Source organism: Anser cygnoides, chromosome 3 (genome assembly GCF_040182565.1).
Source record: "Anser cygnoides isolate HZ-2024a breed goose chromosome 3, Taihu_goose_T2T_genome, whole genome shotgun sequence".
Lineage (NCBI taxonomy): Eukaryota > Metazoa > Chordata > Aves > Anseriformes > Anatidae > Anser > Anser cygnoides.
The window spans coordinates 78,215,958-78,288,046 of record NC_089875.1 but is presented as its reverse complement, the minus strand read 5'-3'; the positions used below and the strand labels follow the sequence as shown (position 1 = coordinate 78,288,046).

The 72,089-nt window shown below is 37.7% G+C and overlaps 1 protein-coding gene across 1 annotated transcript; it reads right to left on the bottom strand.

Moving 5' to 3' along the window:
• Positions 1 to 25,384: 25,384 nt before the first annotated feature.
• On the bottom strand, positions 25,385 to 56,303 carry MCHR2 (melanin concentrating hormone receptor 2). Its single transcript, XM_048066669.2, is given in 7 exon segments — positions 25,385 to 26,709; positions 27,663 to 27,782; positions 29,868 to 29,979; positions 29,982 to 30,061; positions 41,294 to 41,503; positions 49,090 to 49,296; positions 55,615 to 56,303. Coding segments are annotated over 6 exon segments (1,029 nt in total). The 5' UTR covers positions 49,272 to 49,296; positions 55,615 to 56,303; the 3' UTR covers positions 25,385 to 26,384.
• Between the last annotated feature and the right edge of the window lie 15,786 nt (positions 56,304 to 72,089).

Below are 72,089 nucleotides of genomic sequence, written 5' to 3'. Positions count from 1 at the left end.
GACCATTAAGTTAAGGGAAGTTGTTCTACAACACGGCCGCAGAAGTCCTACAATTCTCTGCACAGTGCTAAAAAAGTTGAGCCACCACAAATCTTTGCATCTCATAGAAATCCAAGAGAAACAGGTTGACATATTTTGGCAAATCAATGTTGGCTGTGGAGGCAGGTTTATTTGCTTCTGGCTTGTAAGATATATGTACGAAAGCTCAAATAGTTTAAAGTGTGGACTGAGAGAACCAGTCAATCCAAGATATAGGGCTCCATTCGAGGGTTTCTGGGTAAATTTTAATAGTCTGCGATATGCAAGAGTTTAGACTAGATCAGTAAGTTTTTAGTTCTGGCCTTGAATCTAACTGTAAATCACTAACTGATGTGCATAAACCTTAACATGCAGTGATTTCTCCAGTGGCTGAATATTTAGGCTTTGTCTCCTGTCGATCTTCAGCTTCACTGCTGGTACGACCACCAAGGGAGCTGATTTGTGCCAAATGCCAGAATTGTTGTGAGCATGCACCTGGGCAATAACAGAAATAAGGCCAAAAATATTTAGAACTTTTCAGCAGATTGGAGCGTAGTTTCTCTCAGTTGTTTTCATTGTCTCTTTCACAGCAGAAAACTATATATATATATTTTTTTTTTTTTCTATGACAAACATTTAAACAACTCTTGAGTTCTCAGCAATATAGAGACTAACGTCACTCCTGGATTCTCTTTCCTCTGAGTCTTACTCAGAACTGCAATGTTTTGCCATGTAATATTTTGTCCATTTGTGAAGGAGTCTACTGCATACAGATTCAACAGGATATCCTCCTAATAAAATTTTGCTCCCTTTTTCTATTTTGGCATTAAAATGACAATTTAACAAATGTATCAAAGAAAAAATGCTGAAGCTAAGCAAGAAAAGTATCAAGAGAAGACACTGGACAGAACTCTACCTCAAAAGAGTATACCTGCCTCATTCCAAATTCTGCTCTTGATCTGATACGCGTACACACACACGCATATATTATAAATCACTTGGGGAAACTGGTGTGCTTCTTTCTGTCTCACACACACACATGTGCATATGCCCTTTCATAAGTAATGAGACAGAAGTCTCTTCCAGTCCTGCCTGAGAACTCCTGGTGTTTCCATGATACCAATGTAAAGAAAACAGAGCTGTATGAAAAAATGTTCCCATAAAAGACTTTGGTGTTTTGACGTTTTGTTTCAATGTGGTTTTAAGGTCTCCTAGTGTTCCAGAAGTGCTGTTCACCTAATTCTAGAGGAAGCTGATGAAGGCTGGACTACGTACATGCCTATTCTGCTCAACACACATAAAAGCCCAGCAGATCTTTTCTTTTACACTTTCTAGTCCACAAGACTTATGACAAAACAGTGAATTATTGTCCTTAGTGAAAGCAGAGCTCTACAATGATCTGTAGAAGTTATTGCTAGTCTAATGGTAGATACGATTGTTCTCATTCCCCATGTAGCCATTTGCAGAGAAAAATAGATACCTTCACTGGTGTTCACAGAAAAGTAAAATAAGTAATTATATGAAGCTGCTGACAGGATGATTCACATTGAGCTGGTAGAAAAAATTACCATTTTCAGGTAAACTGTACTGCTTCCGCATGGTCTGCTAGTGAAAGTCTCCAATCTGCTTGCTTCACCGTGACAGGCTCTAAAGTCCAGCAGTTCAGGAGTTGCTTCAGAAGAGGAACAGCAGTTCAGGCAGTTGAAGAGAGATGCACAACAACAAGAATTATGCTTACCAGCTGTCCTCTGCTTAGAAGTACACAGTAGACCAAACTCTATTGTTTGCTTCCTCAGAGCTTAACTGATACAGAGTATTTATCTCCATTTAAATATATCAGATAAGAACCATTTATCTGATTTTTTTTCAGAAGATTTAGATATTTATTTATAAAATTAGTCTTTAAATTGAAATAATTTATTTGAAATGCCAGATTTATGCTGAAGCACAATTATTTTTTTCATACAGCAAAATGTTTTGTACGATTTCAGTAGTTAATAGGCACATGATGAGACTGAGACTATTGAAGCAACAGCCCTACAGGCATAATGAGAGTTGTCTATCTGAAATCAGTGGGATAACTTCTGTTTTCTAAGTGAACAGCTAGTGAGGAGTCTGACCCAGAATCCATTAAAATTCTGGGTGAGCATTATATTGATTTTTGAGTAAATCCTTAAGTACTTTGCTAAATGGGAGGGCTCAGTACCTATAATCTGGTTTGCAACTCATGACATTACTACTTGCTACTATTAAATTCTTACTCGTCATCATGTTCCACTACTGATAACTCATTGGGAGATCATTATTGCCATTCTCTATCTTTTCTTTTTTTTTTATCCTATCTCACTCATGCATTGCAAAATGTTCATTGTGTGATTTTCCTATTGAGTCTGCAGTCCAACTTGCTTTATTGAGAAGTGAGCCTTGCCAAAAGCTTGTCTGTACATGAAAAATTGCTTCCATAGAGTTTGAAATAATTACCAGCTGTGTCTTCTGAAATTCACACAGGCTACTATTTATCATTATTCAAACTGGACTTTGGATTCTTGTACTTTGTGTTTTTATACCAAATTTATCTATTCTTCTGAGACTTTAAAAGTGCAGTTTCTTTTAAAAGTCATTGGACTTCGTGAAAATGATGAAAATCAAATGACCTTTTTCATGTGAGTTTAATTTATTTGAGTTTCCTGATCAAAAACTACTGGTCTGGATACATACTTGTGGCATACAAATTCATTTAAACTTTTTGTATCCTCGAGTTACAGAACACAGTAGGGAACATTCTCCAATATTCAACAGAAAGCTTCTAATACAACGTTCTTATTTTTACATATGTATTAAAAGTTATGCATGTTACATATGAAATGAAGCAGCTAGTTTGCCTTATTTATGCATACTGATGTGCATTCAATGTTAAATACAAACATTGGTTGCAATGTTTACCAGATAAAATAATGGACAAAAATTTCTCATGTGTACACGTTAGGACAGCTCCTTGCTATTTCTGAATCATCAGTTGATACTCAGTCCCCAGACAGCTTGCACCTCCAATCTTTAAAGAACATTTTTGCTCTAAGTCATCACACAGTGATTTATAGTCATAAATACATACACATATATATAGCCTCCCTTAGCTAATAAGCAGAAAACAATTGTGGAAGTAATCAAAAGTTATACATTATGAAATATAGAAAGTCGATAAGGGAAGCTGCAAAGCTCAGGAAACATGGTTGGCAAGGTTCCCAGGAGTAAAAGGATGGGGATATGAGTTGAAAGAGCCATGGAAGGTGGAACAAAGTTCTGTAGTTCATTAGAAGAGATAAGGGACATTCTCAAGAATTAATTATTCCCTCTTAGAACTTGTGTTAAAAAGCTTAAACTACTAATCCTGGGAAGTGTACCTTTATGTCTTCCATGAGTTTCCAGGGACACTAATAGATGGAGTAAAGTAGTATATAATAATATCAATAGTAATAATAGTCTAATAAAAGTGGCAAGTATAGCAAAAGAGACCCACGGATAACAGACAATTTTAAGGGGATGACACATATTGTAAGGATTTAGTTTTCTCCTCTTCTGGTACTTTTGTAATCACAGCAGGAAAGGAGATGTATGTATTGGGCTCTGATGTTTTATGGAGCTATATAAAGGCAGTGAATCCCAGCTACTAACAACAACAGTTTGAAAAACAGATAGATTTTCTTTTTCTCATAACTAACTTTGTAGTACTTAAAAGCAAGAACACATCCAGATTTGCATCCTTTGTTTACATTGTGTTTCTTTACCTTATTCTGTTAGCATCTGCTTTTTCCTTTAAAATCTTTCCTTTAAAGCCAGTTACCAAAAGAGATAGGAAGATTTCACCACTGCACAGCAGCGCAACAGCAACTTTAAGCGTGTTAAAAAGGGAAGGTGTTCCAGTTCCTTCAAAGTATGGATGTGAATGAAGATCTAAGATTGAAAGCCTTTTGCATGGTTCTGAATGTCTGAGATAAGTTTGTCTAGTTAAAAATAACTGAAACATAATTAAAGAGGGATGTTTGCAGCAGATGTCTGCATTTCAGATGCCACTGGGGACCCTATGAAAATAGATGGTCAAAACATTTTTTTTTCCAGTTTCAAATGAAACCCTGCTAGCTTTTCATTCAACTTTTCCAGTTTCCCCTCCCTCCTACCCCCCCCCCCTTTTTTTTTTCTATATATGAAACCAACAGGGTATTTCTGTCTATTCTTTTGAAAACTGAAAATTATTTGTAATGTTTTTATTTAAACATCCTCCTCTCTTCTTCCTGCAGAAAGTGATAATAATTGGGACTTTTTTTTTTGTCTAAAAAGTTACAATTCCCCACAGCCATTTAGAAAGTGAATTTGCACTAAAAATAACAGATATGTAACAATCATTTTTATATCATAAAAATAAAAATAGAGCTAATTCACAGGTATAAAACTAAACCAAAGCAAGACCTAAAAGAATATGTGCCTATGAGATGCAGATAGCACTAAAATATTACACTCGTTTCCTGGTGCCAGAGAAAATCTTTACTGCTTTGATTTTACTTAGCAGCATGAAGAACTATAAGAAAGAATCACTGCCATAAAATTGGCAAGCTTTTTGTCAGATGTATAACAAAGAACAAGGTATGTTCCACACCTGTAATTTTCAGCCATAGAGATTTTAATCATATGAGATTTAATTGTTTTGGCTTCTAGAAAAAAGAGTTTGCAAGTCTACTCAGTTAAGGCTGCTATGCAGGCTTGTATAATAAATCCTTCAAATTTTCTGCACTGACCCAGGTCAGTGGTTTGCTCTTTGAAGCTGAAGATGCCTTCAATGCAGGTGTTCAAAAAATTGTTTGTAAAGAGATGTCTGTTTTAGAGCGAGCAGCATGCATTATTACTAGGAATTTGTGCTTTATGGCAATACAAATTCAACGAAAGGCATGCCACCAACTTTTAAGCACGTTGGAACAGAAGTTGCAGTAGGTCCTGAAATTCCTTCAGGGAGACATTATTCCTCAGCATTAACTGTGTTTTACCATTTATTTTACCTAGATCCCAGTTTGATTGCATTTGAAAATTGAAAGGATGTTGTAACATCTCTGTGTGATGCATTGTTTTAATGAGTGACTAAGGAGGCTTCCAGACAAAGTATCACAAATCATGCCAGCATCATTTAAGAAATTATGATCCCCCAATTTACCTTCCTTTGCAGAGGGAGAAGAAGCAGATATGTGCCAATGTTTAATGCTCCATGGGTCTCAGCCTGATAGTGATGAAAATGTAATGAATACTGAGAAGCGTGGCATCAAAGGAGTGAGCACAGATCTGTTTTTTGCTGATTCTTCAAGGGTTGAGGGGAAAACTTCTGGCAGAAGGGTGGTAGACACCACACTGGAGTGTCTTCTTTAATTAACTTGACTTGACAGGTGGCACAGCTTTAGCTGCCAAAGAAAATATCCACAAATCAGGGTATATAAAGTTTCAATTACTATAAGCAGAATCTCTCATTTGGCTGCAGAGTTTTGGCACATGGACTTCCCACAGCTTTCACAAAACTAGTGCTGGGGACTTCACTGGGAGGAGGAAAACCCCCAGATTGTTATTGATTTTTTTTATTTAATGGTTTATACTTTCTCATGTCAGATCACAGTCCTCTGTAGGAAGAATTTTGATCTCTTTTTACTTTTAGAGTTTTATTTTTTTTTCTTTTCTTGTTTAATTGACTCATCAGAAAAGAAAACAGAAATCATCTTGCTAACTTCCACTGTCTTGCATGTGATTGTCACATGTTGTGTACGACATTTTTGTTAATATATATCACAGTCATATAATAAATGACTGTCTCACAGGGTCTGGTAGCTATTGCATGGATTATGAGCTCCACTTCTGATCTCATATGGGTAGGAATTTTCAGGCATAATGTTTTAGTCTTTGAAAATGCTGATTCAACAAAACTAAAAAAGATCTTGCAGGAACTTAATGAAGGGATAAGAGATATCTCAGAGAAACTTTTTAGATGTGCTGTTCCTGTTGGAAAGAAATTGCATCTTTCAGATGTTCCCTTCCTGAGCAGAGGCCCTATTATTCTTTGTATTGCTTTTGGCAATTTACTTTTGCTAATTATTTCAACATTTATGAAATCTTAATATATTCAGTCCTCAGTTGGCTAACCTTGAACAACTAATTTTACTGTTTTCTAGAAAAATTCAGGCAACTTTGGGTAATTTTAGACCACTAAGTGAATTAGCTATAGACAGATAAAATCCAAAGCTAATAACTTCATAATTTAGTAACTTAAGCATATTGAACTGAAAAATCAGAGATATCAAACTAAGGGAACCAAACTGTAAAAAACAGATCATGAATCTTTCTATATATAAAAATGGAGTACGGACTTCAATATTTCAAAGAAAGGTAGTATATGTTTATGAATGATTACTGTTTTGTTTATTAGATATTAACTTTTTTTTTTTTTTTAAAGGTAACTTAGGGAAAATAAAGAAAACCAATTTTTATTATTTCATGGGTATTGATGTTTTGCCTTTTTATTGTGCCTGAATGGAGCATGTATAATATGTTACTTCAGAAACCGTGTATTCTAAACAAGTGAAGACTCCCCATGTTCAGAAGCCAGTGGAAGTCCTATAGGTCCTTAACTTGCTGTTAAAAACCTTATTTTTAAATTACATGTGGTTCTATACTTTGTACAGGAATGAGTTTTACCCTTTATAAGCAGTTTTAAAGTGAGTGGAAAGTCATTTTGTGTATGAAATCATAATATAATAAATGCATGAGAAAGCATGAAACTAAGATGCATATTAAGATAAAAGTGTAATATTAATTTTCCCTAAACTTTGGTAGAATACAGTATGCCTTTATGTTAAATATTAAAAAAATATAGAATATATATAAACATTTATGCGGATTCTTTTTTGCTATAACCTTTGTATAGCAGTCTGTATTTTGTATTCACATGTGGCTGAAGGGAAGAATGTATCCTGTTTAAAATGCTTAGAGAGTGAAAAATATTGAGTATTAAAATAATAATTACTTTGTCAGAGCTTAGCAGAATTGGGACATCATGCATCACATGAGATTTAATGGCAGACACTGGAACAATTGGTCAATTAAAAGTAATCCCATACTTATGTTGTTTGTAGACACTAACAGAGCGTTTCAGGGAAGTTAGTCAGAGAATGTACTGTTTTTGCTTGCATTTTAAACAGATCTTTAAGCTGAGAGAGTTTACAGTAACAGTGATTTTAGAATGATGTCATAAGCTGTGTGAACTTGAATACATCTGTTAAGGACTGGATGCCTATACCAAGAAAAATTAGCTGTCTGGGTTTCTTCTTGTCCCTACACCCCTGCATGTCAGTGACATATTGAGAATGCAGCTCCCAGTATGAACACAGCTTGCTCTCAGTCCATGTCCTGGAGCAAGTCAGCGAGATGTCTCTGAGTAAAAAGACAGGCTAGGGACAGGGTAGTCCTGTTCTGGAGAACAGTATGGGCTGTGTGATTCCCTTCATCTTTTCCTGCATTATCCCCAAAGCCTCCCTCACACACCCCATGCTCAGACATGCCATGTCCAAACACGTGGAACATGTCACTGTTATTATCCTGCATGAATATCAGTGTGGTGTGCAGCCTCTGTGTTACTTAAGGCACACCTGCCAACATAAAGCATGCTATGGAAGAAGAATGAGTGCCACACATGCTCAAGGGGCACATGGGTGATGTGCTGCACAGTGTGAGCACAGCTACTCAGCTCAAAAGGGCATGGTGGACTTGAGCAATGCAGGCACCAGCTTCTCTTCTGCACCTAACTGGGGGCCAGTGCTTGGTACCAGGGGGGTGATTCTGGCATAACCTGAATGAATTTCTCCCATAGAAGTCTGCAGCACTATCACTCCACTGGGAATTACACTCATCCATGCAAAGTCAGAAAAAACATAGCCAGATAAATATTTTACCAATTTCTGTCCTCATATTTTTTCGAGAGGGGCAAAGATTGTTCAGATAAAATTGTCATTCTGTTAAAGTAATTGGCAAAGCCATCATTACTTTTATATGTTGAATGAAAACGACTTCACTTGTATAAACTTGTTCTGCTTTGTATCTATCTGTCTTCTAGTGTCACTGCTAATATTTCAGACATTTATGATTTTCAGATAGAATTGTATTAATTCTGATAAAGAAGCCAAACTGGGCCCTGAAAAAACGAAGATTCTGGCTCTTCTCTTTACTCATTGCTTTAGAACTAGTTCTTGTGGAAGATAAACTATGTGAGGAAAAACACAGTGCGCTATTGTTAATTTGTTCTTTTATCACCAGAAGATTAGTATAACACTTCTTTTTATTTGTCATTTTTAAACATATTATTAAAACCCTCTAGATGCATACACACACAAAAATAAACAAAAAAAATTGGGCTTTCAATTTTTAAATTTGGGATATAATTTAGGACATTTTTCTCAGTCATGTTTTTCCAAATTTAATAGTTTTTCTTTTTGTTAAACTACATTTATTTATTTATTTATTTATTTATTAGAATACAGAGCAGACTGGATATGTTCTTAAGACAACATGATATTAAATGACTCTGCAACTTAACATTTTTTTTGGAATTCCTGTACACTTCTAACATGAGCATTTTAAACAATAGGAAAGGTCTGAGACCAGATTCCTTTATAAAATTAGTCTTTTTTTTTTTTTTTAAAGTATTCTTAACCATATCCTGGGGTGCATCAAGCATGTCATTGCTAGCTGGTCGAGGGAAGGGGTTGTACTGCTCTGCTCTGCCCTGCTGTGGCCTCACTTTGAGTACTGTGTGCAGTTTTGGGCACCACAGTATAAAAAGGATGTAGAGCTATTAGAGAGTATCCAAAGGAGGGCTACAAAGATCGTGAAGGGCCTACAGCGTAAGACCTATGAGGAGCAGCTGAGGTCCCTTGGTTTGCTCAGCCCAGAGCAGAGCAGGCCGAGGGGAGGCCTCATGGCGGCCTGCAGCTCCCTCACGAGGGGAGCGGAGGGGCAGGCGCTGAGCTCTGCTCTCTGGGGACAGCGCCAGGACCCGAGGGAACGGCATGGAGCTGGGACAGGGGAGGGTCAGGCTGGGTGTTAGGGAAAGGTTCTGCATCCAGAGGGTGGTCGGGCACTGGGACAGGCACCCAATGGCAGTGGTCACGGCACCGAGCCTGCTGGAGTTCAAGAAGTGTTTGGACAATACTCTTAGACACATGGCCTGGTTTTTGGGTGGTCCTGTGTGGAGCTGGAGTTGGACTCAGTGATCCTTGTGGATCCCTTCCAACACGGGGTATTCTGTGATTCCATGATTCTAACACACTTATGAGATTAAAAAAAAAAAAAAAGGATTTCCGAAGGCAATATTTTAACTACTTTTGGATAGCCCAGACTGCATGCAGGCAATTTGGATGGAAATCCTTCCTTTCTTTGTTATGGGTCTTGGTAAATTCTATTGTTTCAGCCTTTAGCCATTCACTGTTTTTTGGGTAGGGTGGAGGTGGCAGTATGGTTGCAGGCCTTCATAACTTTTTGAATGAACATAGCTGTAGGCTGCATTCTCTTGCTTGGTAGTATGGAGAGCATTTATCACTAAACAAAAACACTGGGTGTTACTTAACCACACGTATACTTTAACTTACAAGATATCTGCATATATTACAGTGCTTTTATTCTAGGACAAGTGCAAACAAACAAAAAAGCTAACAGCAAAAAATATCTCTTCAGGACAAGATTAATCTCATCTAAAATTAGGAGCATGTAGGAATGATTACTGTAAAAGTCTTGACTTATCTTTGGTTTTCCCCATCATATTTCAAACTTTCTCCCATGCAAGAAATGATTTATATTTCTTTACTGTGAGGTCAAGTACTGATGGTTTTAATGTTACCAATGCCTGTAATCTCCATTTGTCCAGAAAGCAAGAGAACATATTCAAGAATGAATAAAATCTTTCACAGCTAGTTTCTGCTTCTTCCTGACGTCTTGTGCCATATAATTCTCTGTATTCATCAATGTAGAGCCAAAAGGTATTTTAGATAATCTATTCTAACCTGTTATTTCATGTCATTCAATTTATCCTAGTCACTCCTGCATTGAGCATAGTAACTTGTATTTATATACATTGATAAGATTCACACCCTGATCCTTCTCTTCTGCAGGCTGAGCAGTCCTAACTCAGCTTCACCTCATATGAGAAATACTTCAGTCCTTTAACCAGCTTAGCGGACTTTCACTAGACTCTCTCCATTATGTCTATATCTCTCTTATCTATATCTATATCTCTATCTATATCTCTGGAGCCCAGAACTGGACAGAGCACTCTAAGTGTGGAGTAGAGGGGAAGGATTACCTCCCTTGACCTGCTGGCAATACTGATGTGTATGGCAAACATGATTGTTTAAACTGCTTGCATATTTAGGAAGCATAGTTTTATCCTAATTAAAAAAAAAAGTGTTGCAAGACCCATGATGTCAACTTTAACATTAAGCCCATCTGCCACTCTTAGTGAGAATGATGGGAATTCTGCCAGACTGAGATTAAAACAGAGATGATTTTAAGGATAAGTGCAAAAACACTTTGTAGTGATTCATTGAACTGTTAAATATATACTTACTTTCTGGGAGAAGGTGTTGCTGACATGAAATCTCAGTCTTGCTCAGTGATCTGCATATTCCAAGGGTATATGCCAAATCCATGCTGTATCAATATTATGCTTTAAAAAGCAGGCAGAGAGATCTGTACCCCTTTTCCTCTCCAAGAAGAGAATTTTGGAGAGTAGTCTCAAGAAATCCCTTGTTGGCACTTGTCCTTTGATATCTTCCTGGTAAAGGTGGAATGTTTGTGTCTGTGAAGAAGAGTCATACAGCTCATTCATAATGCTGTATCCCCTTCAAGTGCCCCCTATGGTGGTTTGTCTGTGTCAGAATACAATGTAATAGTCTGATTCACTGACATAAGCATTTCCTCACCAATATGCTCAGTAGGCAGACATTTTGAAGAAAATATCTGAAAAGTTACAGGATCTAATCCGATAAAGCATACACTGATGCTTGATGATAGCTACCCATATACAAGTTGGGGAACGACTGGCTAGGTAGCAGCTCTTCCACTGAGATTTTGATGTTTGCCAAATATGCATCAGCAACATTATGCTGTTCTGAAGCGAGCTGACATCATTCTCCAGTGCATAAACAAGAGTGTAACTTGCAAGGCATCAGAAATAATTCTTTCATTGCTCTCAGCAATGGAGACTGCAGTCCAAGAAAAATCTGAGCCAAATGGAAAGAGTCCTGAGGAAATCAGAATCAACAGAAGCCTAGAAAAATGTAATTATATGGTGTTCAGCCAAAGAAGCAAAGCCCAAGGGGAAACATGAGAGCAGTTTTCAATTACGTAACACTGTTGTAAAGACAAAGGGAATAATCTGTTTTCCATGTTCGAGAATGAGGTGACAAGAAGTAATGTTTTTAAATTGTAGCAGATTAGATATTAGGAATATGAAGTAGCAGTAAGGATAATGAAGTAGTAAATGAGGTTGCTTAAGAAGTTGTAGATTATTACTACATGGCTCCTAACCAATACCTGTCAGGCGTGACATAAGCTTTTACATTTTCCTGAGGAGAGTGGGTGTGTTGATGTCTCAAGAACTCTTTTGAAGCCTGTATGTCTGTCATTCTGTGAATCTGTGATGTTTCTGAAAACAAAAGTCACATGTTCTTATGTTCTTAGATTTTTCTCACTTCCGTTTCTTTCTTTTCGTTCCTCACCCCTTCCCCCCCCCCCCCAAAATTAATCGTCCTCATCTTCATGATGAGGCGAAACATGTTGCATGGATCTTCCAGAATTATATTCATTAGTATACAAGAAACTTTGAGTAAGAGGGGAAGCAACATAAGGGGTGTAATAAATATACAGCAGTTGACACAGCTCAGAGAGCTCTAGCTAATTGGTAAGTAGTGGACTTTAAATGTTCATATTCATGCTGTGGAAGACTCCAGGCAGGATTTCACACCCAGTTTGTCTTCAGTAGATATCTGTGTTGTCAGTCAACCTGACGGATCACTGAAGTGCCACTCAGTCAAAAAAAATGAAGTCAGGTCTTGTATGCCGTAATGCTTGGGTTACTGTGATCACTGGAAAGAGAATCAAGCTTTCTATGTGCAGTGCCAAATATCTAAAAAGCATTATAAATAAAGAAGCATTGTTTGTTAGAAGGCAAAAAAGAAATCTGTGATTGCCCTCCAAAATGGCAGCTGAGGACTCAGTGTACGGCATGTGTTCCAGCAGGGGTGAAGACCTTTGAAACATGATTTAACACATAATGATTTGCACTTTGAGTGCGGTGGCTGTCACCAATATGAGTGTTGGTACAGGTGACTGATTCAGGTAGGGTAACAAAGTCTAACAGAACTAAATACACTGGTCCCAGCAAAGAGACTAGTACCAATTGATATAGCTAGTAATGAAATCCAAGAGGACCGGGAAGAGTTTAGAACAGTGTTGGTGCCAGGAAAATAACAACTGAATTTGGCAATAGTGCAACAGTCCTCGTATGTTGAAGAAGACAAATGTCACACAATTCCATTATGTGCAGAATGTGTATAACCCCAAGGTTTTTTTTTTTCACTGAAGAACAAAAACAAATGCTAAAACTTTGCAGTTCCCTTGCCAGTCCAAAGAGTATTAGCTTGGAACATAAAGCTCACGTCAGTTTTCTTATCGATAAGCACTGTGTCAAGGTGTTTATCTGGTGTTTATACATCTGGTGAATGTAACAACTTAGGGCTTGTTAAAAGCATAATTGCACCACTGTCACAGTATTTGCAGTATTAATGTTCTCAAATAGCTGCTGTAAGCATATGGTAGAGACTTGATGATTGTTTAATTCTGTCCATAGAACAGTTCTCATATATTTTTTGTGGTGATAGCCATGCTGGTATCGTAGGCAGAAATGATTTTGGTTGTGCAGATTCTGTTCCCACATGAGTATTGGTTGGAAGAATGTGCTTCAATGTGCTTATTATAGTGTGTAGGAAGTCCTAGACTGAAAACTAGAATAACATTTAAACAGACAACTTTGTTTTTGAAATGCTTCTTGGTCACAGTGTTATAGACACAAGTCACAGTAATTTCTTCCAAGTGTTTTGTTCCCACTCCATTTTTATAACAACTTATGGAAGTATATAACTAAACTTACCACTAGAAGAGAGGAATTTGTTACCTACTTCACCTTCCTATTAAGCTGTCAGCAGAGACAAATGGTTAATTTATTTTTAAAAGTTTCATTTTCAAAACAAATTTCTGTATCTAAAAAATTATATTACTCTTAAAGTTAATGTTTTGGCCCTGAGGGTATGAATATGAAGCAAATATGCTGTTTTGCTGCAGTTGATTTCAGAGCAGTCTTTCTAGGTTATGACTGTTTGGCATGTAACCCTTCCCTTAGGCTGTGAAAAAATTCCTCTGTAACCTTGTCAAACTAAGCTGAAAGCAAACAGTTTAAATATATAGCAGGTAACAATTTGCTTCTTTTGCTTTGTTTTTTTTTTTTTTTTTAAAATATTTTTCTATAAAATAATGATTTCAGGTCTTTAAAAATACGACAAATGATATTTGGCCAGCTCTTCAGTGCAAAACTCATGCTAACTGAGGTCTTGACATCAAAATTCTTGCTTTTAATATACTTTCAGTGCTTCACAATTATTTTTTTCCCTCATACTTGTGTCTCTGAAATGCTGATCTGTTCTGCAAAATAATTTTTCAAAAACTGAGTTCTTCCAGAAGAAGTGATCATGATTGAATAGTGTTTAGGTCTACCACTTGAGAGCTCTACTTCCATAGAGCACTGTTTGGTTGAGGTTGAGGGGCGTTATTAATGTCATAAAACTGGGCCAGACAGCACAGTGTCAAAATTTGTGCATCCTATCTAAAACTATTTAATCACTATGGAAAAACATCGCTATGCAGTTATAACCAGGCAAGGTGAGATTTAATTACAAGTTTTCTTTAAAAAAAGAAAGTGCCAGCAAAAGTTATTTTTATTTCAGAAAGGATGCTCAGCGTTTCTATTTCTTTCCAAGAGGTATCTGCTCATGAGCCTCTGTACTCACATAGAACACGAGAGACAAGAATTGAAATTCTTGTGCTTGAGATCTGTCAAACTTCCCTCAAAGGAAATGTCCTAAGCATGAAGCGTTAGGTGAGAGGAGGAGAAAATAGAGCTTCAGAATTAATCACATCAGAGAGAAAGAAAATGAACACAAGCACCAAATCTGGTAGCTTTAGAACAGCTTAGGGCTGAGGTATTTCTAAATCCATCTAAGACAAAATGGATTGACAGTCCCAGAAATCCATGCTAGAATCTAAGATTCCCCTTCCAATACAGGTTCCAAAACACCTGGCCCCACATTTCTTTTTGTTGGATGGTAGCTTTAACTGTTCCATACAAGTGGAATATCCAGTTGGAATTACTGAGTCAGCAGCTTCCTTGGCTTTCTTTTTTTGCATGGAAGTTTCCAAACATCTCTTCTGTACATGCCCATTAGTGCTTAATTCCTAGGCAAGCTGAGCCGTACAGAACTTGCCTGGTGTCCTGTCACCCCAGCAACGTTTAGGGCACTCTCCTGGCACACTGGACATGACCCATGTACTCCTGTCAATGGATTGCCATTAAAGAGGAATTTAAAGAAAATTAAAGTCAACTAGGAGCTAAGGCACACCACAGGAAGAGGAAACTATAGTTTGGGTTCCCTCAGACAGAGAAAAACTGTTTTTCACCTCCTAACAGGTGAGCATCTTTAAGAGTGTTCTAGTGAGTAATAGCATCAATATTTTAAAGGGAGAGAATGACCATTGATAAATGTTGTGCAAAAACCTTTGAATATTTTCAAAATGAGATCTTCAGATATTTTACACAGAAATATGCCTAAATATGCTGCTTAGATGAGAGCCAAGTTATTTGCCCTTAAGTATAAAATAGTTCTGGGCAAATGATTTTAGGAGTTTGGGAACTTAGCATAAAAAATAAAGGTGTGTTATATGATCATGCATGTCCTGGTTCTGATAGAAACTGTCTATACATTTTCAGGATGATACTGTTGAAGCTAAGTGCCTAAATTCTACATTAGATCTCCCTGTATCTCATCTATCATTAGTGCTCTCAGCTCCATGTTTTTACAACAGCATTGAAAATTGAATGAAGAAGGAAAAATTCACAAAATTATCTGAATAATGGAGAAAACTACAATGAGACAGTCAAGGCACTTGTTCTTGGATTATTCAAACAGCATGTGAAGAAGCGATTTGATTCTGGCAGTGTCACAGAAAGGTGACGAAGTCCAATTGCTAGACTGTGGAATCAGAGGCATGCAAATGACATACTTTCGGTACTTAAAGTAACTATTGATTAGAGAATATACAGAGGAATTGTATTTGCTATCTCTTGATATCTACATATCAAAGCTGTTTACCTTTTGGAAAGACATGCTTTAGCTGAACATAACTTAACATTTTGTCAAATACAAGGTACAGAGGAAACTGGAAGTAACGAAAAAATGATCTAATGGTCCATTCTGGTTTTATATTTTAAGAATCCCAAATCTCCCCTTTGTTTTATTCATTCCATATTGAAAAAGCTTTAAAGTCATACAAGACAGAGAATTAAGAGCAGCATAAATTCATTGGCAAAAGCCATGTATAATAGTTTTGGGCACTCACCAAGCTGATACGAGGTAAATCTCTTTTCACTCTGACAGCATAATATTTAGTGAAGTGATATTCTGTTCCCAGTATCTCACTGATACCTCACTGAGTGTGGCTCCAGGATCTGGGAATTTAGGTTAACCTTGAACACAGCTCAGAGCACTGGGAAAATAAGAAAAGTTTGTCCTTGTATTCATTCTGATATCTAATATGCTGCTAATTAGATAAACATCAATTAACCTCATTATAATTCTGCAGGGTCTGCTATACAGATGGTGCAGTTGTGAAGATGACACTGCAGTGCGGATCTCAAATTCATTTTTCTACCACTAAACAACAGGTATAAAATGAACAATGATAGTCCAGCAGATCAAACCTAGTTAAAGAGTGAGCTGCAATAAAACTTTGAAAGTAGAATAACCATCCTCTATGCTCAGTCTGGGCTTGGATGTTATGATCTAAATCCTGCAACTCTTGCTGAGAACATTGATGGAGGTGGTTTGGGCTATGAATAGAACAGATGGCTCCCAAGACATCAATGAAAAAAAAAAACCTCAGGAAAGTTGCTGCACATACGTCTGGAGTCTTGGCTCTCCACTTATCGCCAGTGGCTTCTTTCCTTTCCCCTCATCTGCTGGAAGTCCAACGCCGAAGTGCTAATGCTGATGTCTGGCCAGCCCCCGCCCCTGCCCCCTCTTTTGCATACCCTGATCTCAGAGCTGCTTTTGCTTGCTTGCACAACAGAGTCTTCCTTGAAGACTGTCAAGTGCCTTTGAGACCTCTTTTGTAATTCCACCCTCTCTTTCTCACCTTAACGATAATTGTTTGATGCATTAGTTGTTCTGGAGGTGAATCACTTGAATGACTCAAGACTTGTCTTTCCTTCATAAACTCTGTGGTCAGCCTGCACATTGCTGTTGTGTCTGTCACAGTGTTGTCTTGATAGCAAGGCCCCTTATACAGGAAAATTGACTCATTTTCCAGTACAGTTAACCATCACTCCAAGCAGCATAATCCAGGAAGCCAGAAAGGTTTTCGTTTGCTGCAACAACTCGTGTCTATGAGGGAGTTTTGTCAGCTCAGTTATCTCACTTGTCCAGATGGTCAAGCTGTGCAGTGGGGTCCTGAACAGTCGTATACAGTACCTGGTTCAGGTTGCCAGAAGTCTTTACTCTTAAAAAGCCCCTTTGCAAGGGCTTAATCTGCCCTTGCAAAATTGGGCTTGCTTTAAATTTCTTGACCTCTTTTTTTTTTTTTTTTTTCAGCATCTCATGGAATATTTCTGAAGTGTAAATATTTGTCCAGACTGAATGGTCAGGATGCAAGAGCAATTCTCCTGGGTTCAAATTGCAAACAACTACTTTTGTCAGTCTTGCAGTTTTACAGAGAAAAGATGCCCTGGCCATATATCATCAAATCTCTTCCTGTTGCAAGTCAAGTTGAAATACTCAGATCTAATTGATTTATGAAAATCTTGTTCTGCAAATTTGGCTGTAGATTTCAGGAGTAACAGTGAAAACTCACAAACCATGATAGCAAATGGACACCATGAAAAATGGATATGACAGCAAATGCATAAGGCAGAACATGACTGTTAACAAGGATGAATATGTATCAACCTTCTCTTTCAGCTGGTGGGCTTTGCCCAAGGCATTCTTATAGCAGAAGCTAGCCCCAGACCTGAGCAGTTTTTTAATGACTGCTCATTAAGTGAGGTGAAATATAGCAGTGTGCCATCCAACATGCAGCATTCTTTGCAACTGCAAGACAGGTGTCCCTTGAAGCTAAAAGTGCAAAGGGAAGCCTGAATGAGTTTTTTTATATACTATATAACCCACTGCCAGTAAATATGCTTTTCCTTTTAAAAATCTTAGAGGTTTATCACAACAATTGGTTCCAATCTAAATGCTCACTTCAAACAGTCATTAAAATCATTACCAGTCTTTTCCAATATTTACTTTCCCGTATTTTTAGGAACACTGAGGTAAGACTTCTGATCCTCCACATTGCACATTAGCTATGACAACACTTGTTCCATCTGCCACTGAAAACAGTTTGCTTTTCACAAGGTCTGAATTAGTGTTAGGATTTCTTTCCTCTTTACCAGCTTACACTTTTCAACCGGTTGCATATATTAGCCCTAATTACATTTTTAAAGTTTCTTTGCGCAATTTGCTTTACCTCATAAATCTGTGACACTGCACCACATTTGGCCCATGGCACAAACAACTCGGCTCCCTTCACAGGAGTCTAGATGCTGGGCCTGACCAGCAGCACCTGCCTGAGGAGGGAGCCCTGCAGAACTGCGGGCTCTGGCACACTTTAAGCAGCTCCACTGAAGTTGTATATTTTAGAGTAAGCATATGCTTAAACACTTGTTTTTGGAATTGTCCTGGAAAGTTCAAATACCTTGGAAGGCCAAGTCCAGAGCATTTCAGTTTACACCACATAGGCGAAGGGGCACAGCTATGGGGCAGCAGAAGGCACAAGCAGCTGCAGACCTTGGTCTTGGTCCTTGGAGGCACTTTGTCCTTTCTATAGGGTGCCTGGGTGGAAAAGGGAGAGAAATGAGCCTTCTCCTTAATCTGGCTGTCAGAAACAAAGGGGCACAGATAACACTGTCATTGCCACCAGTGCAGTGGTGAGAAGGGTCCCCGAAGTGTGATTTGGCCCTAAAAATATTTACAAAGCTCCTTTTCTCACCAAGCAATGAGTAAACATAATGCTGGATCCTGGGAAGTGTTCAAGAGACAAAGTTATGCTTATATTTCCTCTCAAAGAGCAGCAGAGAAGTGATGGGAGATTTGTTTCCAACTAAATAAACGTTTCAGTATTCAATGTATTGGTAATACACTGCACTAGTCTATTAAATCAAGATATCTTTACAGGTCAGACAGAGCGATGAATGTGTCTTCTTATATTCACTGCTGTGATCATGCAATGGAAAGGAGACAAAGTACAGAAATATCTGACTTTTGCAATCTCAGTGTGCCTAACATCAAGCCTCCAGAAAATGTGAGATGGTTTTCAGGTATGTCGTTTTCCTGAACCTATTGCTTATCATATAATATAATATTTTCTCATTAAGCTTATATTCCTGGTCTGCACAGAGCTATTATTTTATTTTATTTTATTTTATTTTATTTTATTTTATTTTATTTTATTTTATTTTATGTATTTTATTTTTAATTATTTTTTTCTAAGTCCTGACCCACAGTGTTCACTTAGGTATCATCATCATAATAAATTCTAGAGTAAATGATTAGCTCTTTAAAGTAAAGATATTCTTAAGTAGATATCCACTTAAAAGAGCCTGCATATTACTAGCTATTCAGGTAGAAAGGATTTGCATGTGCTCTTACTTCTGTTACATTTACATGCACCTAAATTGATCCAAGGTTGTAATAATATACAGATTTTTTCTTTAATTTAATTCCTAAATGTGCATTTTGTTCAATCCATTTTATCAATTTTAAACAGTTCTTTTGTGCTACACAGAACATGAGCTCATTCAAACTACCAGATTTTGTATCAGCTTCGGAGCTATTGATCTTTTTTATGTGAAGTTTGAAATGCATTTCATAAAGTGCTATACAATATATTAAGATGCACTTTTCCAAAATTAATTTCAATCCCAGTCTTATGGATGAAGTATTTCAAGTAGATAATAAGTCAGTTTTTGCTTTGTGACTAGATCTTTGTAGGACAAAATTTGATTTTAAAAAGCTTGAATCATAGTAGCAATGTATGATCATAACTGCCTATTTAATATAAATTGTATTGCATTGTATTGTATTGTATTCTGATCTGAGTTCAGAGTCATCAAGATAACATTTGAATGCTTTGTAATAGTACCGTAAATGGCACAATTGTTATTTAGTACATATGGGTAGTCTGTACATGTTTCACTCAGACTTTAGGTGTGATTCATCTAATCAAATGTCACATTTGTGATGCACGTGTCTAATCATAACTGGCCCCTTAGACTCGTTTTGTAATCAGTGGAAGAAGTAAATGGGTATGATTCATCTCATTCTAATACAGATGTCTACAATAACTCATATGAATTGTCCCAGACATAGATTTTTCCCTCCATATCTCTAAAGGTTAGCAGGAGAATGACAAAACCTTGTTGCCCATTTTGCCACAAATCTTCTGCTATAGTATGGTAAACTACATTCCGCTGAAGCATGAAATAACAAATGCTGGCTTGATTCAAAACCCAGTGCTACTTTTCTGTACCAGAAATATCAGTGTGAGCAAACTGATTTCCCAGTGTTACTGACTTTGAGTAGTAGTTTGAACAAACCTTTTGATATAAATAGGATCACTCAAGCAGTACAGTATGAATGGGCTTATGATCAGGTATTATATCAGGTTACTCATAAAATGATTCTCAGCTGCAGCTGGAAATAAGCTACATACCTGCGCTCGTTATTGCTAAAGGGTTTAGTCACCCTTTTATGAGGTTCATGCAGCAGTTCAAGCCTCTGCAGTGTAAGGGTGGTCACAAACTAAGGACGGCTTCCCCATAGACCCAAGGGAATCTCAGGTATTGAATTACAAATTCAGGTTTCCTTTGGAGAAACTAGGTGTTTAAATAGTGTTTAAACATAAAGTACAAGAGACAGACTCCCTTGCTCAATCTTTAGAGCCTGTCACAGCAGACTTTCTACCTGCCAGAAGACTGGAATTGCACCAAGGTTTTCACAGACTCATTGAGTAGTTTTGTCACCAGACTGTTCATTGTTGTTGCTTACAGCTCTCACTCACAGCAGATTTCATTACAAGCTGTTTCTTTTCCAAGAAACAGATGGTATTTTTCAGCAGAAAAATAATTAGTAAAATTTTTGAACCTGTTATGCTGTAAAATGGGAACTTTTCACTTGATTGGAGTCTTGAGCTGACTCACTGAAAATACATTACGTTTTTGAAATATATTCATCTATGTTGAGTTTTGGAGATAATGACTGATAACTTATAGGGATGTACCCTGAGATTTTGCTATGTGAAGGATCTTGCACTGGAGAAAATGAATGCACAATTTATAATAGCAATCTTCCTTAAGAATGCCAGCATAAACTGTCATTTAAGCTCACAATATGTAGATCTGCAAAGAATTCCTAAAATTGCATGGTGCTCCATTTCTATTTATTTCAATGTAGCTCTGTTAAGTGGCCAGTTAACTTCCTAGTGGTGTATAAAATGTACTGTCATTTTAAGATTTACTTTAAAAAGCTTGTATTTCAGAATTCCCTATGAAATATTGAAACTTAGAGAAAGGATTAATAGAACATTTTAATTTGTGCTTTGTGCTGGAGGTAGTTGGGTAAATTCACAGTTACCCTGTAATTTGTAAAAACATTAAAACAAACAAACAAACAAAACAACATTAAAAGTGTTCCAGCTAGAACAGAAAAGTCACGAATTTTGCCTAATATGCTCCATTAGAGAGTTGGCTGCTAAAATAATGCAGAAGGCCAAAAGACACAGTAAATATGTCTGACAAGTACATAATCCATGTTGCTACAGCTGGGCTAGAGCTGGTACTCAAGTTAGTCCAATTATCTCTACTGGTAGCAAAACTCAAAGTCAAGGACATGCAAGGAAATACCTAGAAGTGTGCAGGTTTCTTCAAAACTTCATGTGCAGTAAAATAAAGTAAAACTTTATTTATTCAGCAATTAAGTTTTATCTTCTAAAATAAGATGGGAAAATGGCAAGGCTAAATATTTAATTAATGTAATTGCAGATTTATAAGGATTAGTCCTTAAAATCCAGATCCTTGCACATTTCTTTTACAGCAGAATCCTGAACAAGATTTCATTGGAAAAAAAAAAAAAAAGTAAGTGCATCTCTCTTTCTGCTTGTATAGCTCTAATTCCAAAGCAGGTCTATCACTATTTCAGTAGTGTTTTTTTTTTGTTTGTTTTTTATTTTTTCCAAACCACACAAATCAGAAGGTGTAGAAAACAGTGGTGAAAAAGCCAGACCCACCCCTCCTCTCAATTTTCTTTATACCACTAATGCTTAGTGAATTTTTAGACTTTACATATAAACTTTAGAGAAAATGGCATATTTCCCAGGAATGCAATTGTCAGTTCTCTCTCCAGCTAAAAGTAAGGATTTAATTTAATTTTTCTTGTTTGTGAGCCTTATTTATTTAAATAGAGCAGATTATGAGACTATTCAAGTTACTTTTGTTCTCTTTTGCTGTTGGTCTAATGAATGGCAGCAGTTAAAAGCATCAGAAATGAAAAAAATGGAAAAAAATCCTCCTCAACTTTAAATGAATCCATTTGTTGTTAATTATTTTCTCTCTGTGTTTTCCTTCTTCCTTAGTGAAAACACTTTCAAGAAGACCATGTTCTGATTCTTCAAACACTGAAGAACTGCATTTTCTTCCTTTCTTTGTGTTACCTTCTCTTTCTTGTCCTCTGCCACTATTCTTGAATGGACAAAAGGGAGAAAGGGGTGGATTCTAAGGGCTGAAGCTACAAAAGGTCTGAACAGGATAAGAAGGCATTTCTCTCCGCTCCCTTCCCAGAGCCCAGGGAGGTGGGCCAGCCACAGGCAGCTGGCACACCCCCAATTCCCTGCCCAGCCTGACCAAGTTCTTCTGTCCAGCTCCATGTTCCCAGCCCAGAAACCCCTCACGGGGAATGGCTGTCTGTCCGGGACACTTAGTACTGTGGGTCTTCACTTGTGCTGCCCATTTTCAAATTTTTCCTCTCCCTTCCTCTCAGTAACTCCTTTAATTTCTTGATGATTAATCCTATACAAAATTATCTTGCTCTGTTTCTCTTCATGGTTCATACGTAAAAGAATTAGGAAATCTGGGCTCACAAGCAAGACTTCCATTTTGATCCTGTATCTTAAGCCAGACAAATGGCTTGAAATCTGGTCAGAAGAATCTTTGCTGAAATTTCAGCTTTATCTGACTAATTTGCTGTAGTGATGGGTGCAGGTTTAAGTGTCTTCAATCCTCCCACTTAGCTTGGAGCTTCGGAGCTGGCCAAAGCCCTTCCAAATCTCAAACCATGAGGGAGACAAAGCAGTACATCATATCACAAAGCCAAGATAATACTTCATTGTCTTCAAGAAGTGATTTACAAAAAGCTAAGGAAATAACTCTGATATTCTCATTTCTCTACAGGAGAGCAGAAGATAGGCCTGTCAAAGTGTTCAAGCATGCTCCTAAATCCAGATGAATTGAATAGGTAGAAACAGGTGCATAAGTATTTTGCTGAATCAAAGCTGCAACTACAGTATATTTAGAAAAGATAATGTTTGCAATATAGAAAGATCTGTTTTTTTTCTAAAATGACTGTGTCCACAGGAAGGTAAAGGACATCTCTATATGGTCTCTAACGTGATTTATTAAACACTGAGAATATTCCCTGGCAGAGCTTGTTGCACTGCTCAAGGAGACAAGGAAGTGTGGAGACATTGTTTTACAAATCTCATGTGGAAAGAATTCTTTAAAATGAAAACCTCATTGAAACAAAATGTCAGAAATACTTATGATAAAAGGAAGAAACCATTACTTTCGTCTTAAAGACCTCATAAAAATACTTTTAATAAGGCTTTTGTTATTTTTTCCTTTTCAGTACAAATGGCCTAAGCAAAGCACGAGAATGCTAATCTTCTTATCCCTCCTGTTACATAGGGTATTTTATGAAAAAAAACATATCGATGAAGTTTAGAGCTTGAACTAAGACTGGAGCCAGTGGCCCAGACAATTCTGTTATGCTATTACTTTCAGAGGTGCTTCTTTTCAGTTTGTATGGTAGGGCACCAATTACAAGATATTTTTATTCTCTCATATCTGTTCAAACAGAAAAAAATATTATTTTTTAATTTGGCACCAGGAGCAGGTCTGGGTCATTGTTAGCAACATGATAAAGGCTCAACAGTAAAAAAAAAATAAATCTGTATAAGGACAAAACTAAAACTTCTTAGAGTATCAGGAATGTTCTCTGGTGTGCATCTTTCAGGTCTTGGTGATTAATTCCAATTGCATCCTTTGAAATAGGAAAGTACGATGGCAACCAGCCGGCCTCTCAAAACCAAAATGCATTAGAATGACAGCAACTTCTAAACTGGAGCTTGGCGAGGTGCTGGGAGTGATGCCGCATACTGCAGGGCTCAGATGTGCTTTGACTGGAAGAGTGCTTCCAGCTTAGCACCACCAAACCCTGTTATGTTTGGGAGGCAGATGGAGACAAGCAATCTGCCACTGCCATCTGTAACCAAACCCTTGCATGAAAACAGAACTGCTGTGGTAAAGTCACAGAGCATATGTCCCCAGAAAAGATTGTCTGTAAAGTCTGGAGTCTGCTTTTCACACTTCTGGTGTCCCTAAAACTGACCCACCAGTGCCTTTTGATTGTTCATCATCCTGGTAATAAAGCGTTACCAACTGAGCATAACTGTTGTCTATATTTGGAGTTTTCTTCCTCTCTTTTAGAGTTTTTTGAAAAAGAAATCAAAAAATAAGTATCCTCAGTAAACTGACTTCCCTAGACATGAAATTTGTGTGATAGATGTTTGATTGAAGCAGTACGAATGGAGAATAAGCATATGCGCTCTTGTTACTTTGAGAAGGTGCCTGCCAGGTCCTTTCTCTGGCCAGGATAATAACGGCTGGTAATACAGTATTCTGAGTGCAGACAGTGCGTTTGAAAAGGATGCCCAAAACTGTCTTGCCATTAACTATTCATAATTGTTAATAATGAAGAGAAGGATGACCAGATTAAACAGTAAACAGGGAGTTACAAAGACTAGCATTTTGTGGAACAAGATATAGATGGGTGTTTAGAAATTTATACATGTTTATGCTAACATTTCTAAGTGCCTAGTATTGTGTTAGATCTGATGTTAGTCCTTCATATATAGTTCATAGATTACCAGTTAATATACATCACTATTAAGTTAATGAATTTTTCTGTTCTCACTTGAGTTAAACTAAATTAATTCAGTTTTTCCATGTGAAAAAACCTTCACTGCCTTCCTTTAAGCAATGGAGAAGGTAGCGACCATGATAGTAAGGTCCATGTTAGAAGATATCCTCTTTCTCTCTCTCTCTTTCCTTTTCTCTCTCTCTTTCTCCATCCATCTATCTATCCATCTATCTCTCTATCATACTTAATGATTTACTGTCCAACTGCTGCTCACTGTAGTCTGAATGTATGTCTTCAGGTGCCTTGACCCCTCCACAGTGCAGCCAAAGAGGTTTTTCCGTCAGAGCTCCTGGAAGAAAGGTGGTTTATGTATAGAAGTGGCCTCTTCTTAAGATGTGATGGCAGAAGAAAACAGGGCAGTATCTCATCCACAGTCTGGGCATCTGCAGCTCAATGGGAGTCACAAGGCAGCCCAGCCCTCCCTCGGTAAAAGATGTTGTCATCTTTCCTGTGTCATATGTTCCACAGTGGGTTCGAAGAGTAGGATCACAGATTGCAACCTCCAGAGTGCTGTAAATATGTGCACAATAGGCCAATTGGGATAGGATGAGAAGTTAGGGACTAACTGCAAGTGTGAGGAGGTGCATTTTAAGTGTTTCAGATTCACCAAGTCTCAAAATAACAAGACTGTAATCATAAATGGTCCTTGTGAAATGTTTGGTCCTAGTGAAACTCCTGAGATAAGAGCAAGTGGTCTAAAGAGAGAATATGACAAATATGATCCCACAATATGGTGAACATCAAATGTGAAATTCTGTCAATATCATTAGATTTTTTAACATTTTTTCCCCAATTTTCTTTATTAGCTGTCGAGGTCCTAATAATAGTGTTTGATTACATCTTGGTGCTAGAAATCTTGTCGTTTAAGCATTGGCAACATGCAGGACTTCTTCCCTTCCTGAGATGAGTAAGAATGCATCCTGGGAAGGCACCAAGTTCCTCCCAGTACTCAATGTAGTGAGATCACTATTGAGCTCTTCAAGGACTAGAGACCCTTCACAGGGCTGTCTTGGAAGCAGGGATTTTGAGAAAAGAAAAGTGACAGCTTATCCCTGAAATGTACAGTTTTTTTAAAAACTTAGGTTTAATAATTTCCAATGACGCACATTGTGAATTCACTTCTTTATTTGCAAGGACATGTACAAAGGTTAATTCAAAAGTAGTTTTCCTCTGAAAAGGCCTTTTATGTCTCTCTCCTGCCTTCAATAGCTGCGGGAATGAGTGCCAGATGAGACAGCTGTATATCTACAGATAAAAATTGAAAGTTACCCCCTTCTGAGTCATCAGTAACTAAGTCTCTTGTGGTCATTAACAATTTCCATGACTTCACACACAATGTCCTGAATGTTTGCAGCAGTCTTTTTTTTTCTTTTTCTTTTACTACCAGAGGACTATATTTTTTCTTAATGTCTACTTCTGTCTCTATACATTTGGTTCTATGTACAAATAACCATAAAAAGGCAATGGCACAATAATGAAGAATATTTTTGCAGAGAATCCCTCCTCTGGGTGCAATAACTTTTCAAATAGTGGAGCAGATCATCTTCTCACACCAACTTCACACTGGTACAATTCCAGTGACAAAGCCACTTCTGAGTTACACTTTGACGAAGGAAGTGAAATCAGGCCTATCTACAGTGACCAATAAAATTGGCACACAGATAATGCATTTTTTCAAAAACTTGACTTCAGGGTGTTTTCAATATGGTTGACAGCCCGTTCTGCCATCCTTACTTCCATGTTTATGCACCTCCGGAAATGCTTCTGGAAGTTCCCACTAAGCACGATGTAGATAAATGGATTAATGCTGCTGCTGACATAGCTGAGGCAGATGGAGACATAGTAGCTCACATAGGAGATTAGGGTTGGGTGTGAAACCTGAAGATTCACAAGCTGGATCACATGGAATGGGGTAGCGCTTACCACAAACACAATGACCAGAGCGAGCACCATCTTAGTGAGATTCATGACTCTTTGCCTGGGGATACTGGTGTTGTGTCTGCAAAATAAAAGGATCCTAAGCATGGAAATTCAAAGTGAGAAAATAATGTCATGGATTGAACTTACTGAGGAATGGCAGTCATTTGAGACCAAAATCACCTGCAGTGCAAGCAAAGATCAGCTCTCTCTTTTTTTTTTTTTCTTTTTTTTTCTTCTGATTAGGTTGAATTTGATGGTATGCCACACAAATATGGGATAATTGTTTATGTATAATTGATGAAACAATGACAATTACTTCATTTAAAATGTTTGTCTTTTTTCAACATGAAAGCTGTATAGTTTTGCAACATGTTTCAAAACATGGCTATTAGGAGCTTAAGGAGATGGAGAAGAGAAGCAAACAATACTCCTGCCTGAGGGATTAAAAAACACACTAAAATGTAAATGAATTACCTTTTTCATGGGAAATTGGTTAAGTTGAGATCCAAAACACTTAGTCCTAGAAACAAAATTTGCTGACGAGGAGCTGGGAAACTGTATTTCAGCTTTGTTTCATCTGACAATTTTGTTGTGTTGCCTAGGCTTCCTCAGGCAGCCCGTGCCTCCCTGTGAAATGTGGCTGGGGCCCCCAAGGTATGGTGGCTGCTACCAGACCTGGAACTCATGTCTTCCCAGCATTTCTTGAGACCTTGTTGGACAGATGCCCTCCTGCAGCCAGAAGTGTAGGGTTGAGCCATACCTTTGTGCTCTCCACAGATAAGCTGAGGACTTCTGCCATAATTTTATTTTCTGATTTTAATCAGTTTCCTTCAAGCTATCTTGCTTCTTCCACTGAATCTCATACCTTATGGGGACCTTAATGCAGCATCAGAAGCACAGAAAGTCACATGGTGCAGGGCCCACATGCCATTTTAGGGCTATTCCTTTTAGCCTGTTACAGGCTAGAAGCTTACAAAACTTACAGCCTGAGCAGAGAATCTGAAACAGGAAGAACAATGAATAGCACTTTACCTTTCTGCTTTCTTGTTTTGCTGATACATATCCCATGTGTAGCATAAAATTAAAATGTAGCAAATAAATATCACTGGCAAAGGAAAAAAGAAAGTTGTTATAGTAAGACAAAGTGTATACCTGTAAAAGAAAAGGCAAAGAGAAAGAACAATGTGATTACACGAAGAAAATCTCATAAATGTAAAGAAATAAAATTGCATTTTTCATAAAGTGATCTCTGGTTTGTGATTCTTGATTAGAGATACATGGAACCTGTTTTTAGGTAGTAGCAGTTATTCAGAACTGTAAGTACATTTAGGAATAAAATCTATGCCCAGCAGTTCGAGAAATACTGTTGACTACAACAAGGCAACCACAAATTATACACCTTAGCTTTCCAAATTCTGCCTGTGTGTGCTTTTTTTCAGCACCTGTAATGAAAATTATTGCAAACTTCTATGCAAGACACAACCTTCTTAGTCCCCTGGTATTTTGCTAGCCTGATAGTAAACCAGTGGTGACCACTTTCTTAGCACTCATTTTTTTCCAACCATTCTTGCATCGATCTACAGCATCTTTCCTATTTTTTTTCCAGTCATTTTGTTAAAATTTAAGATATTTTGTTTCTATTTCTTCTTTATAAACCAGAGATTTTCCATTAAAGAAGGAAATTATATCTTTCTGTTTTAATATGGTCCTGACAAGTGCACATAGTCTTTTTTTTTTCTTGTCATCTTACAGACTGACAGCTTAATAACTTGTTAAACTTTCTGGATATTGAATTTAAGTTCAATGTTTTTTAATCTATCCACCAGAGTCTCTTTTAACTCATCTTTATACTTTTCTGTATTAAAACTTCTGAAGCAGAATTAAACAAACCTCTGACAATTGGTCATGCCATCTGAGAGAGGATGAACTAGGCTGAATTCCCCAAATCCTTTCATCCCTGTTTTCCTCTGATTTTATCTGATTTCTTCAGGCCATTGGGGGTCTCATGTCCTTCACATGTTCTTGAAAATAATCACTCATATTTCAGTGTTTGTTTTAACTAATACCTTAAATCTTCAGCAGTGAATTGCATCAAGCTTTCCTGACAGTAAAATAATTTACCTTCTGTACTGCTACATATTTATATTTCCTCCCTCTTTTTTTGGTGCTCCAAAGTTAGAATTCATTCCATTAAAAATCCGGGGGGGGGTGTGTGTGTGTGCGGGGAGGCAGGATGGGGGGAGAGGGAGAAAGAAGGAGCTGGAAAAAAAGAGGCTTAAACACTTTTTTTTTTTTACTTTTTTTTTTTTTTTTTTTCCCCTGGGATTTGTCTGCATTGGCTACAACTGAGTAGTGCAAATCTGTGGAGTGCAGTTTTTGGTGCTGAGGACCTAGCAAATTATACTCATGTCGGGGAGTTAAACTTTGGATTTTCTCTAATTGGATCCTGTGGATTGAGGACTGAGTACACAACAGTGGTTGGACTCCATTCGTCAGATTCCTGGATCTCTTTTTTTCAGTTTGATTTCACCTGAAAAGAATAAAGATCATGTGCTCTGAGACTGATCAATAATGTGACCTCGTGTGGTAATTAGATACAATTGGGAGACTCACCCCCAAAATACATTCCTGATCCAAATGAACATGCTAATATAAAAATACCCAGTATCACCCCAAATTTGCTTTCTGTTCCAAAAAGGCTTCTAAAATTGTCCTTTATGTCCCTTGCTAGTTTTCATTCAACAAGCTGGTTTGAATTCAACAAAAAAACATGATTCTGCTTGGCCATGAGACACTGGAAAGTTTTGTATGCAATTTGAGGAATGTTTAAACTCTTCCATGATTTATCTTTCAAAAATGAAAGTCTGACAAGTGAGGAAGCGAAATGAGATCCCATTTGTGAACAACAGTTACCCAGCCACTGGAAGAAAGGATAAGGAGAGATCCTTCACCATTACTTTTGCTATGTGGAGCTGTCTTGCTGAACTGGATTGCACGGGGGCTGCCTCTATATTACCAATACAATCTGAGTTGTAATAATATGAATGACACTGGGCTCAGCTTTGGCCTTTAATTCTATTCCATCCGTCCGTCCGTCCCTCCATCCATCCATCCATCCATCCATCCATCCATCCATCCATCCATCCACCCACCCACCTCTCAGGGATATGAAAGACAAAATGGGTGGTATACTCAACATCAACTGAAGATATGGTCCCAGAAGCTTTAAAGGCTTACCAGAGAACATCATCAGGTGAGGTCAGATTAAAAGCACAACTCTCTAAACCATCTTTGAACTTTATTACTTTTGAGTAGACCCATACAGGGAACACCAGAATAAGTGATGCTACCATAAACAAAAGTTGACTCGAATTGTCTTTGATCTTGTTCACAGGTGGGTTAGGCGGAATGGCTGGACAAGAGCGAGGTATCTGTAAAATCAAGTAACAGAGCAATATAACAGAAAAACAGTAAAATATTTAGGTTAATACTGTTGACCCCAAAATATAAATTCAGAGAATAACCACTGCAAGAGAAGGAACCTGCATGTTTTAAAAGTTTTTGAGTACTACATTCCAGAATAGCATTTATTTAAGCAGTTCACTTAACATTCGATAAGTGTTGTTATAACAGATTATGCTCTTGATCACAACATTCTTTAATTAATATGATGAGAGTTTTTAATAAATTACAATAGATCAGAATGTAGGAGATAATGTAAAAACTCACACAAGAAGCAAACAGAGACAAAATCCGAGATAAGTTAGTTCTGGAAAAGGAATGGAGATAATCATAGAATCATAGAATATCCCGAGTTGGAAGAGACTCATAAGGATCATCAGGTCCAACTCCTGGCACCGCACAGGTCTACCCAAAAGTTTAGACCATGTGACTAAGTGCACAGTCCAATCGCTTCTTAAATTCAGACAGGCTTGGTGCAGTGACTACTTCACTGGGGAGCCTGTTCCAATGTTCAATGCTCCTTCACCCTCTCGGTGAAGAACCTCTTCCTGATGTCCAGCCTAAACTTCCCCTGCCTCAGCTTAACACCATTCCCGCGGGTCCTATCCCTGGTGATTACGGAGAATAGGTCACCTGCCTCTCCACTCCCCCTCACGAGGAAGTTGTAGACTGCGATGAGGTCCCCCCTCAGCTTCCTCTTCTCCAGGCTGAACAGGCCCAGTGACCTCAGCCACTCCTCATATGCCTTCCCCTCTAGGCCCTTCACCATCTTCGTCGCCCTCCTCTGGACACTCTCCAACAGTTTAATGTCCTTTTTGTACTGTGGCGCCCAGAACTGCGCACAGTACTCGAGGTGAGGCTGCACCAGCGCAGAGTAGAGTGGGACAATCACTTCCCTTGACCGACTAGCAATGCCGTGCTTGATGCACCCCAGGGTACGGTTGGCCCTCCTGGCTGCCAGGGCACACTGCTGGCTCATATCCAACTTGCTGTCAACCACAACCCCCAGATCCTTCTCTGCGGGGCTGCTCTCCAGCGTCTCGTCTCCCAGTCTGTACATATAGCCAGGGTTGCCCCGTCCCAGGTGCAGGACCCGGCACTTGCTTTTGTTAAACTTCATGTGGTTGGTGATCGCCCAGCTCTCCAATCTGTCCAGATCTCTCTGCAAGACCTTTCCACCCTCATCCGAGTCCACAACTCCTCCAAGTTTGGTGTCGTCGGCAAATTTGCTCAAAACACCTTCTAGTCCTACATCCCAATCATTTATAAAGGCATTGAAGAGGACTGGCCCTAAAATGGAGTCTTGAAGGACCCCACTAGTGACCATCAGCCAGCCAGATGTGGCCCCATTTACCACAACCCTTTGAACCCTGCCCGTTAGCCAATTGCTCATAATAAATAGAAGATAATTTAATACATAAAAGACATTTTCAAATACAGTTATACTACTTTCTGATATATTTGAGCTGTTGGATTGCTCAAGTCTGTTACAGTTGTAATTTAAATATTTTCCACCTTTTAAAATAGTTGCCACTTAACTGAAGATCCAACTGGAAAACTTCTCTACCTTAGAAGTAACCTTCAGATAGCAGCGGCTTATGATACAAAACAAATTCAGCTTCTGTTTCAAGACCTTCACATTTTGTAAAATGTTAGGGTGAACTTTAATCTGTCAGATCAAAGTGGATATAGTGAGCAATTTTTGAGCTGAAAGCAGATTACTAAATGCAACAATTCATAAGCCAAAATAAAGAAAGGAGACTTAAGGGGAGGGGTGTATTTTCCCTTTATTTTTTTTGCAGGAGTGGACAAGGTTTATGTGAACTTCCCTGCATTTGGTACACCTTTTCATTTCCAGATGACATCAGAGTGCACGACTAACATGACTGTTGCACAGATTAACAGCTTGTTTTGGAAAGAATAGTGTCAGACCACTTTAGAATAAATTCAGCAGAAGTAAAGAAACATAACAATGATTTTTTTTTCCTTTCTCTTTCCATCTGTTGCACATGCAGAATCTGGGATACTGGGTCCAGCTGTAGGCCTGTTCAGAAGGTACTGGGTGCAGAAAGTATGTAACAGAGGCTGAAAATTTCCATTGCTCTGAGTCTTGGTACTGCTTTGTAGCTCTCAAGCTCATGGAACTCCGCAAAGCAACATGAGGGGAGAAGTACAGAATTGTTCTGAAATGCCTTTGAGGTGATATAATCACAGGAAATTCCCAGAACCCAGCACAAACTGACCTCACTTTGGTGCTGCATATTTGAACTGCCATGGATATGGCTCTCATCAGCAGGGTCTCATGGAGAAGACCCCAGCAAAGAGCTGATTCTTGTCACACTGCTGCCAGCTTAGGGATAAGATCAGTTATGGTCTCACCTGATATGTGATGAGAGGTGTACTGCTAACGCTGCTAATGGCATCTCTACCCATCACCACTCAGACCGTGGGTGACTGGAAGCTGACAGCTGCATCTCAGCCCCATATCCACCAGCTCACCCCCTGCAACAGGAAAAGTGCAAGCAGAAGAACCCGACCTCTGCCAAGAGGAGTTGGTGGGTGGTAAGGAACAAAAGCATCAAAGAGAAATGGGGGAGACACAGTTTATGAAGAAAACTCATTTCATCCCATTATTGATTCATAATTCTTCAGTTAATAAAAAGCAATGCAGCTAAATGAAAGGAAGCTTCTGGATGTCAAAGTTTTACACAGAAAAGGGGAGAGGAAGATTTGGGGCATTCTTTTTGGTAGAAAATATTTTATGGTAGAAAATATTTTATGATGAGCCTCTACAAAATGAATCAAAAATTTCATTATCTCCTTTTCAACTATGTTACAAGCCTTTTTACATGCATAAGACCAGAAGAGTTTTACATAGTGGCAATGAAACACGGCTCTCTTGTGGGAGGTAGATCAGCTCAGTTTCTTTTAAAAGGACTGAAAGCTCTGAATCATGGTCACAGAATTCTTTTGAAATGGTAATTTTCTGAAAGTAACTGAAAATGAGTGATTTACTAGCTGTTATGAGAAAGGCAAATGATCAGGAATCTAAACAATACTTGGAAATTTCTTTCTTAGTGATTGGCGATTCATTTTCTCTACCAAATTTTATCCCATTTGCCTTTATGGCAGAGTATTTAAATTTTCTACAAGATGAAGGCATGAATCTGAAAAATATTTAAATACTGGTGGTTTTTCATTGATTTTTAGTGCTTGTAGAGCAGAATAAATTGACTGTCCAACAAACAAAACAGTCAAAGCTAGTGTAATAGGAATGTTAATGTGGTTTCAGGCACTGCCTAAGAAGGCACACTTGTTCTAAAGTGTTATTGTCTGCACATGGAATCCCACAGCACTCATGTTCAGCTCTTTAAGAAGATTTGGAAGGTACAACTTTCTTGCAGAATGCTTTTTTCTTTCTTTCTTTCTTTCTTTCTTTCTTTCTTTCTTTCTTTCTTTCTTTCTTTCTTTCTTTCTTTCTTTCTTTCTTTCTTTCTTTCTTTCTTTCTTTCTTTCTTTCTTTCTTTCTTTCTTTCTTTTCCAGAATCTAATATTTTTGGTGTGTTCTGAAACAAATAGGTGGTAACACAGCAAATGAAAGACTATGTCAATCAGTGAACTACTTATCTTGTTCACAGATCAAGTGAGAAAAATCCGGAAAAAAATACAACCTAAACACAATAAAAGCCTGCAAGAGACAGTCAATAATAATTGAAACCATTACACAATTGAACAACTAAAAGTCAGTATAATAACGTCATACCTTATTAAAAGTATTTCATGAAAGAAAAAGAGGTGTAAACCTCAGTTGCTTGGTATTATTGCTCTTGGGCCAATGAAGGTTAAGAACCACTGCATAAGGTTAAGAAAAATTCATATTTCTCATGATAAGAATTTATTTTCACTCTTGGTTGAATATGAGTATGAAACATAGTTTTTTTCATTATTCAAGCCGTGGAACAACCAAGTTCTTTTCAGTAAATAAGGTTAAAGTAATGACCATTATAGGTAGAATCAGCAAAAGGCATTTCTAGTGGATGGCATCTTAAAAAACTGTCTAACATCATGCTGTTATTCTCAGTCATGATGGCGATAAAGAACATCTTGGTTTTACTGTAGTTCTGTAACTACAGAAAACAAAACAAAACAAAAAAACACAACACCCACAAACAACAACAAAACCACCACCACCAAAAAAAAGAATCCTACCTCTTACCTACAAGCTACTAAGAAAGAACTTTTCAGAAATCCTCTGCATCAGCAATGTAAGAACTGATTTGTAGCATTCTTGGCACACCAACTCTCCTGTTTCACTGGTTGCCTCATAGAAATAGCTTCTGACACTGATACTGCTTACAGGATCAGTGTAATTGAGGGTAATTTACAGGCTTATAGGGTTTTTAAAACTTGTGATTAGTCCTGCTTTGCACAAAATTTGACCTCTTAGTCTCCATATAAGCATGGCGTACTATGCACGCTTTGATCTTGCTTTCATTTTTCAAGAGCAGCAAACAGCATCTCCAGACAAAATAGGGGAAGAATACAGCCCTTTTTTAAAATCAGCGGTGGAGATATTTCCAAATATCAGTAATGAAGAAAGTTTCAGTGCACAATACAAAAACCATTAGTGAATAAACTGTGAATTAAATGAAGTACTTATGAGAAAATAAAAGTGTGTAGGATGGAGATAGGACATATGGGGTTTCATGCACAGAGAAGTGGCATTACTAGCTGATGTGGAGTAACAATTACACCTAAGCAGGCCCCCTCTTCCTGATAGCTGCATGAAAGATGACAGGACACCATATTACAACCCATCAATCACCTCGGAGACGTGCCTACTACTTGCCATTCATGGGTGACTGAACCTCAGCTGGTGTGTCCAGCTGGATGATACAGAAGTTCCTTAATGCCTTTATATCTTTTTACTTCTTAGCAGGAAGGTTTCAGTGAGGTTTCCATTTTGTTTCACTCTGCTTAAACTCACAATGCACCTAACCACAAAAATATTGGCTATTTGTTCTTTCATTAAGAATTGTGTATTGCACAAAGATTTTTGAGGTACGTGAACAAATATGTATCGGGATTTATTAGCAGGGTCTGTAGATGATGGCCTATAGTTACTTTTAGGGAAGATAAAAATTGAAGGAGAGAGGGTGGAAAGGGAAAACTTTTGCCAGTGGCCAAATGGGAAGAGAAACAATGGGGGATCTCCAGACAAATATCTATCTTGGGCATGTTCTCCAGTGGGTGGTTCTCCTCATAATGTTCTTTCCACAGTATCAACATACTTTTTATCAGGACCCACTTTTTATCAGTTGCTCCTGTCTATGATGCTGTTGGTGCTGCTGGGAGCACACTCTGCTGAGATTGCATGCTGCCTTGCTGTTAAGCTTGGGGCATGCATATTTTGGGTCCACTAATATCAACCAGAAGTTTTGACCATGGGGTAGGAAAAGGGGGGGAAGAAGGGAGGATTCTCACGCTGGTGGCAGTCGCTTCCCATGAGAACCCACCATAACAATGCCGTTGGGTTTGCAGGTGCACGGCCGGGAGGATAAATGCAAGATCCACAGCGTGGGAACAAGGGAAAGGGCTGCCTCAGAGGCTCTGGGAAAGACTGCCGCGGCAGCTTGGATGACTGGGCGCAGAGCTGCCAGTGGAAAGCTGGCTACAGAGTTTCAGAGAGGGCTGTTAGCAATGCAAAAGGCTGCTGCGCTTAAGGCACCGTGCGACATGTGGCTTAATAGAAGGTATTGCCTTTACTCAAAGGATCAGGGCACAGCGCAGCGCAGAACATGTCAGCAGTGAATGCATCTCATGTTGATCAACGTGGCTGCAGTCTAGTAGTTCAACTAATGAAGTTAGTAAGAAAACTAACTGCATTTTGGGTCATTGAAGACCATTAAGGGAAAGAAAGGGCATGTGGAGAGGAACCCTCTTGGCCTGGGATAAGTGCTGAATCCATGTCTTCAGGTTTGAGAGGTGCTTGCCACTGCCTACGTGTCTGTTGGCTCCGGTTCCTTATTCTGGGTGGACATCATCTTCTTGGGTATACAGTTGAGTTTTCATAGGATTCTCACAAAAGTAAAAGGCAGTTTACTAATGATGCAGGTGAGGGTACTAAAATCTGGTCTGTATATACTTGTATTTCCCTACTTATTGTAAAATGACTTTTCATATTTTCTGGATCAATTATTTTGCAGTACATTTTAATATACCAATATATGACTATAAGGAGGTAGTCTTTCCCTGGGTTTCTAATTCTTATCATTAGTATTCATCAAAGCAAAAGAAAAAATAGTTATTTAATGACCTTAAAGATGAAAAGAAAATAATTAGACAGAATGGAATGAAAACACTATCACAAATTCAAGGGTAAAGGTAAATATAAGGGTAAATGTAAATGTAAATGATTCTTTTTCTTGATAGAACTCAAACTTTTTCCAGCCTGTCAGTATTCTGACTCATGCAGAGAAATACCTTAGTCTTCCACTAACAATAAAAAGTAAATATCACACCAAACACAAGCAGCTTTTGTCTCCACTCTTTTGCAGTGGTAGGTTTCTTATTGGCTGCTTCAGTTTAGAGGTAATTCTCAGTCTTGCCTATTGTCTGATTATAGATTTGTGAAATAAAAAATGAAAGGTGCATTTGGGAAAAAATACTGTTTTGAAAATAAGAGTAATTTCTGCATCAAACAGACAGTGGAGTTTAAAGGCAGACATGGGCCCTCATCTGCCAAAGTAATTATCAGTAATAAAAAGGTCTTTCGTTCAGAATAGTCTGAAGAGCACTCACCTGAAACAAAAAATAACAGGAGTGTCTGGGCTGTGTCTCTGATGCAGAGAGCTGGACAAAGAGGCAGTGATGGAGCCTGCAGAGCTCCAGAAATGTGCAAGGCACCAGGTACATGGTACCTGTTACCTATGCCTATTACTGAACTTCTTTTTGCCTTTCTGCCAAGCTTGCTGTTACAATGCTGCTTGAAGGAAGGTCTATGAAATCAACCATCACCAAAGGTACATGGTAAGATCATGAAAGCCAAGATGACAGTCTGAAAGAGAAAATATTTTGTGGGACCATAAGGTTCTAGTTAATGTTGTAGCTAGCTCCACATCATCTTGTCTGATTTCTAGCAAGTCCATAAACATGTGGTCATACATATGTCATGCACACATAACAACAAGAAGGGAAACCTGTCTGAGAGCTTAGATTTTTCCTCACTTCTTTTCTCCCTGCCTCTGGATATATCTTAACCTATTATATGTGACATCCAATGGTCTAACATTATTACGTATTGTCACAATATCATATACTGACACTATTATTGGTAATATCGCTAATTAACGTCAATTATCCAATTAATGTTAATCACGAACATATTATATGCATTGGCTTAAAATTTTTGGACTGCTCCAAGAGGCAGTAAAGTGTACCGCACTCAAAGGCAAATGACAGTCTGCCCAGAAGATGCAGCAAATGTCTTTTACTTTTTCTTCTGGATGGGGTGTTTATGACTGCCTGTGAAGTAAAGCAAGGAGCAAAGGAGAAATGAGTGTGAAGACTGAATAAATGGATTAGTCCATGGCAAATCAAGTGGTTCTGGTTTTAAATATCTGAAAGCCCATGACTTTCATAGAGATATAACCCACCCTACCAGTGATACTGCCTTGGTAAATATTTCTTAGAGCAATATTACAGCAATGGGCAAATCAGGAACATATTTTCTCATGCCTGTCGATCTTGCATGCTGCAAAGACTGGCAACACCTGCCTGCCTCTTCTCAGCTGTCACAGAGCTACTTACTCCAGATTTATCTTCCCAGCCTCACCTCTCCATTTATACATCTGAAACCTTAAGAGAATTGGTTAAATAAATATTTATGCAGCTATCTAAACTGACTGGTTCCCTACGCAACTCTTCAACTCCAGGCGTCTTTGCTCAGGGAACACTTCCCATGCACAGAGACACTTCGCAAGTAGGATATTCACAAAAAAAAATATTTATTATCTATTAAAATAGCCATCAGACAACCAGGACTGCTGAGCTCCTAGGCTAAGTGTTAATGCTCTCATCAGCTCCATATGGCACACTTCAGCTTTTGCTAGACAGTTGTCAACGAGAGTGAAGGGGCATCTTCAGACTCTGATTTTCTTTAGTATTTGATACCTCTTCATGCCAGTGTTTCTCTTCTTGAACCTCTGAGCAGCCAACTGTTTTCACCTCAACAATCTTATCTCTGCATGCACTTTTACCTTTCTTAGCATGCATGGTTCTATTCTAGCTTTCTCACAGCTTAGCGTGTAGCGGTTTTCCCATGAGACTGAACTAAGTCTCAGCTGTGTCTGTATTCATCTGTGCTATACCAAAAGCAGGCTTGGGATCACAGACAAGTGAACCCCTACCAAGAGGTTTACACCTTTTCTTATAACCCAAGTTTGCAGAACTAGTCAGAAGGAAGTGCAGCCTGTATGAAGGGAGCCAAGCAGGGGCACTTTGCTGTGACATGCTCCAGTGGATTCATAGTACAGGAAATGAGATATGCCTTGCAGACTCCTGCCAGACAAAGTCTAGGGTGGGTTTTATCAGCTATGTCTTGTGGGCCATGCAGGAATAAGGTATGATGTGACTTCTGAAATTGCATTAGTTATTTTGGAGATTTAAGGCTTGGCTCTTTTTTTCAAAACAACATAGATCAAAAGTTCCTTTGCTAGTTTAAAGACACTGACATTACTAAGTGTAATTTAAATCCCTTTTGAATGAATATCAAATGGCTTTCTTGGAATGTTCCAATTAACAACTTCAGTATAGGACATCATGCTGGACCCTGTTTTCACCCATCTCTCCTCTCTCACTAGACTGCAACATAAATCAGTATTTGGAAAATAAGAAATGCTGCCTGCAGTGTACACAAGCCTGATTTCTCTTAGGCCAGATTTGTATCATGATATCAGTCAGATTTACTCTTGATCTACATGAAGGTAAATTACATTGGGATTGGTATCTACATTTGCCTATGTGCGTCCTCATGCAAAGAAGACGTTATGAGTTGCTTCTCAGGAATTTCTCTCTTAACAGATAGGCAAATGTTCTGATAACAAGGTTTCATTCAGGTTTAATTTATGTGTTTTCCTATGACATAAACATGACTGTCTATTAAAAATGCATTTGATGTCTATTTTGGAAACTTTCTCATAAGTGTTAATATACATGCACAACTTGCATAGTTTGTACAGCTATCCTTAGTGTTTTTTTTTTTCTTTTTTTCTTTTTTCTTTTTTTAATATCAAAGTGAGTAATGAAAAGCAAATTTTATCCATTGTACCCCTTATAAAATGACCCTTAAAGCTCCATGGAGAGAAAAGCTGTTTTTGCCACTTCTTAAAATCTTATAAAGAAATTTGATTTTCAACAGGAAATGCTGAAATAGTAAAGTCTCTGTTGGATGAGTGTGTGACATAGTTCTCTCCTATTATGAAGATGAGGATTTTTGGGAATAAAAATATTATCCAGCAATATGACACATATTAATTTGCATGTGGTAGCCATTTTATTCAGCTCAAGCTTCTTTTGGAAGTGCCTTCCCAGTTCTGACCCACTTCTGTCTTACTTGAGAAGTACTTTTATTTTTGAGAAATGTGAAAAAGAACATGAAGCTGTCTTATGATGCATTAGCTGTAGCATTACTGAGGCATAATTATGTTTCTTGCTTTTATTGTGAATTTGTGATGATTTTACTGTCAAACAAAATCTGATAAACTCTGCTGATTTTTTACAAAACAAATGGTTTAATCTTTTCACTTAAGAACAGCTCCCAGGTGGATTCAGAGGTGGTTTTATCAAGCACTAAACTGTTTGGGAGCTAGTTATCTGAAAACCCTTTGTGTCTCTGCTATACTGTCATAATGGGTATTGGCAATGATTGGGACAGAAGTAATTTGAAGAGCCTTCCCTAAGCAAGTATTATTGAGATGGAAAAACTTGCTCAAAATAGAAATGAATGCACAGGCTTACACTCAGTATTTACAGAAATATGGGAAAAAAATGTCCATTTTTAAGAGTTGGTTTTATTTGGTACATAAACTAACTTTTATACTGAGTTTTGATATTTTGCCTTTCCTCAGTAGGAGACCATGGCTTTTCCCTGTCTTAACACTTACCTGTCCTTTGCATAAGGAGTTTTTTTTTTTTCTCCAAACGGAATGATTAGAGTTACTATTATGTGTAAATTCTTTAGAAACATAAGAAAAGGCTGTCTGCTATCACATTACTCACATGCAAATACAAAACAGAGCTTTTGAATGCACTTCAAAGGAAATGATAATTTCTTGTATTTTTTTTTAACTGCAAGTTAACCAAATATTTCTGATGTTGTTCATTAGTTTAGCTTCTGTATAATAGCCACATATTATCAATTTCAAAATTATTTTTAACTTTCAAATTTCTACTTTCTGCTCTCTGTTTTACAATATTTTTTCTCTCCCTCTCTCTAGTGACTACATTCCATTTCCATGTAAGCATGCTGTCTTATATGTTACTAGTTCAATAGCAACCATCCTCCCCATTTATCCTAGCTCGTAAGTCAAAAGTTGTCTCTGAATGTCCTCTTAAATGATTCACTAGTGCCTTGTGCAATGATGGGAAGATTGTCTTCTTCATGCTCTTTTACATACAAATAACCTCTTTGGTCAAAAATAGACTTTACTTTCCTGATCCTGGCCACTTTTTACTTAAGATCAAGACCACAGAGAAGCTGTTTTTGAAATCTGCAGTTACGAAAAAAGCTAAAATTCTTGTTATACTCTTACTACATTTTAATAAAGGTTTTCAAAGATAACAGATACAGTATATTTCTGCAGGTTGCCTTGAAGTCATTTTTTTATCTTACAGTGAAATGTTTAAAATAAATCTAGTTTCAGTGAAATCAAGTTGCACCTCTAAAGAGAATCCACAGAACAGTAACACTGGTACTGAGCAGGATCTCTGAAAGCTTTGTGCCTAGCATGATGCTATAGCAAGACTTAAAATATTTCTTCCACCTCCACAAACACCAAAAAAGGAATTAAACATGCAATTAAAAAAAATTATTAACCATGACCAGCAGCATTTCTCTTTCTTAAATTACTACGGATTTGCATAAACACAGGTATTATTGTCCTTGAATGAAAGGTACAGAATGAAAATCTGAAAGCATATACCTGCCCAAACTCATTGCAATCATAATAGCACTGCATGTAAACTGGTTGCATGTGTCCAGGGAGGTTATGATGGTACAAAGAAGGCTGCCAAACACCCACTCGCCTCCACGTGCACATTGGTGAATGAGGAAGGGCATGCCAATGATATGAACCAAATCTGCTATAGCCAGATTGCAGATGTAGATATCTGGGATAGTTTTCTTCTGAGATCTGCAATAAACTGGGGGACATGAAGACAATTCTTTGACATAGTTACCATATCGTTTCCCAAGAATGCTGCTGATAGAATGGACCTTAAAACTGATCTGAACATAGGTAAGAACACTGCTGGAAAAAGTATTTTAAAGTCAGGGGACATTTGTCAAACCAAAGACATTTCATAATAAACATTTTAGGCTTAAAATACATATATACATATATATATATGATATGTAGATTGTTCATAGCTTTGGTTTCCAGTGAAGTTTAATGGGCTATCTAATTTATTAACATCAGCACAATTATCCCTATTCTCCTTTGAAAACTATAAAGTGTTCAAAAGAAAGAAAGGCCTTATGGAGATAGAAACTAGCATAAATAGGAAGAGAGAACAGGTGATCTGGTGATGCAGTTAACCCAGAGTTGAATCGCTAAAAGATGCAGGTAGAACATTCTTGAGTGCTTGAGGTAAAACAGTACTGCTAAAAGAGGAAAAGTCCTACAAGAAAAAAATTATATGCGGTCAAATATTTAAGGACAGTCTCATAAAGTTTACACGTACATAAGGAACACAACTGAATTAAAACTGTATGCACAGTCTTCAACAAAGAGTCTGTTTTTTCCAGTTTCATAATGTATTATATAGTTTTTGTGTGAAATATATGCTTTCCTAGATTTATTTCCCAAACTCTAATCTCTATCTTAATACACCCTCAAATTTAGGCTTAGAGGAAGGTTACACAGGCAGTTAAAAGGACTCCTGACTTTAAATTACCTTATTCTATACAAATCAAGGAAAGCAACATATTTTTTAAAAACATCAACATTAAAAAAAAAATTATTCACAGAACTTTATGTAAAAATGTCCTTACCTACAGTGTCCATATAGGAACACTATGGATTCCTATATGGATTCATACAGGAATCACCTTACCTAACTTCATTTACATATTAGATATCTAGCCTAAGCTATTTGTCTGGCCTCTCTCTCAGTATCTCTAATCCATTTACTATTTTTTTTTGGTTTGTTTTTCAACATGCTCCAAAGTACCAGTTTGCTTGTCACTTTCACTGAAAGACACAGAAGGATCTGCAGCTGGGAGAACTCCTCCTGGCCGCCCACATACTGCATTCAGAAGTCTGACTCTATGACCATCATTTCCTAAAAGGAACCATGTGAGAAGAGTTCATCGTTTCATATTTTTTGTGTTACCTTCATTGCATGTTATAAACTCTGAAATAACTATGTTTCCAAAGACAGAAATTTAAGCTAGAGGGAAGGAGCCAGACAAAAGTATTTATTTCTAACCTTTTTAATAAATTATCAAGTATGATTCACTGCCATCTGGTTATGATGCTGAAACCAAAGCCAGACATCTATAAAGTATATCTGTTGGCACTGACGACTAGAACTTATGGAGAGAATGACGCATATGTAATCTTTTTCCTCTAATGCCTACAGCTTTGTGAAAATTGAAGGATGTAAAATCTCCAGGAAAAGCAAAGCCCCAAACTGTGTTTCCTGTAAGACATCAAATGGTACCATGATGTTCAAACACATAAGTTTCAGAGCATCTGAAAACTGCATGAACATGCCATTTAATTCACATTAATAGGGTAAATCATACAAAATGAGAAAAAAACTTTCAAACTCTAAACAAGAACTTCAAATTCTCTACTCTCAGACTTTATGTTAAATTTAATCAACAAAGAATATACAGTGCACAGCTTAAAGCTACCAAACTTCTGCCAAAAGGGAGTACAAGGGATGGACATGGGAGATGTTTTTGAATACACATTAAATTTGGCTGAAATATTGCCTAGGTGTTTTGTGTTTAGCTGAGACATCCAAATGGAACTGCCCAAGAGGTGAGATCACAACTGAGGGTGAGTAAAATTACTACCTTGGGAGTTCTATGGATAATGTGATGGGAAATGTTGCAATACCCACTCTTCCATGCTTTACACTGAGGTTCGGAAAACTATGCCTGTATAGAGCACATGCTTCCTTACAGATTTTTGTATAGTTCCCTGTACAGACATAGACCTTTTGTAGAAGCCCCAATATTTAAATGGTAACCCATGCGGTAAACTTTATAACATCAAATCATTTTGGCTACATTTTATAGTTTAGAACAGCTTTACATTTTATTAAGGCAGAGGTGCTTGTGCTCTGCCAAAAACAGTCCCTTTACAAAAGCAAAACAAAACAAATCCAACAAACAGACAGACAAAAAATCAACCAGGGATATAATAGCTATAGCCTCAGTTTCAATTTTTTCATTCTTTCAGTAATTTCTTCTATCTCACCACAAACTTGAAAGCTTCTCATCAGTTTCTCAGGCCACAGATATTAACTGGACAATTCTTTTCCACCCAAGGAAGAATAATTTGCATCTCTGAAACATCCAAGTATCTACCTATGAAAAATGTACAAAACCATAGCTGCTGTTCAGAAAAATCTGTGAATATGTCAAATCTGTAGCTAGTCCTATTCTCTGTTTAATTCTTCTTCTACAGATTAAACTCATTAAAAAATAATTTGAATGATCCCAATCAATTACAAAAAATGTTGAACAGACACAACACTGTGATAATCTATGTTCTGGCTGTGAAAGCCACAACTTTGAAGAACATAATAAGTGCATTATATGTTGTCATCAGTCATTATTTGTCCCCTCCAACTTCATTATGTATTGTCATCAACATTTATTTATCTCCTCCTGGACACAGATTCTTCACTAACTAGAAGCTTAAGTGTTAATTTGCAAGTGATCTTCCAGGTCAAAGACAAGATAGTTTACAAATATCACACATCTACAAACACAAGCAAATATCCTTTCTTCAAATAGGAAGAGTGAACATGTCATGGGCTACAACAGCAGGTAGCACCAGCCTTAAGGTCATTCTCCTGTCCTCCCTACACTACAAAATCTGAGTGTTTCCAACTAACCAGCTCGAGTTGGAAGTGTTTTTGAGTTTCCAGCAGTAAGGTTAATCACTTTCCTGTGCTCTCAAGCTTGGAGTTTATCTAGACCCTCGGGCCCTGAAAATAGCAGGTCCAAAAGCTGCAGTCCTACACCTACATAGCACTATGAGTGCTGCAGAGAAACAGTACTCAGGGGGTAACTTTTTCTGTCTAAGACAGGTATATGACAAAGATGATATGAATTACCCTCAGTAGTGCCTCTCCATGGAGACCAAGGTGACTGGCTTGGTCAGTCAAAGTTATGCTGAAAAAAAATCACTCACATTGAACAGTCGTATAAGGCCTATAAAATTTTTGTAAGACCGAATCTTACTCTGTATCCATTATGAAAAACTGCACACAGAAATTACAGCCTTTCTATTCTACATGTTTGACTCCATGCCTTCTCTCATTACACCATACCTGACAATAAATAGCTCCAAATAATTCAGCTATCTAATCTGTTGTATCAAAGATTAACAATAGCGATATGTTTGTCCAAGATTTTTAGTCCAGAAATATAATACTGCTTAACTGAATCTCATAGTGAAGCCAGATAACATCACTTAAAGACATTTATGAGTTACTGTGCCAGGGTCATCATGGGAAGTCCCATATTTCTAGCATTTTTAAAAACACATATATTTATTGTATTTCTGAAACAAATAGAATCACAAAAATTAGAGTAAATTGTCAGCATACTGTTTCATTGCAGAGACTCTTAGCTTTTCAGTCTATGCTAGGCAAAAAAACAGAGCAGCTGGGGCATGTTTTAAGGTGCTGGGTACATTGTTTAACATAGTTTTTTTTTTTTTTTTTTTTTTTTCTCCTTGATTTAGGAAAACTAAGAACCTAAGATTGGAAGAGATAACCCTTGTCACAGCACAGAGTTATCTGCTGTTTCAGGCAACCAAATTCTAACAGACCCTCTCATAACAAAGTAGTTTCATTGTAGAAATTATGTTTTTAACTTCCACTAGTCCTACTGAAGGCAGTCACAGCATAACAGCACAACACTGCTCTGGAGAGTAGAAATTGCCTTCCAGTTATCAGCTTTTAATATCTGCTGAGCGGAGTCTGCACAATAGCCCTTCTACCAGTCTTGGCCTTCAGTTTAAAGCCTTTTGGTATATTTGGTCCTGATTTATAGAGAACAAGCATACACCTCTGAGACTTTTATTTTTATTTTTAAAACAAACTTAAATGAATTTTCTTAATTCTTCTTTCTTCTGGTTCTAGCAATTGTTCTTTTCTGTTCTTTTCCAGACTAAGTTTCTCTTTCATGGAAACAGCTGGTGAGAATTGTATTTCAGGCCTTGTTGTGAGCCTGAAGAATGGCATTAGCAGCTCCCTTTTCCCTCCGGAAAGGCAGAGCCTTTATATTACATACATTACATCTGTGTGTGCCTCTCATGCAGCTTTAGCCTACTGACAGCCCACAGCAATCCCAGGAGTTTTTCATCTGTTTTTTTCCAACTGACAGCAGTGCTTCCTACTTATTATAAAAGAAAAATAAAATTCTGTGGCTTTGTGCTATTAAACATTGCAGTAGTTGTTTTGCTTTCATCCCTGTTCTATTCTTTATCTCGTTCTTTCTTTATGACAGTCTTAAACTCCATAACATCAGCCAAATCTCCACAGAGTATGCCATTAGGAATGCCGTTGACACAACTGTACACTTTACTCCAGATCTCTGAGGGAAGATAATAAATCCGACTGGCCCTACAATCAGTCACTGAAAGTTCCAAGTTAACTTATTTCCCCTGAAAATCTTTTCTGAAAATTTGTTTCTTATTAACAACTTGAAGTACCATCCATACATTAACTATTTTTTTATCATCTTGTAATTCTTGAACTCCTTGGATTTTTCTTTAGCCAAATCAATATTTTTCAGCATGATAATATATAATATCTGATAACAAAATCTCTGATCTGAGTAGATTAGTCATGCTGTAGCACTTTCATAAGTTTTCTGGTCATGGCTTTACTTCCAGTGGTGAGTACAACTCCAACTGAAGACTCAGAATGCAAGTAATAAGTGCTGTAACACTTATTTGCAATCTCTATTTCAGGAAATTTTATTAGATATCTTATTAAAAATCAAGTTAATCTGAAAAGCTTTACTTATAGGTAATTCAGATTGTATTTGAATCCTTTTTTTTTTCTTCTGCAAGAGACTATTTCTTCAAAATTTAAAGTTAGACTAATGTGGATGATTGGGTTTATCTGGATCACATTCCACCCTCCAAACAAAACCATAGCTATTCTCCCAGCAGCTGGTCTGCCAAAGTCAGTAGATTTATATAAAACACTTGCTAGCAGAACTGCAGTTTGGGGGGCCAATGTTTGTAGGTTGCTGGGATGAAGTTTATCATATCCTACTGGCTGACACTGAACTCTTGCAGCGTTTTCTCCACCATTTTCTTTTTAATTTAATAGCAACATAACTCCCTCTATTCTTCTCTAGGGATTAAAATAATTCACACATGGACGGTCAGCTGAAAGTCATTGAATTAATAATTTTTAAATTAGATATCAGTGCATGGGCATATATTACATGCAAGGTTTGTTATAAGGTTTAGTTATTCTCTCACAGTATATTGCAGATAATATCATTTTAATTCACACTTTAAAATGTTTGTCCCTAGGTAGTAGTGTCCCTAGGTAGTAGGCAAACTGGGGAGCTGAATTTCCAAAGTTCATTGTTTTTCACATACCACCATCAGTAAAGCATTAATTAGGCACTGGAATGGGTTGCTCAGGGAGGTGGTGGACTTACTGTCCCTGGGGGCTGTTTAAGGAAAGTTTGAATGTGGTACTTAGGGACATGGTTTAGTGGGTAATATTGGTGGTAGGGTGATGGTTGGACCAGATGATCTTGGAAGTCTTTTCCAACCTTAATGATTCTATGATTCTATGATTTCTTACTGGGAAGTAAATAACTTGTTAACTAGAGAAAGAATTTAGCTTCTTTCTCTCTTAGAAGTGCTGACTCTGTAATGCTAAAAAACTTGAAATGTATACATGAGAAAATATGTTCAATAAAGGAAAAAGAGACATCTCTGAAGCAGAGTCATTGAGTAGAATCAAATCTGTTTGATGGAAGGTGGGAATTTGACATGGTTATTTTTCAAAATGTAGTTGCATTTCAAATATATATTCATCTACAGAGTCTGAGGTTTGTGGTTGTCCTTTTAAGTGCTGGTAACTACCACATTAACTTTTTAATGCACTATTTTCAAATTCTTTTCCTATGTATAAATGTTCATGTCCATAAATTTGAATACTTGTAATTTTATTGAGCAAATATGGTTTAAATTACATTCTTTTTTTAAAGTCATTGTCTGTGTCTATTCCCTCTGTCTCTCATATTTGTATTTAAGTTAGACAAAGGCCTTTCACCAGGGGAAAATATCTTTGTTCTTTCTCAGTTTCCTTCCATTCTATTATTTTAGAGACTCTAAGACTGTTTTTTAGAAACTCAATGATTTTTTTTTCTTCTCTATTCATTCATACATTTTAAAAGCCATATTGCGATCATGTCCATTTCAGACATACTGTTTCCATATTTGCTCTCTTCTGTGTTCAGACCATGAATTTAATGCTCTCAACTGCACCAACCATCAGATTTTTGGTAGTTTCAAGGGAAATTTACTAAAGCTCAGGGGCTGACAGACACCCAGTCCTAGGCTGGCCTTTGGAAATCTTTCCTTTAAAAGCCTGTTACGAAGGGGTGAAGTCTATCTGTTGTAGTCTATCCCTTGCTGAGTGTGACATTTATTAGCTTATGCTCTCATATTTCTTTATGTTAATTTTTCATTGCAGATAATAGCCCCTTCTTCATGATTCATGCTTGTGGCTGTAGCGTCTGTGATTGCATCTGCCAGTTGGAAGACCTATTATATACAAAAAATCTCCTCTTAAAATTAAGTGACTAGAAGATATTTTTTTATTGTATAAAGGATGTTTGGGTCGGATTTTATGACCCAAAAATATTTAGCAACTTCAGCAAATTTATCTTCTCAGAATACATCAAAAATATTTTGAGGTATGAATTCTTGTCATGTGAGAATACTTGACTGGCACTAAGGCCCTTGTTTCCAGAAGCAAGATGATGCTGGAAAAAAGTATTAGGAAGGAATGAGGAAGCTGCAGTAAATGGGCAAAAGGTACATGGAGCTCTTTCATTGAAATAATCTGAGGTAGAAGTACAGTTTTCAGACTTAAAAAAAATCTTTAAAAATTGTAATGTCTAGTTAGCGCCATAACTGAAGTTTAAAGTCTTGTCTAGCCTTTTCTGGTGCCACTAGGAAGATTGCTGTTAACTATAATGAAAGCCACAGAAGACATTCATTTCAGTTTCCTTGAATGTGCTTGAAGTCAATCATGCACTTAAGTGTTTTCTTATAACAGAAAAGGCTAAGCAAGCATATATTACCTCTATCTGTTCTGTCTATAGTCAATTTAATTAATTAATTTATTTATTTTTTAAATGAGAAGCAAGTGTTGATGACTAGAGGAAAGACGAATAACTTGTTATACATGTCTTTGCAGAGCAATTCACTCCATTAGTGTGGTCATTGTTTATTTTGTTAAGCAATAAATCGTTTTATCAAATGTATTTCCATACCTTATTATTGTGAACACAATGAGGATATTTCCAACTAAGCCTGTTGAACAGATAATTCCAATCAGGGAGGGAAGGATGACTGTCTCTGCAGCACTGATCACCTGGTAATGATGCTTTCTATTCCAAGACCTGTTGAAGAAGTTTGGTGTAGCATTCTGTAAGGAAGGCTGAAATTCACTCATTCTTCAGCAACATTAATACTTGGTTCTGCAGTAGCAAAATAAATAATTCATGAACTAATCATTTGAATATCATTATGTAAGTATACTATCTAAGTCTATATTACGATTTAGCAGTTTTCTCATCTATAAGATACATCTTTACATAAAGCACTAAACAAAATCAGTCTCAGTCCTTTACCTTTAAGATTCTTAATTGTCTAGATCTGCAATCCCATATTTCCTCAACTAAAAATGATATATTTTTCCATAGATAATTTTCACGCTACTTCAGCTACGGAGCTGTAGCCTGAGTGTCTGGTTTATTTGTCTACTGCAACTTTGAGCTGACAGGATCTGAATAAGTATATAAAGGCACTCTGCTTAAAATAATTTAGTAAACCCTGCTGAGTCCAGCAACTTCAGATAACTGAAGCACAATACTGCCCTGCAGTTACTCCCATGCCCAATTAAAAAACAAATCAAAACAACACAACAAAAAACAAAACAACAGCAACAAAACCAGTAGATTGAGAAGCAGATCATTCTTCTGTATTTTTTAATCCTAATTTAAGACAAATTTGTATCTGTAGCAAGTTTGATCTTTATTTCAGTAAATACAGTATCTGTAAACAAAATGGCAGCCTGAACTAAAAAAAAAAAAAAAGTCCTTTTTATAATGTAAAATTCCCTTATGTTTTTGAGAATAAAGTAATCCTTTTACCAGATTTTAGTCTTTATGGTATCATGACTTGCTGCTCTTTAATAGCATCAAATTAATGGTAGCAGGTTTCTGCTGTTCAAGGTGCAGGAAAGGCAGTGGGTAATAGAGGCTTAATTTGTTTGCTAGGAGGCTACCAGAGGTAGGAAAAATTAATGAAAGTAAAAGGCAGGGACAGATTGTTTTTGAATCTAATTTAAAAATAAGTAGTCTCCTGTTGTTTACAGAGAAGAAACTTGCAACAACATGTTCCCTTAGTACAAATAGGGAGGTAATATTTACACTTGTATAATACATTTAATTCTGAGGCCACCACCAAGAACTTTACAGACTTTATGTTTCACAGCAAATCGGTGATGCAGAAAAGTGTTTTTTAATGGGGAACTACCATTTGTAGCTTATAAAGACTGAGTGAAAGGCATAAGATCACAAAGACAGTTATTCATGTTGGTGAAGATAAAATAAAGCCAACTGCCCCAGTGACAACAATTTATCTTCAGAAATGTTCTTGAAGTCATACATCACTAAGGAGTTTGTAAGTGTCATGGTTTTGGCTGGGATAAAGTTAATTTTCTTCACAGAGGCTCACACAATGCTGTGTTTTGGATTTTTGATGAAAATAGTGGTGATGACATTCCAATGTTTTAGTTGTTGCAGAGCAGTGTTTGCACAGATCCCAGGCTTTTCCTGCTCCTGGTGCTGCCCTGCTAGTAAGGAGGCTGGGGGTGCCCCAGGAACTGGGAGGGGACATGGCCAGGACAGCTGGCCGAGGATGGCCATAGGGATGTCCCACACCATGTGGTACCATGCTCAGCAATAACAGCTGGGGGAAAAGAGGAGGAAGGGGGGAAGGGGGGATGTTGGGGTGATGGTGTTTGTCTTCCCAAAGAACCATTCCATGGGATGAGCCCTGCTTTCCTGGACATCACTTAATAGTGAATTAATGCTTTGTTTTGCTTTGCTTGCACATGAAGCTTTTACTTTATCTAGTAAAACATCCTTGCCTCAACCTATGAGTTATTGCACTTTTACCTTTTCGATTCCCTTCCCCATCCCACCTGGGGAGAGTGAGTGAGCAGCTGTGTGACACTTACCTGCCTGCTGAGGTTAAACCTCAACAGTAAGTTGAGTGAACAACAGTAAGTAAGGAAGTGATGCCATCCAAAAGGACCTGGACAGGCTTGAGAAGTGGGTCCACATGAACCTAATGAGGTTCAACAAGTATAAATGCAGGATGCTGCACCTGGGCTGGGGAAATTCCAGATATGAGTACAGACTAGGAGAAGAACTCATTGAGACCAGCCTTGCAGAGAAGGACTTGGGGGTTCTGGTGGATCATAAGCTCGACATGAGTTGGCAGTGAGCGCTTGCATCCCAGAAGGTCAACTGCATCCTGTGCTGCATTATAAGAGGCGTGGCCAGTAGGTCGAGGGAGGTGACTGTCCCCCTCTACTCTGCCCTCGTGAGGCCCTACTTGGAGTACTGTGTCCAGGTCTGGAGCCCCCAGCACAAGAAGGATGTGGAGCTGTTAGAGTGGCACCAGAGGAGGGCCGCAAAGATGATCAAGGGGCTGGAGCACCTCTCTTACAAAGACAGGCTAAGAGAGCTGGGGCTGTTCAGCCTACGGAAGAGAAGGCACTGGGGTGACCTCATCGCAGCCTTTCAGTACTTAAAGGGGTCTTATAAAAAGGATGGAGAAGGACTCTTTACTCGGGTAGATAATGATAGGACAAAGGGGAATGGTTTTAAACTAAAAGAGGGGAGATTTAGATTAGAGGTCAGGAGGAAATTTTTCACTCAGAGGGTGGTGAAGCACTGGAACAGGTTGCCCAGAGAGGCTGTGGATGCCCCATCCCTGGAGGTGTTCAAGACCAGGTTAGATAAGGCTCTGAGCAACTTGATCTAGTGGGTGGTGTCCCTGCCTATGGCAGTGGGTGGAACTAGATGATCCTTGAAGTCCATTCCATTCCATTCCATTCCATTCCGTTCCATTCCATTCCATTGAATATTATATATATTATAGCACATGGTATATATATTATAGAAAAAATACATATTTTTCAAATAAGAAGTGATAAAAAATAAATTGGTTATTAGTGAAACCTCCCATTCCTAATAAGTGATTAATCTGGTGGAAATTTATGAACAAAAATCTACACTGGGCTGAAAAAAAATGTGCTTAGCTTCTACAAAGTAAATGACTGCTATTTTGTTTATAAAAAGAGATGAGTTTCTCAGCAAACAAAAAATCATATTTATTTGTGGTTTAAAATGTAAGATTAGCACTTCATGAAAGAATTGGAAAAAGAATAACCATTTACGTTAGTAAATAGAGCTTCAGATGTAACAGAGCAACTTCCACGCTAACAAACCCTTCTTGCTTTATAACTACCTCAATTGATTTATTAAAGAGCGTTGTTTTAGTATTTGCCTCCAACAAGACATTACCCTTCAGATTTCAGTGGAAAAGTAGAAAAAAGCCTCCTAATTTAATTAACATCAACCCTGAAAGGAGAGACTATTCAAAAGAGCAACATTTTTTTTTTTTTTAATGACAGAATTTAAAAACTAAAAGTTAATCCCTGAAACTTCAAGTTTTAATATATGTGCTCTGTATCCATACTTCCTCTGACAAGCTATTGCCACCCAAAAATGAAAATCTGAGTCAGTAAGGAAAACAGCACTCCTAAGTTTAACCATAAAAACAAAACCTGTATGCTTAGCATTGTGAAGATAAGAATATTGTGAAGATACATTTTATTTTCATGGAAAGAAATTTTGCACAGTACAAAAGAAAACAAAACTTAAAAGAGAACAAAGTAAATAGAAAGGAGGAAGAAAGTTTTGGAAAAGCGAAAGAGCCCTTAACTGACAAGTCTGAAGACCATAATTCAAGAGCAGAAATTTGAAATTTATGCAAATTTGTTTAAAGCAGATACATATGAATTTGTGAAATCCAGAAATATGTCAGGTTTCTGAAGCAGTCCGGAAAGCTGCCCAAGGAAGCAAGTGAGGATTCTGATGATCTTTACTGCATTGTTTTCAAGATGAGATATCTGAACTCTGACTTTACAATGGCTAAAAAATATCTTTTCCTTTTTGTTGATGTAGCAACAAAGGTGGAGAAAACTTAGCTGGTTATTCCTCCAAGTTTTTTTCCAAGGAAATGGCTGTCATTTGCACTGAAATAAGCTATTTATCCTACTCTCATCAGACAGGATTTCATTATCTGCTTCTGAAATATTGAAACACCTTCATTGCTTCTTTTCATATGCTTCCTCTAGCATTTGTGAAGATTTCATTGTTAAAGATTCTTAAAAAAATCTGCCTATTAATTATTTAAAGTAAGTATGCTCTGAGCACTGTCAAGTGTCTAATCTCCCACCTAAGTAAAACTGTTTTCTTGTATCATACACCAATTTTAATGGGAATGCTAGGACTCTGGTGATGCTGGTATGCTGCTATGTTTGTCTATCTTGCCCATGCTTCCCCTGAATTTTTGTAACCTCTTTGATGTGAGCAACATGCCCTACATTACATGGCAAGAGGTTATAGTTTAAGCAGTTAAAGTAATTAGCAGCTGTGAGGGTGGGATGGGTCAAGTTAACTTGCTGGTACAGGCATGAGAGAAATGTCAGTTTAGCTGTTTATCAACAGTGCCCTTTTTGTAAGTGGTGTAATTTTTCTTATTTCTGTGAAGAAAAATAAGAAAAGGCATGAGATTGTTCATAATCAGGAATGGGTTAGGTGTGGGTAGTTTTGTTCAAATGAAGAACAAAGGAGAAGGAAAGTAATTACACAGAGATCTACCTACTTGCACCAAGAACTGAAGAAGAAATTAGGACCATATCTGTCAGTTTTGTAAAGCATAGTTGAGACAGGCCCTTCCTGAAGCAATGTATGTGCTTCATACAGTAAGCACATCTGTACCATGATGGCAAGACCTGGGCTGGAAATGGAAGGTAAACATTACTGCTTACATTTAACCCCTTACATCCACTGAGGCTAAATGTATGAAGCAGCACATATAAAAATCTATGTAAACTGTTTAGGTGTGACTGGAAACTGCATACTACCTATTACCTGGTCATAATACAGAGTTTGAGAATGACCAATGAACTGGACACCGATAAAATCAGAAGGTAGAAACAATCTCTGGCCATCTTGGGAATATCTTGCCATTTTAACCCACTGAGATGGTCACAGAGCCAGGAGAATTGCTACTTCTATGTTCCCCTGTTCCCCAGCATCACACATACAGCTCCAATTTATCTTTGATTCACATAAGCAAACTGAAGGATGCAAATTCATATCCTAGCTAAGTGATATCACTTTTCCTTATCAAATGTAATCTTCCTTGGTCTTTGTGTGTGGTACACTACCTACCACTAGGAGAGTGAAGAAGCATTCTGGATGTCTCTCCTGTACAATGCATTTCTTTTGTCAGTGCTTGGCTGCTCATGCAGTATACTGCCCACCCACTTGGAGTAGCAAACTGCTTTGTTGTGGACAAAAACATCCTTATATTTTTTTGATGGATCCTTTTTTTTGGGGGGGTGGGGGGGTGTTGGAGAGGAATGCACTGATTAGAAAATGTTGCTTGGTATATGACATTTTCATTTAGTCACAGAATTTTACTGACATTCCAGCAAAAGATGCTTGAAGATTTCTATGTAAGACCAATATAAATTCAATAGAAGAACTGATTCCATATAATTTTTCAATAAATCCCTAACTAGTAGGTAGCTGGCATTACAAACCAGATGTTTACTTCTCTAATTCTGATAAATGAACCTGGGTTAAACTATTAAGGGAAGATGTTTTTCTTCCCACAATATTACTTGACTTCACGTGAGTCTGATATCAAAATGCATATAAAATAAGGCAACATGACAGGAGAAAAAAAATATTTAAGCATAATAACCCCATTTGATTTTTAATCCTGATTTGAATGCAGTTATGCTGCACAATGGCCTTTGCAAAAACCTTCTATATTTCATTTTTTGACTTGTTTTCTTTTGCAAAAAATTTGCTTCTTCTTCAATAAATAAGAGGCAATGAATGACCAACAGAAAAGGTCATGCTGACTTGTTCCAATGAGTAGAAAGGAATGGAAAATCATAATTCTTTTAAAAAGCTGAACTCCTGAATATAACTGTCACATCTCACAAATCTTGTCTTCATCTTACTGTATTCTTCTTTGTAAAACCACCATCCTAAGCACTTTGACTTAAATAGTGTAAGAACATCTTGTTCTCTAGTACGAGCTTGCGTTTAGAGAGACACTGATTTTCCCCACTCTCCCAGACAACTAACCTCTAATGATTCGTAAAGGCACACACACCTTTCCCCCAAAGATGGAGCTGGATTGATTGGTTGTTTTTAATCAGAAAGGAAAAAGAAAGAAATCCGTCCAAGTTTAGGAAACAGTAGCAACCTCGGTCCGGAGGCCCCCGCACCGTGGCTGTGCCACTGTAAGCCCCCCGGGGCACCTTCCTTCTCCCCTCCGCCCCTCCATCCCTGCACCCCCCTGCTCATCCTGTGGCACCCTCCCCGCCGTGTGCCCCAGGGGCTGCAGTGGCCCCCAGCACGCCCCGCTCCTGCTGCATCCTGCCGCACTGTGACCCCCTCCGGCTGGGAACTCACCCCTCATCGTGCTGTGCTCCTTAGTCTGCGGGCTGGCGGAGTCATCTTCGGCACGACTGGAGGAAGCAGCGCCTTGCTCCCAACACGTAGCCCGAGGCTGTGCCCATCGCTGAACGCTTGCACAGAGTGTTAAATATGTTAAATATAATATATATACATTTATATTATATATAATATTATAATATATTTATATATTTATTTTATATAAATATAAAAATATATGTTAAATATAAAACCCAAAAACAAACATACAAACAAAAACCCCAGCACGATATTTACCTTGGAGAAACATACAAACAAGCAAATGAAACAACAAACACTCTCTGTGAATGTATTTTAAATATCAAAGGAAAATATGATACCTATTTCACCATCTACTCTGTTTCACAGCACTTATATCTACGCAGTTTTAAACCTCTCTGAAATATCAGGGAGCCCTTCATAAGAAATCAGAAAGAAGAGCAGAGGGAAATGGCCATATCTGTCTAACACCAAAATAGTTGTCAAAGAACTGTGGCAGAGTTGCTGAATTATACTAAACCAGAGATGACTGGGCAGATCTGGTTCAGGCTTTTCAAATTATGGCATCTGTTTCTGGTTATGATATGCAAAGGTAGTCATCTAAACATTTTTTAAATTCCTCCTCATAGAAGTGTGTGAATGCATGTTTTGACTCAACTGATAGAGTTGTTCTTTTTTTTTTTTTTTTTGGTAGTGAATTTTCATAGTTTATATGCAATAAGTACATGAATTGAGTACTCCTGAAGCCAGGACATGGAAGCATTATAATGCTGATAGATTATTCTCAGAACTGCTTTTCACACTTCAATGCAATTTTGGCAAAAATATTTAATATTGGTTCGAATTTATTTTTGCTGAAACATTCCCAATTTCTCCCACTTCAAAGACACATCTCAGATGATTTGATTCGGATTACCATCTCAGCTTCTGTAGGAAAAAACCTTACCCAAACATTTTGAATTGCCTTTAAAAACCATACGATCCCTCTATACCCACTCAGAGAAGTGCAGCTCACATAGGAGTATGGGAAACAAAAACTGTTTCAGTAGAGTTGACACATGAGAAAGGCTGCTATGAAAAAAAAGTCAGTTGGGAAAATGCTTTACATCCAAAGACAAGCGGAAGCCTCAAGGGTATATTCTTTAGTGATATACCCCTTTCTAGATCTGGAAAGGAGAGTTTCTCAGATTGCCACCAGCTGCCTTTTCATGCCCACAACAGAGCCAGCCCAGTTGCCTTTAGCTGCCCCAAGCACTTATGCTGGAGCTCACTGCTCCCTGACATGTGCCAGCACACCTTCAGGTGTCATCCCTCTCACCTGGTTCTTGTCAAAAGATTGGGGCTAGAAAAGTTTACCATTAAATGAAATTAAATGAATCTGTGTCACTCTGGCAAAACCAGGTTAGAGAGGTAAATAATATGCATATCACTGGCACATCTGTGAGAAAAGTAACCTCTGGATGGAGGGAAGCAATAGGCAGCTGAAGTGGTGACTGCTCCATCAGGAAGGATCAGCATGCTTTCTACTCTGTAGGCACAGGAGGGAAGCAAAGTGTCAGTCAGAGTACTCTGTGAAGATAAGTCCAAGTAAACCGGGAAAAAGTAGAGACAGATAGCCCAGAACAAGGACTGTAGGTCGTATCTAGATGGTGGAGGCATCTGTCTCAGGAAGGAGAATCTTTGGGAAGCATATTAGGGGATGGGGAGAGACGAATGTGGGTCACTGCGGAAAATAAAACAGAGACAGGCTTTCAGGAAAGAGTGTGGAGAAGTAGCCAATGCAGTCCTTAGACATACCAACATTAATAACAAGAAGAACAGAAGGAGATGAGATACTATCTTGATTTGGTGCAAGGAGCATTATGCCCTTTTCATGTTTTTACAATATAGCCATTACCCAGAAGATTCAAAAAAGCAGAATGACAACTTTAAACCCAGAAAACAAACACATAGAGAGAGATCTGGGGTGAGGGGGAGAGATTTTCTTTAGCAAGGAAAAGATTAGAAGCTTATCATGTCATCAGTTTATGAATATCAACAAAAGGAAAAAAAATAGAAGTAAAAGCTTTTTTATTTTATTTTTTTTTTCCCAGCAAACAGTAATGCAATTAAACTGACAGTCAGAAGACAGAATTAGAGAAAACCTACAATGGTAATAAGACATCAATTTGTAGGCATAGGAAAAACTTATTGCGTTTACAGGTATGATCTGCAACAACGAAACAACTTTTAAAGTAGTTCAGATATGTTTCTGACATATAGGTCCTTGCTCAAATGGGAATTAATTGCAAATAACATATTTTAAATTTATTTTGCAGGAAGGCAAACAACTGCTCTCTATTTATCTACTACCTTTCTAATCCATGAGAAAGCTGATGCCACAGTTAGGAAGTGTGGTACTTATCCCTTTGGACAAAGTTTGGGTATGTATTCATACATTCAGACTTTGCAGATACAATGACAGAATGGAAATCTTTGAAATTCTGGTAGTTTATTACTAACTAACAGCTTTGACTCATAATCAGTGAAATGCTGCAACCTCAACTGCTCTGAACTGCACAAAACTCACTATGACTGGTTTGGGACAAGTAATGAAAGAAAAAGAATGGCTCTCAGTTGATTTGGGAGATGTTTACCTGGAATAGAGAGATAAGAGGAATAAGTATTTTGAATTAAGATTTAACTGGAGCAGAGACTGGTACTCTGGACTCTGTGTATTCATTCTTTCTCTTGTTCTCTTTTTCATACAGTGAGTTTTAATTATTTCAGGACAACTGGAAGAGCATGAAGAGATGATAGAGTTCCCCAGAGTGCCCATGGTTAGGTCATGTTTATTGTAAACTCCCTTGGGCAGCACAGATTAATTTATTCCCAGTCAACCAAATCTGTAGAGATGTTGGATAAATCAGAAGAAATGTCATGATCATCTTCTTTACTTTCTAAGAAAGGAAAAGGAGCTTTCTAAGAAAGGCAAAGCTGGAAATTTTCAGGGGTGGGAAGGGGAAGGGAGAAGAGCAGATGACAGTAAGGGTATGCTGACTGGGGAGAGGTAGCTGCCTCCCTCCCTTAGGTGCTGGGAGCCTCATTCCCTTGCAGAAGCAGGTCATAAATCCTCCTCCGTAGCATTTCTGTCTCCTGCAGGTTTTGATTTTTTTTTTTTTCAATTTTTATTTTTTGGTACAGAGCTTTCCTTACACATCATATGGAAATCTTATAGGATAGTTTATGAGGGAGGTTTCAGCTTTTTTTGTAAATAATTCATTTTTATGAATATATTAGCCTGAAAAATAGTTAAGAAGGAAGTTAATTTAAAATAACAACAACAACAACAAACCCCACAATGTTTCACTTAGAATTTTCCCTGTGGCTGAAGTTTAACTAAAGTCTTGTACTTTATTTATGGTTATGTACCAGTATATTATCTTAACAGATGCATATTTATTTGGGTTTATTTTTACAAGTTCTTTTTTCCCCTTATAGTAGTTTCCCTTAAAACAAACTTTCTCTGAGAGAAAATGAAGTTTCTGTATTTTTGGTTCTAGTCTCTTGTTCTTATGCTCTGGCATTTTAGATGCCAAAAGAAAACCTCATATATAATTCACAGGTGCTTATGTTGCTTATTGTATGCCCCCCACCCCCACCCCCCATCCCCCAAGGTGCTGAAAGACTCCAGATTGTACTTCTCTAAAAACGTCACGTCTTTCTTGATCAGAATTTCTTTATCATGTTGAAACGTCTACATTTTCATAACGAATAACATTTGACACCCTGTTTCTTTGCAAATGCATTTCAACTCAGAAGGAAGCTTTGTGGTTTCACGGCACATTCAGTGCAAAGCCTCAAATGTCTAGTCTGTTCTCCCATTTCCCCATGAAAAGGCACTGCTATGAACAGTGATAAAACTCTGCACTGCTTCCATCCAGTGCCCTGCTACTATTCCGTTCTTACCTCTACAACACAGCTGGGATGCTTCCAGGGGCTACACCAATAACAAGTCAATACCACCAGGTGGTGCTGCGAAACAGTTTTCCACATCCTTTTTATTCCTGAGCGAGGTGAAGTAGTCTAAAGGAGATCTATCTACCCAGAAGCTAATTCGAGCTTGGTCAGTTTAATAAAGAAGCCATTCTGTCTGGGGAGAAGAGAATAGGAGAGTGTCATTTCTGCCTGTGGACCTGAGAATAATTCCTGACACACGAGCATTTTTATTGGGCTGAAATGTTTAAAAGATGGAAACTGTGCATGCACGTTGAGAACCACCCCCTAGACAAAATTAATACATTTCACTACCACTGCAAAACCATGCCAATGTGCAGGATCCAGCCATCACCCTCTCTTTCGCATAGAGTCAGGGGTAGTAATGAGTTTGAATACTGAATTTAAAAAAAGGGATAATAAAATACTTGTTAATAAGCTTCTCCTACTCAGATAGCAATGTTCCAGGTAGGTAAGTTTAAAGTAAAACCGGAGGAATTAGGATAAAGGTAATAGTTTTGAACTCAAAACCACAGATTACACTTTTCTGACTCTGTGTTCTTGCATGATTTCTTTAGATACACCTGTTGTTCCAATGTACGTAAGACTACAAAAGCAATATAATCCTGGTGTTACACAATAAATCTGTTTTGCTCCCCAGGTACTTTATGTCTGCAAAATATCTATTTGTAAGAACTATTATTAGTTCTGAAGTGTACACCAGTAGCATACACGATGAGAAATATTTATGGAAATTAAATGTTAACAAATGTTAACAAATTCCTCTGCACCCTTACAATTTTTAGCTAATAAAATGGTACTTCAAAACATCCTGGCTCATTTGTAGATTGCTTGAGGTAATATTCTTTACAGTAAGCAGTTGTTTATTGCGTGAATGTGAGTTTTTCATATTAGCATTGGTTAGAAACAAGAGTGCATTATGTAAAAAATAAATTGTTTTCTAGTGATCTTTTCTCAGAGCAAAGTTTTCAGACATTGAGAGATATTTTTATATTATCCATAATATTGTGAGAGAAATATAAAAGGTTATTCAGGTATTCATTTCCTTTTTTCTTTTTTTTTTTTCTTCCTTCAAGTTGACTTATTTATGCCTCAGATCATTTATGATCTTACAGCCAATGGACTTGTAGGCATGTGCAAGGAAAGTCATGATTTGAGACTTGATGAAGCTATTTTCCTTGCTGACATGGAGTCAAAGAAATATCCTCAGCATTTATTTACATACTTTCCTGCACAGCAGCAGTCATATATAATATAACTTCAGAACCAAGCACTCTGGTGCTGTGTCTGAAAAACATCTCCCCTTTGTCAGTTCTCTCTCTCTTTTAATTGATTTTTTTTCATTATATCTCTATCTGGGAGTTTCACAGACATTCCTTCAGAGAAGTTATTTATTTATTTCACTTATTTCATTTTAATGTTGATTCTTATAGAAATAGGCAGCATGCTACCACTTCTTGCTAGGCAAATCAGAGCATACCTGGAAACTAAAAGAAGGTCATGGAGAAACAGATCTATAGCCTCTAAGAAAAGTAGCTGGAGTTGGAATCCAATTTAGCCATCTATCCTACTACTCACACTGTTTTATGAAAATGGTATTAGCTTTGGGGCACAATCTCTATCTGGCCAGTTGGCTCCAGGTTGTGTCAGCAAGCTAACATCTTCAGGTGAGGACACCGCAAATCACAGTGCACAAGCATATTTTACCTCTTCACAAGTTTAATGAATCCACATCTGCACCATGACAGTATTGTACTAGTGATGAGAAAATCCAATGAAACACAGTGCCAGTGTCAGTGCAGGTGAGCAAACTCTTTATGACCAAATCTATGATCTGGCCTCTTAATTTTAACCTTTCATAGCATCAAAACGTTCATGAAACAGGTTTCAGACACTCTGCTCAGTCAACCCTTTTTGATAGAAACCAGTATGACAAGTGTTTTGTGCATGTGAACAAAGTCAAATGTGTGTTCATGGGTTCTGTTGCTTTGCTAAGCAAGATATACTCATAGTTAAGTCTTTTCTGTATATATATAGTATATATATAAAATATATTTTAATATGTATACTATACTATATATTTTTATGTGTCTATATTATATATCTATATTTTCTATCTATATTTTTTATATATATATATATATATATTTCCATTCAAATCCCTCAGGTATGTCCTTGGCCACGTTACAAGGGAACAATGCTTTGTTCTTTGTGGTCACACCATAGTCCTGACTATGCTGCAGGTACGTTCTTTTTCCAGTGACTGATATAACAAGCACCAATATGACAGAAGTAGTAGAGATTACAAATTCATAAAGGGAAAGATTTCTGTCTGAACCGAGAGAGACTATAATTAGTTATGCCAGTTTAAGCTTTTTCAGCTTCATTTGAGTGGCTGAAGCAATAAATCCAAATGTACCTCTAAGTCCTCATTCTAGCATGTATGCCTGATATCTAACCCTAGAGCCTGTTGAGCAAATGTGTCCTTCTAATTGTCCTGCATGTTAGTTTTATGAATCTCTTTCTCCTCTGAATTTATATGTGTCTCCTTATTTATTTCTCAAAAGATCACCTTGAAAGATCCGCGGGATATGAATATTTCTTCCTGGACAAGGGGTCTACACGTTTTCACTTCTGGTAGCAGAGGGGCCTGGAGGACTGAGAGCTAATACTCTGCAGCTTTGGTTTGTGACAGCCAACTCTTCTCAAGCAAAGGAATAAAGCAAGAATCAGAGTTCCCCATGTGTGCAAATAGGACAAGGATAAAAGGCTAACTCAAAATGAGGTAGTAACGTAGGTGTCACTCAGAAGGCAAGAGCCCATGTGCTTTGTTGTCTTATAGAATAGAATCATAGAATCATTAAGGTTGGAAAAGACCTCCAAGACCATCTGGTCTAACCATCCCCCAACCGCCAACATTACCCAGTAAACCATGTCCCTAAAATACAACAGTATACCACATGGTATGGTACCTTATACCACGGTAGGAAAAGGTAAAGTTATATACACAAAGATGTATAGAGTTTGAATTAGCTGGACACATTGTGGCATATTGTTTTCTTCACTGAAATTATAGGCAGACTGTTTTCCCTATTTTTTTTTTTTTGCCTTTCTAGACCACTGTTGTTCTTCAAAACATCAGGCTAGCATTCATACTTTTAAATTGGTATCTAATGGAAGAGAAGTTAATGATAGGATGAGAACATTCATATGATCTCATTAGTTAGAAGAAATAATCAAGTGTTAGGTACTGATAGATATTTTTAAGCACTTGCAATATGATCTTCAGTCCTAAGGAAAAATGTTGAAAGCATCTTCTGAATAATGAAAACAGCAAAAGTACTTCACTAGAAAATCTCCATTCGTGTATTTGCTGGCAACTACCATCAAAGATAAAATGCAATCATAATCATAATTGCATTTCAAACTCCATCTTGGTGTGAGATCCATAAGTCTTGGCAGTTAATAAGTTTTTAGTTTTTTATCTACAGGAAACTGGAAAGTATTTCTTTTGAGTTCTGTGAATTTCTTCAAGCCCATGATGAAAATTTATTTTAAGAATAGTAAAATAACTTCTAACAAGTAGTACATGCTTGTATAGCTCTGCAGTCATTTAACTTTGCTGATGGGTATTAACTTCCTTGATAAGAAATTCAGATTATATATAAATCTAGTAATGATAATTCATATCACTTCTAGAAGAAGGCAATTTATTTCAGTTCAGGGGCATTTTTATTTTTATTTTTTCTTTAGACTACTTAAAATACAAACCTTTGGAAACCCACTATTTTGAAGAAATTACACTGTGAAATATTCAGAATATGTACTTCTCACAGCTTTTCAAACTCTTTCTAGAAAGTTTAAAGTTCAAAGAAATATTAACATCCCAATTTCTTTATAGCACGTCAGATAAAACATAACTTTTTCATACTGTAACATTAAAATATGAAGTTAAAATTATGGTATCTCAAGTTCCTTTCAAATATATTGGCAGCTTAGATTGCAATAGTTACTTATATAGAATATTGAACTTAGTTTTTAATTAGTTTTAATTTTTCTATACAACTAAATATATTCTTATAACTACTACTGCATTAAAATGGAATAAAGTAGGACAAGCTAATATGGACAAATATGGTTGTTAAACTATACAGCTGTTTTAGAAGAATATGACAAATGCTGAAGGATCAGCACTATCAGCACTAAAATACTATCCTTACTAGCCTTACAGTAGCCTATTAAGTCTTAGAAACATTTGAGCGTAGAACATTTGTACCATGGATTTAAAATCTTGCTGAAAAGCAAATTCATTTTCCAGTAGTGTCACCTATTTTCTATAACAGTGATTTTTCCTTATGTACTGCAATATCTTCCTACTGGGGAAAATAAGTCTATTCAGAAACCTTTCACATATCCGAAGAACTGTATGAAGTATACTTTCTTTCATTGGGTTCACTAATTTGGTTCTTTCACTTGTTGGTCATGTTTTTCAAACTTGTCTCATGCTTGTTGCTGTTTGCTGAACTGCCCTCTGTGGATCCACCTCCTGCCCAATGTATGCTGTCCTCTTAATGGTGCAGAATGGAACAGAAAGGGGGGAGCTACTGGGAACAGGAAAAGTACACTGTACAAAATATTCTGTTTGGAATAATCCTAGAGGGATTATTTCACCTCTAAAGAAATCAATGATGTTATTATTCTACACACTTCCAAAATAATTCAAAATAAACTAGAGTTCTATATTTTAAAATTAAACTTTCCAGTGTTGTCTATTAAGTAAGGTGTAAATATTCTGCTCTAATTAAAAAAAATAAAAAATTCCAAAGTGAATTATAGTAAACTGAATGAGGTCCGCTTATAAAACACAAAGGCCAGTCTATACATGAAGTTTGTTAGAAACAGTTAATTATAAACAGTTTCCTATTTGGACAAGATTTTTCTATTGTGATGCATGATGTCAAATGACTGTCTTCTGTTTGTCAGTAAAGAATGTAAGAAACCAAGGACTGCTTGGGTAGAAATAATCCTTGGACTGTCTCCTTTGGAGATCCACAAGTTTCTTTGGTAACTGGTGTTACTGGGTAGGGCACTAGAACTACAATGAGGCTTGCTTCATACTGAAGGGATTTTCCTATGACCCATGTAATTCCGTTCAGTTGAAAAGAGCCTCATATGAGAGAATTTCATACATTTCTGTATTCTTAATGATTAAACAACTTCATTACTAATCACGAGCCACTGACAAATTCTATAGTTCAGTTGGTTCCTTCCTTGAAAAACTTTCAAGTCTGGCAGGACATATATATCAATGCTTTCCACAAACTGTTCAGGCAGAGCAGTTTCTACTGAGAATCATGTCTGAGTCTGGTCTCAAGCCTTGATGTCCCAGAGAGGCTGAATCCAGAACCATCAGAAAAGCCCAAGTAAGCCTTTGTGTATACTGCACGGGCAGATGTAGGCACCTTAGGTGTGTAGTTGCAGTAGCCATCATGCCAGGGTAAAGCCTACGTATAACTTTTCCGAATTAATGAAGGAGAAAGAGAATGGTGGGTTATTTTAGGGGAACACCTTCTTTAGCATGCAGTCCTAGAGGTACTTTCTTGCAAAAGACACAGCCAGGGTTGATCTTTTGAAATAGAGGAGGCTTTGCTGCTGTTGTTTTTACCATAGGCATTTTCCTTTACATGTTAGGATAGTGGTAGTGACACTAAACCAATTCTTCCATCAATCCAAAAACATTATGCCCTCAGGAGGATCTAGTATGTGTTCTAGAGATTTATTTGGTTGTTTGTCTGCACATGCTATTGAAAAGAGTTGGCTGCAATACAAGTATCCCTACAAGCACCGACAACTTACAGAGTTCAACTTGCTTTTGCGATCTTCTTTAAGATAAGGGAGTTTGAATTCTTATCCCACAATACAGTTCATAGTGAAACTATCCTCCCTTTCTTCCTCTCTTGTCCCTCTTATGCCAGGATAATCACTGGTGAAGGGTCTGAATGCTCTCATAGGCACAGAAGACATGTACATATCCCTGCAAAAGCATCTTGTGCATTTTGTTGGTGACTTCCATAGAGTGTGGTTTTATTTCTGGTTCTGATTTAAAAGAAAAATGAGACTATTGGCACATTTTTTTTTAGGGATGTTAAGCCTCTCAGTGTATTAAGCATACATCTTCAGTAAATAATTAGAAGATGAGGTATCTCCAAAACATTAGTCAGAATTAGGTAGCTTTTTGGAGCTTAAGACATTTTTGAGCTTGGCTATTAGTTCTTACACGTGCCAAAACTGAGTAGCTTCTGGGTATATTCAGTCACAAACCAAGAAATTTCAGAACTTCAATTTCAAATTTCAAAAGCAGCGATGAGGGAGGGCTTTCAGGAAACTGATTTTAGTTTCAGTAGCCTACATTCTAGTAGTACTCTGAATTTCATTCTCCGAACCTGTCCCTTAAATGTATGTATCAGTAATGTAAAAAAAAAAAACGAGAATAAAGGTATCAAAAAGTGTAAGCATTTGATAATTTAATCTAGCATCCAGAGTTTAGTAATGGCTTAGGAAAGGATGACATTTCGAAAGCTGTAGCACTCCTCCTCTGTAAAGATAATCATTTGTTCAGTTCTGAAGGTAAACAAGGGAATCTCTCCAGTGGTCAATGAATGAGGTGAAGTATGAGCCTGATGTCTCTTACAATCTAGAGATAGCAGAGAAAACTTTGTTTTTCCCATAACTTCAGATCAGCAAAGCTCCAAATTTTTACTCCCTTGCTTAGTTCAAAATGTATGTGTTGGCCACTGATGTGTTTTCTTCAAATGGAATATCATAGCCAAATTTGATGTTAAATATGTTCTTCGAGAACACAGGAAAGGCCACTGAGATTAAGAATAATGGAGAAATAAATTGTTATACAACAGACACTTTTCAAAACCACAACATTTTCTCATGGAATACCGAAATATGTTTATATGCAGACTAATACAGCCTGGACATAACTTACTGCAGTAAATTATATTCTGTAAAACTGGCTAATTAAGCCAAACCTTGTAACCTTTTCATAATTAGGAATTACAATAAGCCCTGTAGTTTATGAACCACTAAACATAGTTACAAAAATCAGGGAAGATAATTTATTATAGACCTACAATTTGATACATTATAACTTGATCAAGCTTTTAATTGGCATATCCTAATTTCAGTTTCAAAGCTGAACATAATCATGGCAGCAGAAATGACAATGAATTAATTGCAGCCAGGGCATTAAATATGCTTCAGAAGGTGTACTTACCATTTTAGGTTAAATAAAGATAGGCAAGATAATGAGATAATTACAGAAAACAGTGTGGCAGTTTTTAAATTCTCTTAAAACAAAACAAAACAAAAACACAAAACCAAACACAAAAGACCTGACTTTGAACAACATCATGTGTACTTTTCATTTAGAAAATGTGTGACAATGTGATGTTTTGTCTCACATTAATTTGATTTATTGTATAACTTATTGTGGCTTTACATGTTCCATGAAAAATTCTCATATAAGCACAGATGTCAATAACAGAAATGACAAGAGTACAGCATGCTCACATAAGAACTTCATATGTAGAAAATAAGAAGGGACACTGTGACCTTTTTGTCTAGGCTTCTACAAAACATGGGAGAAGGGGAGCATGTTTAGGGGAACAGTTTTTCTCTGCCATAGTCATAGAGACTCCTTTAAAGGTGTGCAGCCTCCCCAGTCAGCTCAGGGCCGAATCTGCTTTTAATAGACCAGATGCAGACACAGGATACTTTTCACATATTTTCCAGTGCTGCTGTACTGCATAAGCATCTCAGTTAATAGTGATGTGATATTTCACACTTTATATAACGACATTAACTGAAGCACTTGTCTGGGAAGAGGAAACCTGAGTATATCTCAAGCTTAGAAGGTATATATGTTCATATTGCCAGGAAATTGTGTTAATCATTGATGTGAGGATACATGGAGCATTTGGTGGGCTAGTGTTGCTCTTTGGGTTGAGCCTGTGTCACCAGGAATATAAGAATCATAGATCAGGGATGTGGGAAAGGGAACACCCATATTGTTTCTTTTCTTCAGGGTTGTTAGATGAGGTAGGTGAAATCCTTGGTTTTCTCCTGCTCATAGTAGGTTTTTCAACTTTTATTCCATGAACCTTTAGATGAATGAACTTTCCAACAAATGCTGTGTGGGTGTCCAGTTCTGCCTGATCCTGTGTGAAAGTTAGGCTCTATAACTCTTCCACACTAAATGCACAGTGAGCAGTTTCAGGAGATACTACAACACATATGAGTCCAAAAGTGAACAGTACACAGCAAAGGGATTGCTCCTAGCTGAATGCCATGAATACAAGGATGTTGGAGACATTGGCTTGACATGACTACCCACAAGTGGAGATCCTACAGCTGTGGTCTAGTTCTCTAAGTCTAATAATTGCAAAACTATTGAGAAAGTCTTGATCATTTTGTGTTACTGAAAGAGTTAACCGTGTTAGCCTTAGATGTTATTTTAGAATGGACTAGTACCACTAGATAGGATAGCCTGGATCCCATGTAGATACAGTCACTATAAACATTCCAGTAGATTTCATACACTGCCAAGAAAGAAAGGTGGATACTTACCTTAGGTAGTCTGGATCATCTTCCAGAGGCCCTTGAGTTTCCTAAATACATTGGCTAAGGGAGTTGAGTTGACCCAGGAAGACTGCATCTTCTCTAATGGGGGAAGGTATAACCAAGACCTGCTTCACCTATTCAATAAGGACTATGAACTCTATCCCTTCTTTTTACCCTGGGGTTCTGTATCTGAAATGTAGATTCACTCTCACCACAGAATGTATACTGTGTGTGGTAAGCATTTTGAATAGCCTGATTTTCTACTGCTGGGTCAAGAGGAAAGAGACTGTAAAAAGAATAGAATTTATAATGTGGTTATTTGACAGCTCAGTCCAAAGACTACTAAAGCTCTTGAGGGTTTTTCCATCAACATGTTTGGAATCAGGCCACTAATGAGTAGAAGGAAGGGAATTTGGAACCTAAGCTTGTTTAGTTGAATTTTATCTGAATCTAAGTAATGTTTGATGCGATTAGTACTCACTAGTATATCTGGCTGCTGCAATAAGACTTTGTGCCAAGGGAATTTTTCTGTCAAATAGCCAGCATATGAAAAGAACAGAGTATGTAGAATTTCACTACAAGTACATAGTGGGCTCAGGAGAGGGAAATGTGGTAGATGTGCTGGGAGAGAATATGTATGCAGCAAATGGCTTTGGGTTTCTTTCTTTTGATCTCTTCCACAAATTTGACCAAACTGGAAAAAAAAATGATCAATCTCTATATCACATCTTCATTGAGAAAGTGCTCTGTGATCTTTAAAAGAAGTAATATGCTTGCATTTATATCATTAAGCTTAATCAATATGCTTACATTAAATCATGAGATCATGGAGATCCCATTTGGATAAGGGGACATATGTTAAGAGATTTTCTTTATGCGTTCACATTTTACTAGCCATCTAGGGCTCTTAATTGGCTTTCTTTTTACATGCTGGCTATATTTAAGAAATCAATTTTGATTGATCATTTGTTTATTTACTTTCAAATTAACACCATTAAATTCTTCAGCAGTACAAAGGACAAAAAGAGTGACAACTTTTAACAATGCCTTAGAACCTACTGAGTCCCACATGGAATTATTATAAAAGTGTAAGATAGCATTTTAATGGTTTTTGAAATATTTTAAAATATTTTAATGGAGTGGGCTTGAATTTTGTATCCTACCAGTAGAATCTATATAACAAGTATAACAATGGCATAAGGAAGGGTCACTGTTCTCTCTCTCTCTCTCTCTCTCTCCTTCTTCTGGTAGCAAAGGCTTCAGGGCTTTGATTTCTATAATATGCAAATATTCTTAATATCACTAAGTTTCGAACCCAATACTCAGCCAAACACTGAATTACACTGATAGAATCCGGACTGAATTCATTCTGTTCTGAAGTAATGAAAAGTAAAGAACTAAACAAATAATTATTTTGTCACAGAACCATTAAATTATGTAGATAAAATTTACTGAGTGTACACGGTAGAAAAAAAATATCAAGAGTGTGTGTTGAAGCTCTAAGAAAATCTCTCTAACTTCACTGGGTTTTGGATTACTCTCCACAGAAAAAGGGTGAAGTAGCCTAGCTCAGAGACAAGCACATGCTGTTGTTGCATCAGCTATGTGCTCAAGATAAAACATGCCTGTGCCTGAGGAAGAGGAAAGGTATGCAAACCGTCTGTGACAATCTGGTCACTGGAGTACAGAGTATGACAATACATGAAGATTTACTAGAACTAGCACATAATTCATCCATTATATCCCATCAGCTGATGCGTCCCCCAACTACATTGCCATAAATTTGAATTGCTTTCTGGGAACTCCAGATGATTTTAAAATGTAATGTTCTCTCTAGTCACCTGAAAAAAATACATTCCAGATTTTCTACTTAATCATTTTACTGCTTGGCAGTAAATGCTATTTTTGCTGTGCAGGCTATTGCAGAAACACCTAATTGATTCACCACCGTCAGTGTGTTATATCATACTCGGCAATAAACAGCTTGATTCCAATCCAAACCAGCTTTTGTAGCCAGTATAACAGAAAAACTTCTGCAAAACCATCTGTGACTGTCAGCTTTAATGGGTTAGAGGCATGCACTGTTAAAGTGAGCAAGAGTCATCATAAGTGGAGGCTGGGAATCTACATAGTTAAATGCCAATGTGGATAAATTCCTGCAATTCTGTTAGCCTAGCAGGTGACTTTATACAGCTGGTTGCTCATCCTCTGTATCTTTGCAGGGAGCATTTCTGGCAGGGCACTATCTTAAAGTAAATTAACATTGGTTCATTTATATTGAATGAAAATGATACTTGAATTTCTCTCTTGTATTCATTATTAATCCTTGTTATTAAGTTAAAAAAATGCACATCTAAACCAATACTTTGGGCCTTGAAATTCCTGATTTCTTTTTGATGCCCTTTGTGATATGTTGTCAAATTTTATGAAGACCTTCTGGCCATTCCAGAATGGCTCCAATTCAGAGATATAGATGGCACAATAGTCCCCTTCTAACACCCTGACAAACCCATTACTAGCTTGCTTCTCACAACATTAATCACAGAATCAGAATCACAGAATTGAAGGGGTTGGAAGGGACCTGGAAAGATCCTCGGGTCCAACCCCCCCTGCCAAAGCAGGTTCCTTAGAGCAGGCTGCCCAGGAAGGCATCCAGATGGGCCTTGAATATCTCCAGAGAAGGAGACTCCACAACCTCCCTGGGCAGCCTGTTCCAGTGCTCCGTCACCCTCACTGTGAAGAAGTTCTTTCTCATGTTGGTGCGGAACTTCCTGTGCTCTATCTTGTGGCCATTACGCCTTGTCCTGTCCCCACAAACCACTGAAAAGAGGTTGGCCAAATCCCTCTGTCTCCCACACCGCAGGTATTCATACACACTGATGAGATCCCCTCTCAGTCTTCTTTTCTTCAGGCTGAACAGACCCAGGTCTCTCAACCTTTCTTCATAGGGAAGATGCTCCAGGCCCCATATCATCTTTGTGGCCCTCCGCTGGACTCTTTCCAGGAGTTCCCTGTCTTTTTTGTACCGGGGAGCCCAGAACTGGACACAGTACTCCAGGTGAGGCCTGACCAGGGCAGAGTAGAGGGGGAGGATCACCTCCCTTGACCTGCTGGCCACACTCCTTTTAATGCACGCAAGGATCCCATTGGCTCTCTTGGCCACTAGGGCACACTGCTGGCTCACAGTCAACCTGTTGTCTACCAGGACTCCCAGGTCCCCCTCCTCAAAGCTCCTCTCCAGCAGGTTGTCCCCCAGCCTGTACTGATACATCCGTTTTTTCCTTCCCAGGTGCAGGACTCAACACTTGCTCTTATTAAACCTCATTTGGTTTCTTCCTGCCCATCTTTCCAGCCTGTCCAGGTCTTACTGAATGGCAGCACAGCCTTCTGGCGTGTCAGCCACTCCTCCCAGCTTTGTGTCATCAGCGTAGTTGCTGAGGGCAGACACTATTCCCTCATCAAGGTTGTCAATGAAGATGTTGAACAAGACTGGACCCAGCACTGACCCCCGGGGAACGCCGCTAGTCACAGGTCTCCAACTGGACTCTGTGCCACCGACCACCACCCTCTGAGCTCGGCCAGTCAGCCAGTTCTCAACCCACCTTACTGTCCACTCCTCTATCCCACACTTTCTCAGCTTTGCTATCAGGATGTCATGGGAGACAGTATCGAAAGCCTTGCTAAAGTCAAGGTAGATGACATCCACTGCTCTCCCCCCATCTACCCAGCTGGTGATGCCATCATAGAAGGCAATGAGGTTGGTCAAGCATGACTTCCCCTTGGTGAATCCATGCTGACTACTCCTCATAACATTCTTCTCTTCCAAT